Source organism: Procambarus clarkii, unplaced genomic scaffold (assembly GCF_040958095.1).
Source record: "Procambarus clarkii isolate CNS0578487 unplaced genomic scaffold, FALCON_Pclarkii_2.0 HiC_scaffold_285, whole genome shotgun sequence".
NCBI classification, from domain to species: domain Eukaryota; kingdom Metazoa; phylum Arthropoda; class Malacostraca; order Decapoda; family Cambaridae; genus Procambarus; species Procambarus clarkii.
Window position 1 is genome coordinate 26599 of NW_027189318.1, and position 72089 is coordinate 98687.

The 72089-nt window shown below is 43.1% G+C and overlaps 2 protein-coding genes across 2 annotated transcripts; both read left to right on the top strand.

The window, feature by feature from the left end:
- The first annotated feature begins 17656 nt into the window (after positions 1–17656).
- LOC138361298 (uncharacterized) lies at positions 17657–20194 on the top strand. Its single transcript, XM_069320665.1, has one exon. The coding sequence runs from the start codon at positions 17657–17659 to the stop codon at positions 20192–20194; it is 2538 nt and encodes an 845-aa protein (XP_069176766.1).
- A 40979-nt stretch (positions 20195–61173) lies between these two features.
- LOC138361299 (uncharacterized) lies at positions 61174–61740 on the top strand. Its single transcript, XM_069320666.1, has one exon. The coding sequence runs from the start codon at positions 61174–61176 to the stop codon at positions 61738–61740; it is 567 nt and encodes a 188-aa protein (XP_069176767.1).
- The last annotated feature ends 10349 nt before the right edge of the window (positions 61741–72089 follow it).

The window sequence follows — 72089 nt, forward strand, 5'->3', positions numbered from 1 at the left end:
TGGACCACTATGATATGGCATTAGATGCTATGGAAGACAAACAAAACGCTGATGTAATTTACACAGATTTCGCAAAAGCTTTTGATAAATGTGATCATGGTGTTATTGCACATAAAATGCGTTCAAAAGGAATTACCGGAAAAATAGGTAGATGGATCTACAATTTCCTGACCAACAGAACCCAATGTGTAATAGTCAACAAAATAAAATCCAGCCCATCAACTGTGAAGAGCTCAGTCCCCCAGGGTACTGTGCTTGCTCCAGTACTTTTTCTCATCCTCATATCGGACGTAGACAAGAACACAACCTATAGCACTGTATCATCCTTTGCAGATGACACTAGGATCTTCATGAGAGTAGGCAACATAGAGGACACGGCAAACCTCCAGTCAGATGTGGCTCAAGTCTTTCTATGGGCTACAGAAAATAATATGATGTTTAACGAAGATAAGTTCCAGCTCATGCGCTATGGAAAAAATGAAAATATAAAAACGGAAACCACGTACAAAACTCAGGCAAATCATAACATAGAACGAAAAGGCAATGTAAAGGATCTGGGTGTACTCATGTCGGAAGACCTTACCTTTAAAAAACACAATAAAGTAGTCGTCACAACTGCAAGAAAAATGACAGGTTGGATAACAAGAACTTTTCACACTAGAGATGCTATACCGATGATGATACTTTTCAAAACGCTTGTGCTCGCTAGAGTGGAGTACTGATGCACATTGACAGCCCCTTTCAAAGCTGGATAAATTGCTGACCTGGAGAGCGTGCAGAGATCATTTACTGCTAGAATCCACTCAGTAAAACATCTAAACTATTGGGACCGACTAAAGAGCCTAAATCTGTACTCCCTTGAGCGCAGGCGGGAGAGATACATAATAATTTACACGTGGAAAATATTAGAGGGGCTTGTCCCAAACCTCCACACAGAAATAACATCACATGAGACTAGAAGACATGGCAGGATGTACAGAATACCTCCGTTGAAAAGCAGAGGTGCAACAGGCACTCTGAGAGAGAACTTTATCAACATCAGAGGCCCGAGACTGTTCAACACGCTTCCGCTACACATAAGGAGCATATCTGGCAATCCCCTCACAGTGTTCAAGAGAGAACTGGATAAGCACCTCCAAAGGATACCAAATCAACAAGGCTGTGACTCATACGGCAGGCTGCGAGCAGCCGCGCCCAACAGCCTGGTTGATCAGTCCAGCAACCAGAAGGCCTGGTTGACGACCGGGCCGCGAGGACCCTAAGCCCCGGAAGCAAACTGAAGGTAACCTCAAGGTAAGGGGAGGGATATATGCGGGCGGGCACCCGTACAGGGGTGGGATATATGAGGCCGGGCACCCGTATATGGGTGAGATATATGAGGGCGGGCACCCGTACACAAATGGGATATATGAAGGCGGGCACCCGTACAGGGGTCGGATGTATCAGAGCGGGCACCCGTACCAGGGTGGGATATAAGAGGGCGGGCACCCGTACCAGGGTGGGATATAAGAGGGCGGGCACCCGTACATGGGAGGGATATATGTGGGCGGGCACCCGTACAGGGGTAGGATATATGAGGGCGGGCACCCTTACAGGGGTGGTATATATGCAGGCGGGCACCAGTACAGGAGTGGGATATATAAGGGCGGGCACTCGTACAGGGGTGGGATAAATGAGGGCTGGCACCTGTACATGGGAGGGATATATGTGGGCGGGCACCCGTACAGGGGTAGGATATATGTGGGCGGGCACCCGTACACGGGAGGGATATATGAGGGTGGACATCCGTACAGAGGTGGGATATATGTAGGCGGGCACCCGTACAGGGGTAGGATATATGTGGGCGGGCACCCGTACACGGGAGGGATATATGAGGCAGGACAACCGTACAGGGGTGGGATATATGTAGGCGGGCACTCGTACAGGGGTGGGATATATGAGGGCGAGCACCCGTGCAGGGTTGGGATATGAGAAGGCGGGCACCCGTACAGGGGTGGGATATATGAGAGAGGGCACCCGTGCAGGTGTGTGATATATGAGGGCGGGAACCCTTATATGGGTAGGATATATGAGGGTGGGCATCAGTACAGGGGTGGGATATATAAGGTCGGTAACCCGTACAGGGGTGGGATATATGGTGGCAGACACCCGTAAAGGGGTGGGATATATGAGAGCGGGCACCCGTGCAGGGTTGGGATAAAAGAGCACGGGCACCCGTACAGGGGTGGGATATATGGTGGCGGACACCCGTACAGGGGTGGGATATATGAGGTCGGGCACCCTTTCACGGGTGGGATATATGAGGGCGGGCACCAGTACAGGGGTGAGATATGTGATGTCGGGCACCCGTACAGGGGTGGGATATATGAGGGCGGCCACCCGTACAAGGGTTAGATATATGAGGGCGGACACCGGTACAGGGGTGAAATATATGAGAGCGGGCACCCGTGCAGGGTTGGGATATAAGAGGGCGGGCATCCGTATAGGGGTGGGATATATGAGGGCGGGAACCTGTGCAGGGTTGGGATATAAGAAGGCGGGCACCCATACAGGGGTGGGATATATGAGAGCGGGCACCCGTGCAGGGTTTGGATATAAGAGGGCGGGCACCCGTACAGGGAGGGATATATGAGAGCGGGCAGCCGTACAAGGATGGGATATATGAGGACGGGCACCACGTACAGGAGTGGGATACATGAGGGCGGGCACCCGTACAGGGGTGGGATATATGAGGTCGGGCACCCGTTCAGGGGTGGGATATGTGAGGGAGGGCACCCGTACAGGGGTGGGATATATGAGATCGGGCACCCGTACAGGGGTGGGATATATGAGGGCTGGCACTCGTACAGGGGTAGGATATATGAAGTCGGGCACCTGTACATGGGTGCGATATATGAGGCCGGACACCCGTACAGGGGTGGATATATGAGGGAGGGACTACAGTAAAGGGGTGGGATATATGAGGGCAGGTATTCGTACAGGGGTGGGATATATGAGGGCGGGCACCCGTACAGTGATGGGATATATGTTGGCAGGCACCCATAAAGGGGTGGGATATATGAGGGCGGGAGCCCGTGCAGGGGTGGGATATATGAGAGCGGACACCCTTACAGGGGTGGGATACATTCTGGCGGCCTCTCGTACAGGGGTGGGATATATGCGGGAGGACACCTGTAAAGGGGTGGCATATATGCGGGTGGGCATCCGTACAGGGGTGGGATATATGAGGGCGGGCACCAGTTCAGGGGTCGGATATATGAGGGCGTGCACCTGTACAGTGGTGGGATATATATGGGCGGGCACCAGTAAAGGAGTGGGATATAAGAGGGCGGGCACCCGTTCAGGGTTGGGATATATGAGGGCGGGCACCCGTAAAGAGGTGGGATATATGCGGGCGGGCACCCGTAAAGGGGTGGTATATATGCGGGCGGGCACTCATACAGGGGTGTGATATATGAAGACGGGCACCCGTACAGGGGTAGGATATATGCGGTCGGGCACCCGTACAGGGGTGGGGTACATATAGTCGGGCACCCGTCCTGGGGCGGGATATATGAGGGCGGGCACCCGTACATGGGTGGGATATATAAGGGCGAACACCCGTTCATGGGTGGGATATATGAGGGCGGACACCCGTACACGGGTGGGATATATGAGGGCGGACACCTGTACAGGGGTGGGAAATATGAGGCCGAACACCCATAAAGGGGTGTGATATATGTAGGGGGCCACCCGTACAGGGGTCGGATATATTAGGGGCAGTCACCCATACAGGGGTGTGATATATGATGGCGGTAACCCGTACAGGGGTGGGATATATGAGGGTGGCCATCCATACATGGACGGGATATATGAGGGCGGGAACCCGTACACGGGTTGGATATATGAGGGCGGGTACTCGTATAGGGGTGGGATCTATTAGGGCGGGAACCCGTACACGGGTTGGATATATGAGGGCGGGTACTCGTATAGGGGTGGGATCTATTAGGGCGGGGACCTGTAGAGGTATGGGCTATATATGGGCAGGCACCCGTATATTGGTGGGATATATGAGGGCTGGGACCCGTACAGGGGTCGGATATATGAGGGCGGGCACCCGTACCGGGTTGGGCTATATATGGGCGGGCACCGTAGAAGGGTGGGATATATTAGGGCGGGCACCTGTACAAGGGTGCGATATATGAGGGCGGGCACCCGTACAGGGGTGGGATACATGCAGGCGGGCACCCGTACAGGGGTGGGATATATGAGGGCGGCCATCTGTACAGGGGTGGGATATATGCAGGAGGACACCCGGACAAGGGTGGTATATGTGAGGTCGGGCATCCGTAAAGGGGTGGGATTTATGAGGGCGGGCACCCGTGCAGGGGTGGGATATATGAGGGCGGGCACCCGTAAAGGGGTTGTATATATGAGGGCGGGCACCCGTACAGGGGTGGGACATATGAGGGCGGGCACCCGTAAAGGGGTTGTATATATGAGGGCGGGCACCTGTACAGGGGTGGGATATATGAGGGCTGGCACCCATACAGGGATGGGATATATGAGAGCGTGCACCACTATATGGGTGTGATATATGAGGGATGGGTACTCGTATAGGGGTGGGATATGAGGGCGGGTACTCGTATAGGGGTGGGATCTATTAAGGCGGGGACCTGTACAGGTGTGGCCTATATATGGGCAGGAACCTGTATATTGGTGGGATATATGAGGGCTGGGACACGTATAGGGTTCGGATATATGATGGCCGGGATCCGTACAGGGGTGGGATATATAATGGCGGGAACCCATATAGGGGGTGGGATATATGAGGGCAGGCACCCGTACAGGGCTGGGATACATGCAGGCGGGCACCCGTACAGGGATGGGATATTTGAGGGCGGGCACCTGTACAGGGGTGGGAAATATGAGGCCGAACACCCGTAAAGGGGTGTGATATATGTAGGGGGCCACCCGTACAGGGGTCGGATATATTAGGGGCAGTCACCCATACAGGGGTGTGATATATGATGGCGGTAACCCGTACAGGGGTGGGATATATGAGGGTGGCCATCCATACATGGACGGGATATATGAGGGCGGGAACCCGTACACGGGTTGGATATATGAGGGCGGGTACTCGTATAGGGGTGGGATCTATTAGGGCAGGGACCTGTAGAGGTATGGGCTATATATGGGCAGGCACTCGTATATTGGTGGGATATATGAGGGCTGGGACCCGTATATGGTTGGGATGTATGAGGGCGGGGACCCTTACAGGGGTGGGATATATGAGGGCAGGAACCCGTATAGGGGTGGGATATATGAGGGCGGGCACCCGTACAGGGGTCGGATATATGAGGGCGGGCACCCGTACCGGGTTGGGCTATATATGGACGGGCACCGTAGAAGGGTGGGATATATTAGGGCGGGCACCTGTACAGGGGTGCGATATATGAGGGCGGGCACCCGTACAGGGGTGGGATACATGCAGGCGGGCACCCGTACAGGGGTGGGATATATGAGGGCGGCCATCTGTACAGGGGTGGGATATATGCAGGAGGACACCCGGACAAGGGTGGTATATGTGAGGTCGGGCATCCGTAAAGGGGTGGGATTTATAAAGGCGGCCACCCGTGCAGGGGTGGGACATATGAGGGCAGGCACCCGTAAAGGGGTTGTATATATGAGGGCGGGCACCTGTACAGGGGTGGGATATATGAGGGCGGGCACCCATACAGGGATGGGATATATGAGAGCGTGCACCACTATATGGGTGTGATATATGAGGGATGGGTACTCGTAAAGGGGTGGGATATGATGGCGGGTACTCGTATAGGGGTGGGATCTATTAAGGCGGGGACCTGTACAGGTGTGGCCTATATATGGGCAGGAACCCGTATATTGGTGGGATATATGAGGGCTGGGACACGTATAGGGTTCGGATATATGATGGCAGGGATCCGTACAGGGGTGGGATATATAATGGCGGGAACCCATATAGGGGGTGGGATATATGAGGGCAGGCACCCGTACAGGGCTGGGATACATGCAGGCGGCCACCCGTACAGGGGTGGGATATTTGAGGGCGGGCACCTGTACAGGGGTGGGATATATGCGGGCAGACACCCACATAGGGGTGGAATATATGAGGGCGGGCACCCGTACAGGGTTGATATATATGTCGGCGGGCACCCGAACAGGGGTGGGGTATATGAGGGCCGGAACCCGAACAGGGGTGGGATATATGCGGGCGGGCACCCGTAAAGGGGTTGTATATATGAGGGCGGGCATCCGTACAGGGTTGGGATATATGAGGACGTGCACCACTATATGGGTGTGATATATGAGCGCGGGGACTCGTACACGGGATGCATATATCAGGGTGGGCACCTGTACACGGGTGGGATATATGAATGCAGGCACCCGAACAGGGGTGGGATATATGAGGGCGGGCACCCGTACAAGGGTGGGATATATGAGGTCGGGCACCCATGCAGGGGTGGGATATATGAGGGCGGACACACGTACAGGGGTGTGATCTATGAGGGCGGGCACCCGTACAGGGGTGGGATATATGAGGGCGTGCACCTGTACAAGGGTGGGATATATGAGGGGGGAGCACCCGTAGAGAGGTGAGATATATGAGGGCGGGCACCTGTACTGGGGTGAATATATGAGGGCGGGCACCCGTGCAGAGGTGGGATATATAAGGGCGGGCACCCGTACAGGTGTGGGATATACGAGTGCGGGCACCCGTACTGGGGTTGAATATATGAGGGTTGGCACCTGTACAGGGGTGGCATATATGAGGTCGGGCACCCGTACAGGGATGGGATATATGAGAACGTGCACCCTATATGGGTGTGATATAAGAGGGCAGGGACTCGTACACGGGTTGCATATATTAGTGCAAGCACCCGTACGCGGGGAACCGTTCAGGGGTGGGACATATCAGGTCGGGCACCCATAGAGGGGTGGGATATATGAGGGCAGCACCCGTACAGGGGTCGGATATATGACGGCGGGCAGCCATGCAGGGGTGTGCTATATATGGGCGGGCACCTGTACAGGGGTGGTATATATGAGGGCGGGCACCCGTACAGGGGTTATATATATGAGGGCGGGAACCCGTTCAAGGGTGGGATACATGCAGGCGGGCACCCGTACAGTGGTGGGATATATAAGAGCGGGCACGCGAACATTGGTGGGATATATGCGGGCGGACACGCGTACAGGAGTGGGATATATGAGGGCAGGCACCCGTACAGGGGTGAGATATATAAGGGCGGGCACCCGAACAGGGGTGGGATATATGTAGGCGGGCACCCGTAAAGGGGTGGGATATATGAGGCCGGCACCCGTACAATAGAGAGAAATCCGAAATATTTTTTCTCCTAAGCAAAATCAAGATCAAAAACCACATCCAGTATCGGGCCCTTGCGAAAGGGGAGATGGAACTTTCACCGATGACAACAAACAAATGAGCGAGCTACTGAGGAAGCAGTACGACTCTGTTTTCAGCAAGCTATTAAACGCACTAATGATTGATAACCCAGATGATTTTTTCATGGATATGATACCAACATCAAATCATATATCAGATGTCACCCTATCCCCACTCGATTTTGAAGAAGCCAGTATGCCTATGCACTCTACACCAGGCCCTGATTCTTGGAACTCCATATTCATCAAGAACTGTAAAAAACCACTATCGCAGGCCCTCCACATTCTGTGGAGACAAAGCCTAGATTTTGGCGTTATTTCTGATATACTAAAAGCAGCAGAGATAGCACCACTTCATAAAGGAGGAAATAAGACAGAGGCAAAAAATTACAGACCTATAGCACTAACATCGCACATCATAAAATTTTTTGAGAGAGAGCTAAGAAGTAAGATCACAAAATACATGGAATCACAGCATCTCCATTCCCCGGACAACATGGTTTCAGATAGGGCACTCTTGCCTGTCACAGTTGCTGGACCACTATGATATGGCATTAGATGCTATGGAAGACAAACAAAACGCTGATGTAATTTACACAGATTTCGCAAAAGCTTTTGATAAATGTGATCATGGTGTTATTGCACATAAAATGCGTTCAAAAAGAATTGCCGGAAAAATAGGTAGATGGATCTACAATTTCCTGACCAACAGAACCCAATGTGTAATAGTCAACAAAATAAAATCCAGCCCATCAACCGTGAAGAGCTCAGTCCCCCAGGGTACTGTGCTTGCTCCAGTACTTTTTCTCATCCTCATATCGGACGTAGACAAGAACACAACCTATAGCACTGTATCATTCTTTGCAGATGACACTAGGATCTTCAGGAGAGTAGGCAGCATAGAGGACACGGCAAATCTCCAGTCAGATGTAGATCAGGTCTTTCTATGGGCTACAGAAAATAATATGGTGTTTAACGAAGATAAGTTCCAGCTCATACGCTATGGAAAAAAATGAAAATATAAAAACGGAAACCACGTACAAAACTCAAGCAAATCATAACATAGAACGAAAAGGCAATGTAAAGGATCTGGGTGTACTCATGTCGGAAGACCTTACCTTTAAAAAACACAATAAAGTAGTCGTCACAACTGCAAGAAAAATGACAGGTTGGATAACAAGAACTTTTCACACTAGAGATGCTATACCGATGATGATACTTTTCAAAACGCTTGTGCTCGCTAGAGTGGAGTACTGCTGCACAATGACAGCCCCTTTCAAAGTTGGATAAATTGCTGACCTGGAGAGCGTGCAGAGATCCTTTACTGCTAGAATCCACTCATTAAAACATCTAAACTATTGGGACCGACTAAAAAGCCTAAATCTGTACTCCCTTGAGCGCAGGCGGGAGAGATACATAATAATTTACACGTGGAAAATATTAGAGGGGCAGGTCCCAAACCTGCGCACAGAAATAACATCACATGAGACTAGATGACATGGCAGGATGTGTAGAATACCACCGTTGAAAAGCAGAGGTGCAACAGGAACTCTGAGAGAGAACTCTATCAACATCAGAGGCCCGAGACTGTTCAACACGCTTCCGCTACACATAAGGAGCATATCTGGCAATCCCCTCACAGTGTTCAAGAGAGAACTGGATAAGCACCTCCAAAGGATACTAGATCAACAAGCCTGTGACTCATACGGCATGCTGCGAGCAGCCGCGCCCAAAAGCCTGGTTGATCAGTCCAGCAACCAGAAGGCCTGGTAGACGACCGGGCCGCGAGGACCCTAAGCCCCGGAAGCAAACTGAAGGTAACCTCAAGGTAAGGGGAGGGATATATGCAGGCGGGCACCCATACTGGGGTGGGATATATGAGGGCGGGCACCCGTATATGGGTGAGATATATGAGGGCGGGCACCCGTACACAAGTGGGATATATTAAGGCGGGCACCCTTACAGGGGTGGGATATATCAGAGAGGGCACCCGTACCAGGGTGGGATATATGAGGGCGGGCACCCGTACAGGGGTGGGATAAATGAGGGCGGGCACCCGTACATGGGAGGGATATATGTGGGCGGGCACCCGTACAGGGGTAGGATATATGAGGGCGGGCACCCTTACAGGGGTGGCATATATGCAGGCGGGCACCAGTACAGGGGTGGGATATATAAGGGCGGTCACCCGTACAGGGGTGGAATAAATGAGGGCGGGCACCCGTACATGGGAGGAATATATGTGGGCGGGCACCCGTACAGGGGTAGGATATATGAGGGCGGGCATCCTTACAGGGGTGGCATATATGCAAGCAGGCACCAGTACAGGGGTGGGATATATAAGGGCGGGCACCCGTACAGGGGTAGGATAAAGGAGGGTGGGCACCCGTACAGGGGTAGGATATATGTGGGCGGCCACCCGTACAGGGGTGGGATATATGAGGGCGGGCACCCGTGAAGGGTTGGGATATAAGAAGGCGGGCACCCGTACAGGGGTGGGATATATGAGAGCGGGCACCCGTACAAGGGGTTAGATATATGAGGGCGGGCACCGGTACAGGGGTGGGATATATGAGAGCAGGCACCCGTGCAGGGTTGGGATATAACAGGGCGGGCACCCGTACAGGGGTGGGATATATGAGGGTGGGCACCCATGCAGGGTTGGGATATATGAAGGCGGGCACCCATACAAGGGTGGGATATATGAGAGTGGGCACCCGTGCAGGGTTGGGATATAAGAGGGCGGGCACTCGTTCAGGGGTGGGATATATGAGAGCGGGCAGCCGTACAAGGATGGGATATATGAGGATGGGCACCACGTACAGGAGTGGGATATATGAGGGCGGGCACCCGTACAGGGGTGGGATATATGTGGTCGGGCACCCATACAGGGGTGGGATATGTGAGGGAGGGCACCCGTACAGGGGTGGGATATATGAGATCGGGCACCCGTACAGGGGTGGGATATATGAGGGCAAACACCCGTACATGGGTTGGATACATGAGGGCGGGCACCCTTTACAGGGGTGGGATATATGAGGGCTGGCACTCGTACAGGGGTAGGATATATGAGGTCGGGAACCCGTACATGGGTGCGATATATGAGGGCGGGACCCCAGTACAGGGGTGGGATATAGTAGTAGAAAGTGCGACGTAGACCGGCCGTTTTGTTTTTTTCCGGGGCCGGTCAACGCAACCCCGGTTTCACGAACTTACAATGCGACGTAGACCGGCCGTTATGCTTTTTCCCACGGCCGGTCTATGGCGCCGGGCTATTTTCAACTTTTAGACCGGCCATTTTGGTTTTTTCCCGGGCCGGTCTACACACCCCTGGTTTCACGAACTTTTTTTCAGGGGCCGGTCTACGCACCTTGGGTTTCACGAACTTTTTTCAAGGCCGGTCTACGCACCCTGAGTTTTCTCGAATCAACTTGCCTGGGGGATTAAAAGGCCGGCTCCTGGCACACCCAAATTCCATTACCTCAGTGACCCTGCACAGACATTGCTAATGGTCAATGACGTCACCAGCTAGCCGTTCCTCAGCCGTAGCCGTAGCCGCATCAGCGTTCCTGCACCGGCACGTTCAAGGGGATTAAAAAGCCAGTCTATGAGTCGTGTGTTTTGCGATACAACAGTGACCTTGAAACCTAATGTAAAATACCATCATCCCTAGTCTATTTTTAATTTCATATTTACTTCCAACCATCGCCCATTACATTTATCAAATGGGATCATGTATGTGAGGGAAGAACATAACTTCAGCACTGCAAGAAGTTATGTGTATGTTGACGACATTTTTACACAGGTACCTGATGTCAGACATCTGCAGGAGCTGAAGGAGGCATTTGAGCAGAGTTCCGTGCTGCGTTTCACTTACGAGATGGAAAAGGATGGGAAGCTGCCCTTTCTAGATGTAACAGTCATGGAAAAGGGCGGAGGTTTCCACACTGCAGTCTACACTAAGGAAACAAACATAGGAATGTGACTAAATGCCAACAGCGACTGCCCAGACAGGTACAAGAGGAGTGTTGTTAACGCACATGTCGACCGTGCTCTCAGCCACAGCTCAGAATGGAAGCAAGTCGACGAAGAACTATGTAGGGTAAGGCAGGTCCTAGTCAATAACGGCTTCTCCAATGGTTTCGTCGAAGACATCATAAGAAGGAAAGTGAAAAGCCATGCAACCTCTGAAGAGACAACTAACACAACACCTATACCCCCTATTAGACTATTTTACAGGAACTTCTTTTCCACAGCTCATAAAACGGAGGAAAGGGTCCTGAAAGATATTGTTAATAGAAACGTTATCCCTACAGACAAAAATCAGAGGATACAACTGACGATTTACTATAAAACCAGAAAAACGGCCAGCCTACTCATGAGAAACTCTCCAGACACAAAACAGAACGCTTTAAAAGAGACTAACGTCGTCTATGCCTTCAAATGCCCACTTGGGGACTGTAAGCTCCAAAAAACCCAGTATATAGGCAAGACAACAACATCTCTTTCTAGGCGTTTAACGATGCATAAGCAACAGGGCTCCATTAAGGAACATATAATCTCTTCCCACAACCAAACCATCGCCAGAGAAATCCTAGTAAACAACACAGAAATCATCGATAGATACAGCGATAGCAGGCGGCTTGACGTTTGCGAGGCACTACACATCAAGAAGTCAACACCAGCAATCAACAGCCAATTATTGCACAACTATATTCTACCCACCTCAAGACTCCGCTCCAATATAGAAGCATCAAGAAATATGGACCAATAGGCTTTCTACAAACACTTCTATTCAATATCCATTGTTTCGTGTTCTGTCTTGTGTTGATGAAATTAATACCCTATTAATACTCTTGTTCTGTCTTGTGTTGATGAAATTAATACCCTATTAATACCACACTTTGTTCTGTCTTGTGTTAATGCCACATCACCCCTTCCACCTCACTCAAATGTAGATATAAAATCGGAGATACGTAAGTTCTATTCAGTTGTGTATTTGTGAACTAAAGTCTTTGAAAATGTAATAAGTTTTACGAAACGCGCCCGTGTCGCGTCAGACTAGAAATAAAAATGAATTTTGGAGAATTGATTTTTTATTTACCTCCAACAGTGAAGCGTAATGTACGAAAGATTGAGAAAATTCGTGTTAGAATTATTAATCTTACTTTTTCGGTCATATTTAATAATATATGTCTACAGGAAAGACTGCTACCAAAATATACTAATATGTATATATATATATATATATATATATATATATATATATATATATATATATATATATATATATATATATATATATATATATATATATATATATATATATATATATATATATATATATATATATATATATATATATATATATATATAGCTATTGCCACCTTGCCACCCGCCCATAGAAGCCGGGAGGCTCCCATGTGTGTCTACGCTACCCACCCACCCAATGTATACCCACATATTGTGTAGTGGGTGTATACCCACACTTTGTATAGAGGTGGTATATGTATTACCACTCACCTGAGTAGTAAGTGCCACGGCCAGCTGATCACCCCCCCAGCCTCCAACCGCCGCCCACCCTCCAGTCTCCACCCGCCGTCCACCTTCCCGCCCAGCGCCCGCCCAGCGCCAGCCCATGTCGCAGCTCCCAACAGATAGCCAGGCTTCTCCAAGCCAAGATGAGCCATCAAACAGGGGTAGACAAGGTAGATGTCAGACGTGTGACCGGGTATGCTATATCCGGTTGAGTGACGATAATGTGCGCATTCATTACCACGACGGAGCCAGGTGTTTGGGTTCTGGGCGCCCTCCCAGGGAGAACACCAATCAACAGCCCACACCGCCCGTAAGGCAAAACACCTCCCAGACCTTCATTCCCACAGAAAATTTATTAGAAGCTATCAAAGCAACATCGGCCAGAACCTTGCAACACATCCCTAAAGCAGCCCGCCCCCATGCAGCAGCCAAATTATCTGCCCTCCTGAGAAAGGTCAACGACTCTCCTGGAGCGACCCAAGCATGGCACAACCTCCTAATGTTTGGCAACATATGTCTAGCCACCCCTGCAAGGAGAGACAAAACCTTAGCTGCCTCAGTCATCAAAGCTATAAATGATTTTCCCAGGGAGGACAACCAGGTGCGCCTTCCCACTCGCGCGAGAAACACCCACGGCAGGAAGAGCAACAGTGGCATATCCGAGACATCAAAAATCAGAACATCAGTCACCAAGAAAATAGAAGAAGGAAACACTATTGGCGCAATAAGAGTCATCACCAGTGAGGACTCAATTGCTGACAGAGATGCCGCAACAGCTCAAGCCCTAAGGGAGAAACACCCACCCAGGGCTCTGCGTGAGGACGACATTGTACAAGTGGGGGCTACCGGAGCAGAACCTCTCTGGGTGGCTGAATCTGTGGTCCATAAAGCAGCCATGTCCTTCCCTACAGGATCAGCAGGTGGGTTCACAGGACTAAAACCCAACCACCTCAAGCAAATGCTCAACCCTGCACTGGGTGACATTGCAAAGAACCTCTTGGTGGAACTAACCAGATTCACCAACACATGTCTAGCTGGCAACATACCAGCGTCCATAAGACCTATCTTTTTTGGAGCATCTCTCTGTGCTCTAAAGAAAAAGGATGGAGGGATCAGGCCAATAGCTGTGGGCAATTCTCTCCGGCGTCTCGTCGCAAAGGCAGCTGCAAGAACAGTTAGTGATGCAGCGGCCAACATGCTGAAGCCAAAACAGCTCGGGTTTGGCATTCCACAAGGGTGTGAGGCGGCAGCCCATGCAGCTCGAGCCTTCATCGCCAACATCACAGACGAAAAGGCCCTTATCAAGCTAGATTTCAAAAATGCCTTCAATTTGGTGCGGAGGGATGCTGTACTCCGTGCGGTTCATAGTCATTTCCCTTCCCTCTACCCTTTTGTACATTCATGCTACAGTATGGATCTTAAGCTACTTTTTGGCGAACATGAAATTGACTCGCGAGAAGGCGTCCAACAGGGTGACCCCCTCGCTCCTCTCCTTTTCTGCTTAGTCATCAAACAAGTCACAGAGGTCCTGTCCAGCGAGCTTAACATCTGGTTCTTGGATGATGGTACCCTAGCTGGTTCCCAAGACTCCCTCCTGGAGGACATCAGAAAAATCCAGGAGCAAGGTGCAGTTTTAGGCCTCACCCTGAACCCTTCTAAATGTGAAATAATATGTTCCAACCAGGGCATCGTAGAGAGAATAGAGGGTCTTCTGCCAAATATCCATAAAACTAAACCTGAAGACAGCACATTCCTAGGAGCTCCCCTGGGGTTGAAAGCCATCGATGAGGTCCTTGATAAGAAAATCGCCGACCTTAAGAGGATGGATGGGAGGATTGAGGATATTGATGCTCATGATGCACTCTACCTCATCACCAGATGTCTGTCCCTCCCCAGGTTAACCTACTTTCTGAGGTGTTCACCATCTTACAGTAGCCAAAAACTAAGTGAGTATGACCGGTTACTGAAATCAATGCTAGAAAAAGCCCTTAACCTCTCTCTCGATGACCTACAGTGGAAACAAGCCTCTCTTCCCGTAAGACTTGGGGGCCTCGGAGTTCGAACAGCAACGCAAATCGCTGTTCCAGCCTTCCTGTCCTCCTTATCAGCATCCGACGACCTTGTGAAGGAAATTCTACCTGCCCACTTACATCAGCTGGCAGGTGTACATGATCCCAATTTTACACGCTGTGCCACAGAGTGGGCCTCTCGTGCAGGCCAATCACCTCAACCACCATCCCCAAAATCCCACAAGCAATCCAGCTGGGATGGTCCCATTGTAGACCAAGTTGCTGCAGAGTGCCTGGGTGCTGCAACAACACAACACGACATTGCTCGCCTCACAGCAGTAGCAGCACCACATGCAGGGGATTTCCTGTTAGCAACCCCAATGTCGGCAACTGGCACGCGTCTCACACCACACGCCCTCCGAATTGCTGTGGCCCTCCGCCTTGCTGCCCCAATCCACACCAGATATAGGTGTATTTGCGGCGAGGTGGTGGCTGACAGGTACGGTCACCATGGCCTACTCTGCCAAAGCACAGGGGGATGGCACTCGAGGCACAGTGAAGTTAACGACATCATCAAGAGGAGCCTCACTACAGCTGGATGCCCAGCTGAAAGAGAGCCCCGTTACCTAACGCCCCGTAACTCTGATGCTCTTATTGGTCGCCCGGATGGTATCACAGTGAACCCCTGGAAGAATGGCAAGCAGTTGGTATGGGACTACACGTGCGTATCAACCCTGGCTAACACCTACATTAACCTCAGTGTTGCACAACCAGGTGGCGCTGCCACCCACAGGGAAGCAGCCAAATCCCGTAAGTATAGAGAACTGGATCACCACTACAATTTTGTCCCCATTGCTTCTGAGACGCTCGGCGCCTGGGGTAAAAGTGCTACCAGTTTTTTGAAGGAACTGGGTTCTAGGCTCATTGAAACAACAAGGGACCCGAGAGCTGCAAGCTTTCTTTTCCAGCGCCTCAGTGTGGCGATACAGAGGGGAAATGCGCACTGCATCCAGGGTTCCTGCCCGCCATCTGAGGAGCTGGAGGAACTCGACAACCTATGACAACCATCTTTGTAACCCATATGTAACTCCTTTTTTGTAACAAAGTTCAAATAAAGTAAATATATATGTGTACATACAAAAGAATGGGGGTGGTAGGAGAAGATAATATTAGTGTTCAGTGAGAGACCACAAGGTCTCCTCTGAATACTTTTTATTTTCTTCTCCGAGGCTATGGGTCCCCACATTGGCACCAGAGGTGGTACCCTCACAAACTTTAAAAAAAAAAAAAAAAAAAAAAAAAAAAAAAAAAAAAAAAAAAAAATATATATATATATATATATATATATATATATATATATATATATATATATATATATATATATATATATATATATATATATATAATTTTTATTTATTAAAATCATTATTCTTGTTACTTATAGGTTCTCAACTGGAGGATGAAGAAGAGTCCCTGCATTTAGTTTGGGAAGCGGATTCCGATATGGATGCCAGCCAGCCTATCGCCAATTCTCCACCACCACCTCAGGAAGAGCAGCAGGTAGATGTTTTGCTTCCTCCTCAACCCGAAGTGCTTGAAGTGATCAATAATTTCAATGGGGGGTACATACGCCATTCATATAGCATCCCAGATCATGCCCAAGGAGATCCTGCCCATTATTTGACTATATATCGTGATTATTTTATTCAGCAAATAGAATCCTTGTTTGATGCCGTTCACCCCAATTTCCCTCCTGCCCTCTTGATATACCCCGATTTTACATTTAATTTACAACGGCTTAATCAAGAAAATGAACCTGATTTTGAGGGAGAGTTGCCTATAAGGGCCGAGCAGCGCAGTGTATCTAGGCATGAGGCTAGTGTTGTCGTAGATCAATGGATTGCTGAATTGGACAATAAGTTAGAAGAGTTCTTGGCCGAGACCGAAGGTTCGAGTCTAGGTATACAGAGCATTTCTGGTTTTTATATCAATTCTATAGCTGTTCAGCATCCCATCCGTCTAGGAGAATACGTACCTTATCCAGATAAATTGCGTGGTTCAAGACATGTTTTCAATCCTAAAGGCGAGCAAAATATATGTTTGATCCAATGTTTAGCAGCATATATATGTCTAGCTCAGGGGATGACATTAGATAATATCAGAAAACGTTCCAAGTCAGCCAGGTGGTGTCTTAGATTCGTCCGTTTGAGTGAGGATATTGAAATTCCCATAACGTATGATAACATTAATAAAATAGAAAGTATAAATAAATTAAGTATTTTTATCTATGTGCTCATTCGTGAAGAAAATAGGTACTACATTAGCTTATCTAGGAAAGGCAGGGAACATTCCGCCCGTAAAGTACCATTGCTCATGCTAGAAGATCAGCATCTTGTGCTCATTAAAGATTTCAATCAATATGTTCGCAACATGCGCGACATAATGTTCGCAACATGCGCGTGATATAATATTCCTAACAATCATATTTTTTGCCATTCGTGTTTAATTCATTTGTCGCCTGATGATATGCGGGATCATGAAGAGTCATGTGAAGTTAAACAAACATTGAAATTTTACCCTGAAGGTCATAAAATCAAGTTCAAAAATTACGGTCGTGCTTATGGTCCCTCTCACACGGCATAATATGATTTCGAGTGCTTGTTGGCCCCTCCAATCCCCAACGTATGATCGAGAAGCGTCACAAAGCTGTGGCATATGCTTTTATCATCATCAACAGGGAATTGGAGGTGGCAGAGAAATTGACGAATATGGGGGATGACCCTGTAAATCATTTCATAGATACTTTGGAGAAAGCATGGAAGAGAATCAAATCTACCATGCCTAAATACAAAATATCTATGACACGTGAACATTGGCAAGCCTATAGACGTCAAACCACATGTGAAATGTGTTATAGACCATTTAAATCAGATAAAGACAAGCACCGTCATCATGATCATGCTATCGAATTTAATAATTATCTAGCTGCCTATTGCCGCAGGTGTAACATGTTGTGCAGAAATTCTTATAAATATTTGTATACATTCTCTCACAACGCTGCTTATGACCTCGGGGTAATTTTAAATGAATTGTCCAACCTCCCTAACCGTGAAATTGATATTGCCTCCAAAGATGGATTTAAGTTCATGAAAGTGGATATCGGTAAACTTCGGTTTATGGATAGTCTGGCTTTACTAAATGGCGGGCTGGAAAAACTAGCTAAAGAACATATCAAGGAAGGTAAACCCACCACTTACACCTCAGTTATGCTAGATGACGTCCCTGTAGCCGCCCACCATTTATTAAAGACAGGCAAACAGGTCTTCTGCTATGACTATATTTCATCTTTGGAGAAATTAAATGAACTAGCTCTTCCTCCTCCCGAAGCCTTTTTCAATAGTTTAAAACACGAGGCCATAAGCGAGACCGATAAAAAACAGGCTAAAGAAGTCTTTAGATTAGCAGAATGCAAGACCATTGGGGATTACTTAAAGGTCTATTTGAAAGTAGATACTGGACTATTGTGTGATGTGTTCGCTGTATGGCGCAAGACCATGCTTGAGCTGTACAAGTTAGATATTACTCACTATGTCTCGTTATCTAGTTTTGCATGGGACGCTTTCTTGTTTAAGAGTCAAGTTGTCTTGGACTCTATTTCTGATCCCCATTTGTACGATGTATTGCGCAGAAATCTAAGAGGCGGATTTACCTCTGTTGTGCGGCAACACACAAGTGTACAAAATGAGCATACAGGTGCTGATCCTTCTAGCACTGATAAATATATTCTTTATTTGGATTTCAATGGCTTATACGCCACCTGTATGACAGAACTGCTTCCTCAAGGCGGGATCCGTAAATTATCTGCTGCCGAATGCAATGATTGGCTCCAACAGGGATTGGAAAATATTGCTTGTGATGGGGATAAGGGGTATTGGGTCATGTGTGATACCAAGCATGTCGCACCTGAGGTGGCTCGATACACCGATGACTTGCCATTAACCCTGTCGCATGCTAATATTTCAACTGATCTTCTGTCCGATTATAGCAAACACATTTTAAATACCGAAGATCGCAAACTCCCCAAGAAAAACAATAAATTAATTGCCTCACATCTCCCCCAAAATGATTACTTGGTCAGTTTAGATTTGCTTCAGATGCTGATGAAATTGGGATTAGAAGTAGCTAAGGTAAATGCAGTTTATGAATTCCAACAAAGCAAGTACCTTAAGGAATTTGTCGAAACAAATGCTCGTGAACGTGCAAATACACCTTGCGCCATTAAGGGTAAAGCTTTCAAGCTGGTATCAAATGCAATTTACGGCAAGAGTTTGACAAATGTGAGTAAATATGGCGATCAGCATTATTTAGTTACATCACGAGACAAATTCCAAAAGCATGCACGCAATCCGTTCTTCAAACGGAGTATTTTGTTAAGTGAAGACAGAGTCATTTGCACGGTTAAGAAACAATCACTTAAAGTCAATACACCAACCTATTTGGGGTTCCAGATCTTGCAAATAGCTAAGAGGATCATATATGATTTTTGGTACAATACCGTCAAAGATCATTATGGAGACAAAGCTAGATTGCTGTATACGGATACAGATTCGTATTTGATTGAATTGACCTGTCCAAATGCTATTGAGGAATTAAATAAACTGCCTTTGTCTCAGCATATGGATTTCAGTAATTTCCTTCCTGAAAATCCCTATTTCGATGACTCTCGCAAAGGTAAACTGGGTTTGTTAAAATCGGAAGTTGGAGCCAAAATTATCAAGGAACTCATTGCATTGAAGCCTAAAATGTACTCAATTCTCACTCAAGATCAGGTTCAGATCTGTCGTTGTAAAGGAATTCCCACTTATCATCAGTCTAAACTCACTCATGCAGCTTTCCAAAGTGCTTTAGAGTTAAATATTGGGCATAGGTTCCAATCCAGATCTATTAGGAATGTTAAAGGCCGTATGTGTACCTGTCTCACTACAAAACGTGGATTGTCCGCCTTTGACGATAAACGTTATGTACTGAGTCCTACACAGTCTTTGGCGTATGGACACCCCGATATACCTCGAGCAGAAATTCATGAAGAAGAGAATGAGGAGGAGGAGGATGTACCTGCACCTGCTGCTGCTGCACGTCCTGTGAGACGTGGATTCCATCCCATATTCAATATGTGGGGAAAACGCGATGCACTGGTGAACAAGACGTATCCTCACAATTAGTGACTGAAGAAATTGGTGATAGAAAATTTGCAACCTCCCTTAACCTATCTTTGGGTTTGAAAATTGCTGCCTCCCCTAACCTGTCATTGATGTTTGAAAATTGCTACCTCCCCTAACCTGTCAGTGATGTTTGAAAATTGCTACCTCCCCTAACCTGTCATTGATGTTTGAAAAATTGCGGGGCCCCTGACTCATCACTGATGTTCTGAAAATGCAATCTTCCCTAACCTATGTTGAAAATGTTCTGTTGTATATAAAAAATATAAATTGTGAAATGTATACTTTGATGTTTATATAAAACCGTGCCCCCCTAATTTATGTTTTGAAAATGTTCTATGCAAAAAATAAAAATATGAAATGTATGCTTTGATGTTTCTATGAAAACCTCCCATGTTTAAATATAATGTCCTTATCATACTTATGTCAGTGCAAACCCAACACGAGTCATGGATAGTTCACCTATCACTGAAGAATTACTCGATATTTTCAATGAACCTAGCAGAATAATCATTGCAGGATTTTCCAATGGCGGAAAATCTCATTTGTGCACTAAACTCGTACAAAAATACCATCTGAAATTCTCCAGTATTATTATATGTGGCGGCAGTTACAAAGCATTGCTAGACGATCCAGTAATTAACAAGAAAATAATAGCTCAACCTGAAATTATTAACTCTTTAGATGAACGTACAGATGATTCGCCTATTTAAATTATTATCGATGACTTGTTCATCGAATCTGCCAATTCAAAAATTGTGTCTGATATCTTCACTAAAGGCAGACATCTTGCTATTTCGTGCATATTCATTACCCAAAATATATTTTTCTCTGGGAAATATGCTAGAAGTATCAGTTTAAACGCCTCCCATTTCATATTAGTGAAATCTAGAGATTTAGCTCAAATTAAGACTTTGGGGCGGCAGTTATTTGGAAAACAAGATTCTAAAAAGCTTTTGGATATCTACAAGAAAGCCATCAGTAAACCTTATGGGTATTTATTGGTGGATTTAGGAGTGAAAACCCCTGAACGCATTACCTTCCGTAGCAATATTGTTGGTGAGCATCCATACGAAATTGTATACCAATGGTGAACGTACTAAACAACAACCACAAGGGGAGGTTAGGGGGGTGGGGTGAATAGGATGTGTTCCCCACAACAACAACAACCACAAGGGGAGGTTAGGGGGGTGGGGTGTATAGGATGTGTTCCCCACAACAACAACAACAACAACAACCACAAGGGGAGGTTAGGGGGGTTGGAATATTGGATGTATAAAACAACTAAAACCATACAGCCCGATATCACTATATTAGAAGATGGAGCACGTACTAGATAAAATTTATTATAATCCCACATCCACAGGAGGGTTCGGGGGGGTCAATAGGTTGTATAAAGCAGCTAAAACCATAAAGCCAGATATTACTTTATCAGATGTCAAAGAATACTTGAAATCGTCTAAAGCCTACACTTTGCACGTATTAAAACCTCGCAAATTTCAACGAAGAAAGGTGCTGAGCCCTAAACCCCGTATATATTTAGCTTGTGATTTAGCAGAAATGGGATTAATAGCTAAACACAATGATGATATTAAATACATTCTCGTCTGTGTCGATATTTTTTCACGGTATGCGCAAGTAGCACCTCTGATACGCAAAGATGAACAGACTGTGAGTAAGGCTCTGAAAAACATATTGGAATCCTCATATTTCCAAGGAATACGTAAAATAAATACAGATCGAGGAGGTGAATTTTATAATTCTCATATGCAACGAATGCTTGCAGCTAAAAATATTAAACTATATAGCGTATTTTCTCAAGAAACAAAAGCCGCTATCGCCGAACGCTTTATACGTACCATAAAAACCAAGATTTAAAAATATATGACTGCGCACAATACCTCGAGATATCTGCCCATATTACCTGATATCATAAAGGCCTATAACACAACACCCCACCGAGGGTTAGGTGGTCGTACTCCAGTTGACGTTCATGCTTTATCTCGTCCACAAGATATAAAGAAACAGTTCAATCTCATGTATAAAAGTAAGGACAAACCTAAAGCAAGTCTTAGTTCTCTACTAGCTGTCGGGGACACAGTTCGCATTACTCTCTCCAACAGAATTTCGACATTCAAGAAAGGTTTTGCTAGACAAAACACGGAAGAAATTTTCAGAATTATTCGTATAGATAAAAGCCAGCCTATCCCATTATATTTTTTACAAGATTTGAATAACAAGCCCATTGACGGAGGGTTTTATAAGGAAGAATTAACCCTAACCCATTTACCAGCTGCATTTAATATTGAGAAGGTCCTACGCAAACGTACATTACCCAATAATAAATTACAGTATAAAGTAAGGTACGAAGGCTACGATTCTTCATTTGATCAGTGGATTGATGCTGATGATTTGTTGAAGATATGAAGAAGCCATTAGTATACAAGTACAGAGACTTGGTGACCTTGCTGAGCAAACTCAATTCCTCAGCCAGGAAAAAATTGGTCAGTTTAAAAAATTCATTGCTCAGTTTAAAAAACCACATATTCATTGCTTGTCAGAGATTTTCAACAATTTTCTGTAAAATAGGCTTCCAGTTAAGAAGAAAGTTATAGTCAAATTGAAGAAATATAGAGACACCTTGCATTCGCTGGCTTGCCAGAAACCCTCAATTTCAAACAAAAAGCGTATTTTATTGACTGGTAAAGGAGGCAGTATCCTCGGTATATTATTACCCATAGCTGCTAGTTTAATTTCCAGGCTATTTAATAAATAAAAATGAAAGAATATTGTCTAGTACCTCGTAAATCCGTCGATGAGGGCCCTGCTAAAGTACCAGTAGTAAAAAACGCAGAAGTAGCGCCATCACTAGCTCCAACACCAGCAGCAAGTACTCCAGTAGCACCAGTTTCAGTACGAGCTAATCCTTCAATAGCACATTTGGTACATTTAAAATTGAAAGCTAAAGATCATGATTATGCTACTTCGCTGTTGAATTATTTTGATGAAAGCAAGATGGTGCAATGGGACGTCAATGGGAATCTGCAAATGCCAGTGACTGGAATAAACATAATTGATGATATTTTAACTAAAATGACAATTCACCGCTCTATATTCCCACGAGATAAATTACCGCTGGTTAAATTACTCATCTCTTTAACCTCAACTCCACGAGAAATGTTTAGGAATACAGAATCTCGTAAACAAGTATTTAATGATGACGTGGTACTAAGAAGAAAACGGGTGTATGCTCCTACTACAGCTGCTGTAGAAACTAAACGCCCTAAAGTTGGCGGAGGAGCAACTTGGCTAGCTTACTAAAGGTGAGTGTATAAATAGATGTTCTGTTTTCTTTTTAGTTTATTCATTCTTAGTCCAGCAATGGATTCCCACGTTATTTACGCTACTAGTGTTTCTAATACAGATTTATTTCCTAATAATGTACCTAGTGCTTTTGAAAACAGACTATATAATCAACTCGTGCTGGATTCTAGACGTTTCTACGAAATGTGTCTCCAGAATATATTATTGCCTTCGTCATATTACGTAATAAGATCGGATGATCTGGAGAGTTATATCCGCGTGAGAATTATGTACCTAGATGCTAAAGGAATTAGTTACAAACATTCCAAATTTCTACCGAAAACTAATATTTTAGCTGATGGCATAAAGGAAATTATATACGCCATCAATAATGAAAAAAACCCATATATTTTCACAGAACGATTTGAGTTTTGTGTCTGATGTCTATAAGACGCATTTCCCAAGATATGCTGATGCATATATTAAATATGTATCTATTTCCAATAGAGTAAAGTTCAATACCGCGAGCAGCGATGAGAATGTATTGTATTATGACGATAATCGAGCAATATGCAGGATTTCCCTATCTTTTGGGGCGAGTATTGGCAAGGTTTTAGGAACTGAACAGCATAAAAATTATGATATATACGTGCACAAGAATTATTTGGATGAAACACCCATATCAGACACGTGTCCCTACCATCCACAACCCAGGGGCATGATGGATTACTTGTGTGTTTATTGTGATAAAATTGCACCCACGATGTACGGAAATTTATTAGTGAATATATTGGACGTAGTGTCTTTGCAGGGCGGTGAAAGCACGAATAGGAAACTATATAAACCTCTAAATACAAATGTACTGGATATTATAAGTATTGCAGGAACCGATCCTAATGGGACCCCTATTTATTTCGATAAACGCGGAAGCACAACAGCTGTTTTACATATACGACCCCGAATTGGGTCTATATAATAAGGACATTACAGTTCCGAGCCTCATTACTCATCTGCAAGCTACAAAATGCGCGTCAATTTCATCCCTCCGTCTGTAGACGAAATATTATTCTTAATTAGCCCACCTGCCTCATATAAAGGAAGTGGGCAGAGTGATATTAGAATATTCAATAGGAGTCATATAAGAGGAGGTGGTATATTCAGTTTCCTCACTGGTTTAGCCCGTAAAGCAGCCCCATTTTTAATGAGAACCCTTGCTCCTGCCGTCTTAAGTATGGGTCAGAATGTATTGCAAGACATGCAAACAGGCGAACATTATTTTAAAATGTCAATGAAGAAGCATGGGATCGAATCATTGAAGGGAGTAGGGCGTCAGATTTTAGGTGGTGGTAAAAGGCGGAAAAAGTCTAAGAGAAAGGCTAAGGCCACCAAATTAGCACTTATTCGCAGTTTCACAAAACAGAATAAGAAGAATAAGAGATATAATGACGTGTTTGCATAAATTACAATTCATTCCTTTCATAGCATCCAGCATGAATACTACTACTACACTAGGAGCGGGGCTACAATCCCCTTTGGAAAGTTATACAGTGGCTGTAACAGATGGATTTCCCAAACTTAATTCAGCACGTATGATTGAGTCCACTATAGCCAGCAGGAAAAATATTGATATTTTACCTGTTAATTTAGGAATTAATAAACTTAAGGACTCGTATATAGAATTTAGAATCCCTGGCATTCCTGGTCATTTCCTGGATTTGTCATCCCTAGCCCTAGAAGTGGGGATAGAATTAACAGAAGCTGATGCCGCAATAGATTCGGGCAAAAAAGTGACTGTCGTCAATGGTTTATCACAAACACTTTTTTAAAACAGTGGTGGTGTATTTCAACGAACAAGTAGTTGAAAGTAATTCTTTATTTTCTTATTGGGCGTATATAAAGCTGCTAACGACTCTTTCCAGAAGTAAAATTGATGGTTTTAAGCATCTAGCACATTTTTATAAAGAGGCGCTAACGATACCCAATAAAATTGATACGCAGTATTTTGCTACGACCACGATAGATCAGGATGAGAAAATGGCTAATATGAAAGAACAGGGCATTTATACGTGCTTTAAATTACTGCTGGATATTGTATCTATTAGCGAATATTTACTGGATAACGTAGATGTAAGAATAAGTTTGGAGTTAAATAGTGATAAATGGGTTATTGGCAGTGATACAGCAACTGCTAATTATAAATATAATATAAATATGGCCCGCTTATGGATCGATAGATTAACCCCATTCCCTTCTGGGCTACTAGCTATTAACAGAGCACTCGCCCAAAATAATGGAGCAGTAACGTATATATTTGATAAAACCCTATTTAAAACCTATATTCTAGGTCAGGGCCAAAAATCATTAACTATCGACCAGCCCTGGGGTGGAGTGATCCCTGAGAAATTATACATGGCCATTATTGATATGGAAGCCATTTCTGGAGATTATACCTTAAACCCATTATATTTCAACAATTCCGCCTTGAGCAACGTATATACTTTGGTGAACGGCACGAGTTTATTTAATATAGCGTGTGATTTCCCCCATAAATGTTCGAAATTATATTATACGGTCCTGAATGCAGTAGGATTTAATGTAGATAATATTTTGTCCTACGAATCGTTCGTTAAAGGTCAAACTCTGCTGGTCTTTAATTTATTACCAGAAGAAATAAAGGATACAGTTTCCTGGGAAGCGACAGGGAATTTGAGAATTACATTGGAATTTAATACAGCCATAGTGGGAAATAAAGTTATACTGCTGTTTGGTCCTACTACTGGGGTTATGAAAATTAATGCTGACCGACATATTATTTGTGAAACGAGAGCCTAAGAAACATGAATTGTTTAGAAATAAACAATGGGTTGAAAAATATATATTTAGGGGAAGAAGCCATATATATCGGATGTTATTTAGCGAACGATGTACGGAGAATCTTCAAGAAATTAAATAAAGAGCCAGTGGTATTTATTTTAAATACTCTAGACGAGAAATCCCCTGAAACGATGATGGGTCATTGGATGACTGTGTATGTACACAATAAACCTTCAGGAGCCATTATCGCCCTGTTGGACAGTTTTGGGGTGCAGATGGAATCCCATTCACGTTATTTACAAGACTTCCTCTCTTATTTTGAAGATTATAGAGTATACATGTTCACAAAACGCATACAGAGTATGGACTCCTATTATTGTGGAGTCTATGCCATGTTTTTCGTCTATCAATTATGCAATCTTAACTTGAGAGCTGCACTACATAAATTTGAAACTTTATTTGAATATGGGAAATATGATATGAACGATAGGGAGATAATTCAATTTGCATATTCTAATTTTGCAATGCCTAACTGCAAAAAGCCATTTTGCATAGATGGACAGGATAAATGTCTATCGCTGTGTGATGAATCCACATATTACTGAGCTGTAAGTATATTTCTAGATGTTTGCTATATATCGTGTTTCATATTATTGCTGATTTATTATTATTATTATTATTCTGTGTTGCTAATATGGTTTCTATTTATTCTTCCAGATTTGATGTGGCAGAGGAACTGGTCTCACAAAAAATTACCAGGATCTGGGATTGCTAAGACCAACATCTGAAATATTATGCTTGTTCCCCATTACAATTTTACTGTTAAGACTAGAATGTAAACTTTTATTACCAATAAAATAATAGAAACCCATACAATGTATATTCTTAAACCTCTGATTAGGTTAGGTAGGGGATGGATAGTCTAGTCATTTTTGAATAATAACATCAAATACACATGCTAGTAGGACGCTGAAGGCAGCATTAATACATAGCTGACCAGTCAGGTGCTGTAATACCATGACACCTATGTGCTAATGGCCAGCAATACCTTATCCCTATACCTGAGGTCGCTTTTCACGATGTCACTAAACAACAACATTAACTGGTCTGTAGAATGTATTTGTTTGCTATATATAATAAGTTAGATTAGGATGGTTTGATCGGGTTTACGAATAACAGAAAATATAAGCAATGAGCGAAAATACGAGCTATTGTAGCTGAATATCGACTTTGATGAAGCACAGAGTACAGTTGAGGTATTACGCCAGATTAAGAGTTCACACTTATGTGTGAACCTCCTGGGATCCGCATTTAGCGCGTTGCCGCCTCGCGCCGTATTAGGGATGATGACGTCATGAAGAAGGTAACTGCAGAAGGCCTTATTTTAAGCCTTATTTTATTATTTTATGACCGGCCTTGAAAAAAGTTCGTGAAACCCAAGATGCGTAGACCGGCCCCTGAAAAAAGTTCGTGAAACCAGGGGTGCGTAGACCGGCCCGGGAAAAAAACAAAACGGCCGGTCTAAAAGTTGAAAATAGCCCGGGGCCATAGACCGGCCATGGGAAAAAGCAAAACGGCCAGTCTACGTCGCACTTTAAGTTCGTTAAACCGGGGTTGCGTAGACCGGCCCCGGAAAAAAACAAAACGGCCGGTCTACGTCGCACTTTCTACTACTGGATATATGAGGGCAGGTATTCATGTGGGAACCGACCTGTGAGATTTATATTTATTTAATTTATATGAATTTATATTTACGTTAATTTATATACTTCGATAGCAATTTGTATAATGATAAGTGGACTGTATTTCTGCAATAATCTCTTAATCTCACAAATCGATCCTCTACACATTAGGGGGGTTTATATTAAATTAATTTATATATATGCAGCCAATCAAACTACAGTATTAGACTACATACATTGAAGAGGTTCCTTATCTTATAGTACAGCAGGTTAGTCCACCAGGTATAACTAGGATGTAGACACCAAATTATCCTCTTTGAGGTAGCTTCCATCACCCAGTAACTGGTGCACAAAGTCTTGCTTCCTCGTCTTGACCTGTTAAAAGGGCGCTAGCTGTAAAGCCAGAATCCTATATATGACAAGTATTTCAGAGAAAACACTGTACATGGAACAATGAAGACCTGGCTTAATTACCTTTAGTTTAAGGCTATATCGTGCTCTAACCGGCTAACCCTACCCAATGACATTAATGGCCACTAATGATAGATAATGGGTTTCGGAAAGAACACTTAACTTGATTTGATGACAGCGTGTTCATAATGGTACACCTTTGGTTTCCATAACACTACGTCCAAGTAAAATTAACAGGAGCCGAATTTGCTCCCGAGAGCCTCTGGTCTAGTCTAAACAATGGCTGCCCTCCCTCCCTCACTGACGCCTGGCCTACATTGTCCAGATGTCAGAAAGTGATAGAAGGGTCACATTTACTCTACTTTAATATTGATAATTAAGTTAATTTATATGAGATGTTTTTATGATGGTAAAGTCCTAAGACTAATGTATTTAAGAATAATTCCCACCATAATAGGTGGTGAATTATAATAGTATGTGGTAATGATATCCCGTTTTCTATAGACGGTAATTCCACTACAAGTTAAGTTTTCTATAGGTTAACTTGTTTATACAACACAGCTATTATGTCTGTATGATTATTAAATGGTGTCGGATTTTCCGACAATTTGTACAGGGGTGGGATACATGAGGGCAGGCACCCATACAGTGATGGGATATATGTTGGAGGGCACCCGTAAAGGGGTGGGATATATGAGGGAGGGAGCCCGTACAGGGGTGGGATATATGAGGGCGGACACCCTTACAGGGGTGGGGTACATTCTGGCGGCCTCTCGTACAGGGGTGGGATATATGCAGGACACCCGTACAGGGGTGGCATATATGCGGGTGGGCACCCGTACAGGGGTGGGATATATGAGGTCGGGCACCCGTACAGGGGTGGGATATATGAAGGCTGGGACCTGTACATAGGTGGGATATATGAGGGCGGGCACCCGTTCAGGAGTCGGATATATGAGGGCGTGCACCTGTACAGTGGTGGGATATATATGGGCGGGCACCAGTACAGGAGTGGGATATATGAGGGCGGGCACCCGTTCAGGGTTGGGATATATGAGGGCGGGCACCCGTAAAGGGGTGGGATATATGCGGGCGGAAACCCGTAAAGGGGTGGTATATATGTGGGCGGGCACCCGTACAGGGGTGGGATATATAAGGGCAGGCACCCGTACAGGGGTGTGATATATGAGGGCGGGCACCCGTAAAGGGGTGGGATATATGCGGGCGGAAACCCGTAAAGGGGTGGTATATATGTGGGCGAGCACCCGTACAGGGGTGGGATATATGAGGGCAGGCACCCGTACAGGGGTGTGATATATGAAAACGGGCAAACGTACAGGGGTAGGATATATGAGGTCGGGCACTTGTACAGGGGTGGGATATATAAGGGCGAACACCCGTTTATGGGTGGGATATATGAGGGCGGACACCCATACACGGGTGGGATATATGAGGGCAGACACCTCTACAGGGGTGGGATATATGAGGCCGGACACCCGTAAAGGGGTGTGATGTATGTAGGGGGCCACCCGTACAAGGGTGGGACATATTAGGGGCCGTCACCCATATGGACTGAATATATGAGGGCGGGAACCCGTACACGGGTTGAATATATGAGGGCGGATACTCGTATAGGGGTGGGATCTATTAGGGCGGGGACCTGTAGAGGTGTGGGCTATATATGGGCAGGCACCCGTATATTGGTGGGATATATGAGGGCTGGAACTCGTATAGGGTTGGGATATATGAGGGCGGGGACCCGTACAGGGGTGGTATATATGAGGGCAGGAACCCGTATAGGGGTGGGGTATATGAGGGCCGGCGCCAGTACAGGGGTCGGTTATATGAGGTCGGGTACCCGTACCGGGGTGGGCTATATATGGGCGGGCACCGTAGAGGGGTGGGATATATTAGGGCGGGCACCCGTACAGGGGTGGGATACATTAGGGCGGGCACCCGTACAGGGGTGGGATACATGCAGGCGGGCACCCGTACAGGGGTGGGATACATGAGGCCGCCATCTGTACAGGGGTGGGATATATGAAGGCGGGCAACCGTACAAGGGTGGGATATATGAGGGCGGGCACCCGTACAGGGGTGATATGTATTTCGACGGGCACCCTTACAAGGGTGGTATATGTGAGGCCGGGCATCCGTACAGGGGTGGGATATATGAGGGCGGGCACCCGTGCAGGGGTGGGATATATAAGGGCGGGCACCCATAAAGGGGTTGTATATATGAGGGCGGGCACCCGTACAGGGGTGGGACATATGAGGGCGGGCACCCATACAATGATGGGATATATGAGAGCGTGCACTACTATATGGGTGTGATATATGAGGGGTGGGTACTCGTATAGGGGTGGGATATGAGGGCGGGTACTCGTATAGGGGTGGGATCTATTAGGGCAGGGACCTGTACAGGTGTGGCCTATATATGGGCAGGCACCCGTATATTGGTGGGATATATGATGGCTGGGACATGTATAGGGTTCGGATATATGATGGCAGGGACCCGTACAGGGGTGGGATATATGATGGCGGGAACCCGTATAGGGGGTGGGATATATGAGAGCGGGCACCCGTACAGGGGTGCGATATATGAGGGCGGGCACCTGTACAGGGGTGGGATATATGCGGGCGGACACACGCACAGGGGTTGGATATATGAGGGCGGGCACACGTACAGGGGTGGGATATATGAGGGCGGGCACCCGTACAGGGTTGATATATATGTCGGCGGGCACCCGAACAGGGGTGGTATATATGAGGCTGGGCATCCGTACAGGGGTGGGGTATATGAGGGCGGGAACCCGTACAGGCATGGGATATATGCGGGCAGGCACCCGTAACGGGGTTGTATATATGATGGCGGGCATCCGTACAGGGGTTGGATATATGAGGGCGGGCACCTGTACAGGGATGGGATATAAGAGGACGTGTACCACTATATGGGTGTGATATATGAGGGCGGGGACTCGTACACGGGTTGCATATATCAGGGCGGGCACCCGAACAGGGGTGGGATATATGAGGGCGGGCACCCGTACAAGGGTGGGATATATGAGGGGGGGCACCCGTAGAGAGGTGGGATATATGAGGGCGGGCACTCGTACAGGGGTGGGATATATGAGGGTGGGCACTCGTGCAGAGTTGGGATATATAAGGGCGGGCTTCCGTACAGGTGTGGGATATACGAGTGCGGGCACCCGTACTGGGGTTGTATATATGAGGGTTGCCACCTGTACAGGGGTGGCATATATGAGGTCGGGCACCCGTAAAGGGATGGGATATATGAGAACGTGCACCACTATATGCGTGTGATATAAGAGGGCGGGGACTCGTACACGGGTTGCATATATTAGTGCAAGCACCCGTACACGGGAGGCATATATTAAGGCGGGAATCCGTACAGGGGTGGGATATATGAGGGCGGCACCCGTACAAGGGTGGGATATATGAGGGCGGGCACCCGTACAGGGGAGGGATATATGAAGGCGGGCACCCATACAGGGGTGGTATGTATGAGGGCGGGCATCCGTATAGGGGTGATATATATGTAGAAAGGCACCTGTACAGGGGTGGTATATATTAGGCCGCCCAGCAAACAATTTTAGGTTGCCACAACATATCTGGAAAGTATTTGAAAGGATTGGAAACGTTTGTTTTATCGTATCAGATACGATATTGTGTGTGGAATTAAATAGGTTTCCAAAACTTATAACCAAGACATATGTATCTAACACTAATTTGAGATGTTGTGGCAACTTTACACTCCTAACATGAGTCATTCATAATCCATTCATACACCAATATGAATCTCTTGTGAAAGGTTTGAGCCTTATCTGAACCCTTTTCACATCTTTTTGTTTAAAGTTAAATTTCTTGAAATTAAATTATATTATTTTATATTATATTATATTATTTTTATTATATTTTATTTTATAATGTATTATTATTTTTCTTATATTTTTTTATATTATATTATTGTTTTCAATTTAAATATTAAAACCAATTTATGGGTAAAAAAATCAAATAATTTATATTTCTTTTATTATTTACTAACAAATCAGCAAAAATACAAAAACATATGACCTATATAATTATATATATAATATATATATAAATTATATATATATATATATATATATATATATATATATATATATATTATATATATATATATATATATATATATATATATATATTAGTGTAATATATAAGAATGTAGTGTAATAGTATATATATTATATATATTATATATATATATTTATATATAAATAATATATTTATATATAAATAATATATTTATATATAAATAATATATATATAAATAATATATATATATAAATAATATATATATATATAAATAATATATATATATAAATAATATATATATATAAATAATATATATATAAATAATATATATATATGATAACCATCTTTGTAACCTATATGTAACTCCCTCTTTGTAACAAAGTTCAAATAAAGCAAATATATATGTGTACATACAAAAGAATGGGGGTGGTAGAAGATAATATTAGTGTTTAGTGAGTGACCACAAGGTCTCCTCTGAATACTTTTTATTTTCTTCTCCGAGGCTATGGGTCCCCACATTGGCACCAGAGGTCTTCCTCACAAACTTTTATATAATATATATATATAAATAATATATATATAAAGGTAAAACTAGCTAGTTATACGTAGATATATGAAAACTAACCAACCCTACCAAACCTAACCTATATATATATATATATATATATATATATATATATATATATATATATATATATATATATATATATATATATATATATATATATATATATATATATATATATATATATATATATATTATAATATATATACACACATATATATATATATAGGTTATATATAGGAATCTATATGTGTCTATATATAGACACATATAGATTCTTCTATATAGACATTAGCCATTTTCAGTATTCGTCATATCCAAGTCTGCTGTGTGATGCACATGTCTTCTTGCTTCACCACCCTGTAATGAAATATTGTTTGTTACTAATTGTTTTCAATAATACATTATTTTATTATATAATATTTAATTTATCAATTAAAAACCGTTTCCATATTATAGAAAAAAAACTAAAACAAGAATCTATATAAAACTATAGAATAGAATAGAACAGAATAATAGAATAGAATCTATATAGAATCTATATATCATATATATATTTATAAAAATAAATATATATATATAAATATATATATATATATATATATATATATATATTTATATATATGTGTGTATATCACGAAAATAAACACGTGATTAAGAATGTGACAATGTCAGACCACGGAGGAAGAATGAAACAGGAATTTCCTTAAGTACTTTCGTATATTAAATACATCTTCAGAAGGACCTTCTGAAGATGTATTTAATATACAAAAGTTCTTAAGGAAATTCCTGTTTCATTCTTCCTCCGTGGTCTGACATTGTCATATTTATATATATATATTATTATATCCTGCATTATTCCAGCCCATTATTAGAGATAGTAGCCACCTCTTATTTTGGTTTTCTTTCATTATTAGTGCTCAGAAAATTAAATATATCTACATATTTAGTCAAAATCAGTTACATTATTTTATCTTATTCATAGCATAAATGTTCTCAAAGATTACTAAAAAGAAATTGAATTAGACTACAGCAAATTAGCAAACTTTACCTTGTATCTGTTTCCACCGAGTTTGTTTGGGGTGTTCTTCAACATATCAGCAATACTTGTCTCAACATCTCTTTCAGTTGCATTAGTGTGGGTGTTGATACAGGCTTCTGGAAATTTATAAGAATTAATTAATATATATAATTATAATTCACTTTGCCATTCCCCATTCCACAGTCCTCTCGTCCTTCCCACTTCCCCGTCCCCACATCATCCCCACTATTCCCACTTCCCTGTCCCATCGTCCTCCTTACCATTTTCCCCTCCCCTGTCCTTCTTCCTCCCCCACCATCTCCCATTCACCTGTCCCTTTGTCCTCCCCAGCATTCCCCTGTCCCCACCATCCCCAACTCCCCAGTCCCCTCGTCCTCCCCACCATTACCCTCTCCTCTGTCCCCTCGTCTTCCCCACCATCCCCCCCTCTCGTCCTCCCCACCATTCCAAACTACCTCATCCGATGCATTCTATAATGGTCTGATGCTTCCATCAGAAAATTGGGAACATCAAATGATCTGATATTCCCATCACTGAAAAATAAGAACAGCTAAAAAAATTAAATGAAAAAAATAAAAAAATAAACTATACTCATGAAATGAACAGTATGGTAAACAACACAGCTCAATTTCAATGCAATGTCACACAAAATTATTAAATCGAAATGAAAATAAATTGAAATCTATGAAAATTCAAATTATCAATGCAATCGGAAATATTGAAATAATATCGCACCATAATATAATGTGGGTTGCTCTTACGTGCAACAGACGGTGCTGTTTTTCAAAAAAGGCATGGTTTTACCTGTCACAAGTGTGGCATCTATACTTATACTCACGAAATGAACGGTATGGTAAACAACATAGCTCAATTGCAATGCAATGTCACAATAACATTTAATAACAATAATAACAATAACATTTAAATATACTTTAAGATATAATCTAGAAGAAAATAAGAACATTGAAACGGTTCATGAACTCGATTTCAATAAAGGACACTATGGGGAACTTTGAAAAACAGTTAATGAGTATAATTAGACAGACTTGTTGCTAGGCAGAGTAGTAAATAATGAGATATATGGCAAATTTTGCAAAATATACGGCACACAAACATTCATACCCAAACAAAGCAAAATGCTAGGTAAGAACAAAGCAGTTGGCCCGTAGGGGAAAGGAGACACCCACAAGACTGGAATACAAGTCATTAACAAGCACACAAGTACTACACCACACAACAACCGCACTACTACCAGAACTGGATGAATCACTACCAAAACAACACATTGCACATCACTACCAAAACAACACAACACAACACAAGCATTGGCAAAGAATTATAGACCAGTTGCACTAACATCCCACATAATAAAATTATTTGAGAGTGATCAGGAGTCAGGTTACTAGTTTTATAGAGACCAATGACCTCCACAATCCAGGCCAACAAGGATTTAGAGCAGGAAGATATTGAAATACCTCTTACAGCTATCTCTCATGTCCTCTACTTGTACAGTACAGCTACTTGACCATTACGACAAAATCACTGAGATATGAGATAATGATGACACTAACCTCATCTACTCAGACTCCAACCCACTCATATTAAATAATGATGTAAACAATAAATGAAAAAAAAATCCACTTATTAATGTCAACCAACAAACTCCCACTAAACATAGAAAGGACCTACAACATCTTACTTGGGAGCAAATCAACAAATGCAATTCATCTACAGTTACACAATGTTAACATCAGAAATAAAAAAGATGGTAAGTTCCTTGGTCTATACTTAGATCTGCCCGAAACGCTATGAGTGCTAGTTGCTTTACAAGAATGTATAACTTCAAGTTATTGTACTCTCCCCCAATGTATCTTCTTGTATATAAAGAAAAAATAAATAAATAAATAAACACATAATAAATCAATACTTACTAAATTTTGTCTATTATGTAGCAAAGAAGCAGGTCTACGGAAGGCTTTTCTGTTGAGTTCGAAGCCCAGATTACTCGTGGTCTCTGAAATAAGTTAAGATTATAAGTATAAAATTTATAAAACCAAATAATAAATCCGGTATTGCTCAATTTCAGATGCAGACGTACTGAATGATATATCAGACTGTCAGCATGGTATTCGATCTGGAAAGTCCAGTGTAACGAATTTACTCAGTTTCTATGATCGAGCCACAGAGATCTATAAAGAATTCTGATCAAGAAAGAGATCTAGGGGTGGTTTTAGATAGAAAACTATAACCTGAGGATCATATTAAGAACATTCTGCGAGGGGCCTATGCTACACTTTTTAACTTTAGAATTGCTTTTAAATACATAGGTCAAAAAGTTTTAAAAGTTTTTTAAACCTCTCGTGTATCATGAGTGTGTTAAAGCTTCAGATGGTGCATTCAGATGATGAATATTACCTAGTTCCTTCATCTGGGAAGAATGAACACATATTGGTGCATTGGGATGATAAAAACTAACTACTGTAGTTCAATTGATAAACAGACTGTATATCATATGCAGACTGTATGTGGATCTGCGGGCCACTCCAAACAACAGCCTGGTGGACCAAGCTCCACCAGGCCTAAAGCACAAAGTGATATAGATGTGATAGAGAAACTAGGTCAAATGGAGGAGTAGGTCTGTATATTAAACAGCACCTGACGTGCACAGAGCTACTAAACTCAATGTGGTGGTAGAGTGGTGGGGGGGGGGGGAAACATTGCAGAAAAAAACAAAAATACAATTTGGTCAACAAAACAGCATTGTTTAAAATAGAAGACATGGGTTGACATTTTGGGGGTAAGGTAGGTTACATTGAGTTAATTAGTTAGTACTTAGTTTTTATCTTAAACTGGTTGGGAGAGGTACAGTGTTGCTGTGCTGGTGAAAGAACACCTAAAGGTAAATTAAATAATGATTGCGAATCCACAAGAAGTTGACATAATAGCGCTAGAGATCTGCAATCAGGATGATAAACTTTCCTTAAAGAATTTGACAAACACTTGCTGATAGGACATGAAGTAAATGAAATGTATGTCAAGTTTTGTGAAATATATGATAAAAGCACAACAAAATTTGTACCAAAGGAGAGATGCAGAACTAGGAAAAGGGGTTTGTTCAACAGAAATTGCGAGAGGGCCTGAGACCCAAACACACACAAATGGAATCAATATAAAGGAAGAGGCCAAACCCCCAAACATACAAGCGATGCAAAGATGCGAGAAACAGCAGCAGCATTAAGGAGAGGGACTTAAGGACCATAAATAAAGTGTGAAAATAAACTCGAGTAAATTTTTTTAACTACTCTCGACAGTGAAGAAAAACAAATATTCAGACGATTTGTGGTAGAATCATTAATCTTACACTTTCGGTCATATTCAACAACACAAATACATACACACACATTCCTGTTGCTGTAGCAAGTGAAGAATTACACACACAGATCACAATAACGTGATGCATCAAATGAACAAATCCACAAGGGCCGTGACGAGGATTCGAACCTGCGTCCGGGAGCATCCCAGACACTGCCTTAATCGACTGAGCTACAACAGGGTAAAAGGGTTGAAACCGAAGTTCTACTGACCTGCCCGAAACGCTACGCGTACTAGTGGCTGTACAAGAATGTAACAACTCTTGTATATATCACAAAAAAAAAAAAAATGGTGTATACTGGTGCTTTATGGTGTGTACTGGTGCCTTATGGTGTGTTCTAGTGCCTTATGGTGCGTACTGGTGCCGTATGGAGTGTACTGGTGCCTTATGGTGTGTACTGGTGCATTATTGTGTGTACTGGTGCCTTATTGTGTACTGGTGCCTTATGGTGTGTACTGGTGCATTATGGTGTGTACTGGTGCATTATGGTGTGTACTGGTGCCTTATGGCGTGTACTGGTGCCTTATAGTGTGTACTGGTGCATTATGGTGTGTACTGGTGCCTTATGGTGTGTACTTGTACCTTATTGTGTATACTGGTGCCTTATGGTGTGTACTGGTTCCTTATGGTGTGTACTGGGGCTTTATTGTGTGTACTGGTGCTTTATGGTGTGTACTGGTGCCTTATGGTGTGTTCTGGTGCCGTATGGTGCGTACTGGTGCCTTATGGTGTGTACTGGTGTCTTATGGTGTGTAATGGTGCCTTATGGTGTGTACTGGTGCCTTATGGTATATACTGGTGCCTTATAGTGTGTACTGGTTCCTTATGGTGTTTACTTGGGCCTTATGGTGTGTACTGGTGCTTTATGGTGTGTACTGGTGCCTTATGGTGTGGTCTAGTGCCTTATGGTATGTACTGGTGCCTTATGGTTTGTACTGATGTCTTATGGTGTGTACTGGTGCCTTATGGTGTGTACTGGTGCCTTATGGTATGTACTGGTACCTTATGGTGTGTACTGGTACCTTTTGGTGTGTACTGGTGCCTTATGGTGTGTACTGGTGCCTTATGGTGTGTATTGGTGCCGTATGGTGTGTACTGGTGCCTTATGGTGTGTACTGGTGCCTTATGGTATGTACTGGTGCCTTATGGTGTGTACTGGTGCCTTATGGTGTGTTCTGATGCCTTATGGTGTGTGTTCTGGTGCCTTATGGTGTGTACTGGTGCCTTATGGCGTGTACTGGTGCCTTATAGTGTGTACTGGTACCTTATTGTGTGTACTGGTGCATTATGGTGTGTACTGCACACTTTAGTGCGCGCGGCACTAGCTGGAAAAACAAGCGGGTTGTGCGAGCGGTGTTCTGGGCGCTCAAGCGTAAACACAAAAAAGTTTATAATCTTTTCACGCTCCTAACCTCAATTCTCGAGATACGTTTTTCATTTTGGTATCAATGCGTTGGCAAAAAAATTCTCTACAAGATCATATGCATAAAATGTCACCGAAGCATTTGGTATCCCACCACGAAGTAAATAAACACGAAGATGACTCGCCGTGACACCCAAACAGGAAGTAAATGTTCATACTCTTTCGTTTGTTGCCAGGCTCACAGTCATCCTACAGCGCTCATTTTGATATCACTGAACTCACAATAAAATTCCCCACCCAGACATATGCCTATCAATGTCTAATTATGGTATCGGGTGACCCGCACGAGTGTGGGAACTGGGCGAAGCGTTAGCTGTGATTTCAGCAGGGACGACACTGGTGTGATGCAGCGCTTTGAATGTTTATACTTATTTCACTGTCCTGACATTATTTCTGGAGCTACGTATTTCATTTTTATAGCAATGTGTTCGCAATAGAAAGTTCTATAAGAACATGGGTAGAGTTGGCCAACACAGCGTCAAATAAATTTGCGGGGAATAAAATCTTACGCGTGTTTGTACCCGTGAGCGTCAAAAGTTTTTACTTTGCTCATGTTTTTCAAGTTTATACTTGTTTCACACCGTTTTTTTTTTTGTATAGTGTTCGGAATAAAATTCCCTACACAGACATATGCATATCAAATACAATTCCTTGGAATTCACAGCTGTAGAGATGACGGAAAACACACAACCGGAACCTGCTCTTGACACTCCAACTCACACCCACAACACCCACAAAAAAAGTTTCTCTTGTTTCGTGTATACTTACTTTAGTTTTCGTGCTACAGTTCTCATTTAGGTATCAAAATATTCCTAAGAAAATAGACTACAATACTGAAACAATCTAAGACAATTATGTGTACTTACCAAAGCAAAGACGATTGTAGTAAAATAAGTTGAGCATTTTATCTCCACTCCACCTCCTTCAGGTACTGATTCCTGAAGTTGCTCAACAGATGTTCCTAGGTGGAGTGAAGCTGATGTAGGTGGTTATTTCTTGTCCACCCAATACACCCTTTTCCTGTGATAAGTGGTGTAACAAGGTATGACGCAAAGTGGAACATCGCATGTCTTGCACGCTATACCAGTTTCCTTCCTGATACCCGACTTTGAACACACTTCACACCTGCGACGTTTGGGGATTTTTACCAGCTCATGTTTCAATTTATAGTTCAGGCGAGTCTCTGCTACAACAACACGTCGCTGTTGTCTCTGGGTTGGCAATAAACTACTGTCTGAATCGTCGCTCTCACTATTGTTTTCAAACACTAATGTGGAATATGAATTATCTTCATCAGATTCAGCTTCAGCACTAGGTGTAGACGTGAAGAGAGGGCGCCTTACACCCGACGGGCCAGGTGTTGACGGGTCAGCAGCAGGATACACAGGACCAGTGTCATGATTTATGTCTGGAGCATGAACTAGATGTGGAGATGGTGTAGTTGTTGCAGGCCACTCTGCCTTGTCAAATTTCAATAAAGACCAAATAGCAACTTTATGGAACTAGAGCAGAGTTAGTTTCCTTCGATCATCTGTGTTGGCCTTGTACAATGCATAAGCGTTTTGCAATGCCATTTGCAAGAAATAAAATGTTATTTTCTTGGTCCACTTGTGACATTTCCTGGCGAAATGGTAATACTTTACCATTTGATCAAAGTGGTCAACACCCTTCATGAACTTATTGTAGTCAACAATTGCCTGTGGTTTGTTCACCACAACCTGCTGCAGTCTTACTGTTCCATCTGCCCTGCGAACTCGTTTTCTTTTCTGAACTTTCTTTGTGTCTGCATTGTGTAGGTTGGGCGAGGGGAGAGCCGAGGGGAGGCTGAGGGGAGAGAGATCTGATTGCTCCACGTGACAACAAAACAATGGGCCTGTCACGTGACCCAGTGGGCCGACGTGACTTGCGGCCTACCCGAGAGAACAGGAATTTCATGACGCGGAGTTTGAAACAAACCCCAAGTAAATCGGATTTAAACTGGATTTTTTACAAATATTTTAAACCGCACCGTAAATTTACGTCGTGATCCGACAAGCGGTTAGGGAAAACGCCCGTAATTCCAAGTCGAAAATCCAGGAAAGTGTTAATTTAGAACCTGTACTTGAGGTCGATCTCGAACCCATTGTTGATGTGATGACTTATATTGAATTTTGTAACTAGCTCATCAAGATTGTAACTTGCTTAGCTAAATGAATTGTGGGGTTCAGTCCCTGAGCCCATTATGTGCCTCTGTAACCCTTTCCACAACCGCCCACAAGATGGGTATGGGGTGCATAATGGGGTGGGGTGTCTTGGCCAAACGTGCCACATCAAAACCACAAGTTGACATTGAATGTGAATTAACAATGAAACAAGTAAGATTTATACTAATACATTTATACTAACTCTGTTGAGCGTTGACCATTTATACATCAAATCTGTTGATGTGAGCACTTTAGTTTAGTCTGCCGTTTAAAGAAAAAAAGAGGATATAAATTTTATATCACAGAAAACGAATTTATCATAAACTCATGTATTTGTCTTATCATATTGAACTGCATTCATATTTTTAATATATAACAATATGAATATACAAATTTCTGTAAATCCCCTACCATGTTGGAATCTGTGGAAATGAATGAGCAAATGTGCTGGCTGAAGGCGCTGAAGGAAACCACATTGGTTTCATTTTGGATACAAATGTCCATGGAGATTCAAAATGGAAACTAATTATATAGTTGAACCTGCAGAGAGGAGTTTAAGAATCTGTGTTGAGAGTGATGGACACAGCCTTCACAATTATACTTCAGAGAATGTAAACATCTAAGAGTCATTAGAAATATGTGTAGAATAATAAACCCTACATTGTTTGAGTTAGGGAAAACACCATTTGTGATATATAGATACTATAGCTGTTCCTAAAGATTCACCCATTTTGCACCAGCAAGATAACATATAAGATTTTAAGAGTTGACGAATGTTAATATTCTTGTTTGATAAACTGTGAACTTGAGACATAGTTAATAAGAACATTCCAATTATAACACAACAAAAAGTTTTCAGAATCTTTAACACCACTTTCCAGCAACTTATATAATTTATATAAATTATTTTAGGGAATAATACATAAATTATATATTTAAACATGATATAGTGTTTAGTGGAATGCATAAGGAGTCAAATTGTGTTAAAAAGAGCGATTTTTAGAAAATTTGGAAAACTACTTTTTTCTGTTCAAATTATAACTAAATGTATTTTAAAGGTTTCACTCAGCCAATATATATCATTCACAATTTATTAATGAATTTTACAAAAAAACACCATAAATTTCATATTTAAACATGTAAAAACTATTTGTTTTACATTTGGAAGAAAATAATTGTAGAAAAACAATTTATAATTAAACCTTTGTGTTTGGATTTTTTGAGTAAAAGTTTCTCAAAGGCTCTCCTGCACCATTCTCAATGCAAATCATTCCCACACCTATGGGAAGAGATAGGCGAACGTTGTGTAGATGATTTGTGTTTGCTGGGCGGGCATCCGTACCGGGGTGGGTTATATGAGGGCGGGCAACCGTTCAGGGGTGGGATATATGAAGGCGGGCAACCGTACAGGGGTGGGATATATGAAGACGGGCACCCGTACAGGGGTGGGATCTATGAGGTCGGACACCCGTACATGGGTGGGATATATAAGGGCGAACACCCGTTCATGGGTGGGATATATGAGGGCGGACACCCATACATAGGTGGGATATATGAGGACCGGGCACCTGTACATGGGTGGGATATATGACGGCGGGCACCCGTACAAGGGCGGGCATCCCGTACAGGGGGTGGGATATATGAGGGCGGGCACCCATACAGGGGTGGGATACATGCAGGCGGGCACCCGTACAGGGGTGGGATATATGAGAGCGGGCGCCCGTAAAGGGGGTGGGATATATAAGGGCGGGCACCTGTACAGGGGTGGGATACATGCAGGCTGGCACCCGTACAGGGTTGAGATATATGAGGGCGGGCACCCGTACATGGGTAGAATATATGAGGGTGACACCCATACAGGGGGGGGATATATGCGGGCGCGCACCCGTACAGAGTGGGATATATGAGGGCGGACACCCGTACAGGGGAGGGATATATGCGGGCAGGCACCCGTACAGGGGTGGGATATATGAGAGCGGGTGCCCGTAAAGGAGGTGGGATATTTGAGGGTGGGCACCCATACATGGGTGTGGAATATGAGGGCGGGGACCCGTAGACGGGTTGGATATATGAGGGTGGGCACTCGTTCATTGGTGGGATATATGAGGGCTTGGATCCATACAGGGGTGGGATATATGTGGGCGGGGACCCGTACAGGGGTGGGATATATCAGGGCGGGCACCCGTACAGGGAGGATATATATGAGGGTGGGCACCCGTACAGGTGTCGGATATATGAATGCTGGGATATATTAGGGCGGGGACCCGTACAGGTGTGGCCTATATATGGGTGGGCACCCGTACATTGGTCGGATATATATGGGCTGGGACCCGTACTGGGGTGGGATATATAAGGGCTGGCACCCGAACAGGGGTGGGCTGTATATGGGCGGGCAACCGTACAGGGGTGTGATATATGAGGGGGGCACACGTACAAGTGTGCGATATATGAGGGCGGGCACCCATACAGGGGTGAGATACATACAGGCGGGCACCCGAACAGGGGTGGGATATATGAGGGCGAGCGCCCGTAAAGGTGGTGGGATATATGAGGGCGGGCACCCGTATATGGGTGTGATATATTAGCACGGGGACCCGTACATGGGTGGGATATATCATGGCAGCCACCCGCACTCGGGTCGGATATATGAAGGATGGCACCCATACAGGGGTGGGATATATGAGAGCGGGCACCCGTACAAAGGGTGGATATATGAGGGCGGGCACCCATACAGGGGTGGGATGTATGAGGGCGGGCACCAGTACAGGGGTGGGATACATTAGGGTAGGCATCCTAAAAGGGATGGCATATATGTGGGCGGGCACCAGTACAGGGGTGAGATATATGAGGCCGGGCACCAGTACAGGTGTGGGATATATAAGGGCAGGCACCTGTACACGGGTGAGATATATGAGGGCGGACACCCGTACAGGGGTGTGATATATGAGGGCAGACACCCGTACACGGGGTGGGATATATAGAGGCGGGCACCCGTACAGGTGTGGGATATATGCCGGCGGGCACCCGTTCAGGGGTGGGATATATTTGGTCGGGCACCCGTACTGGGGTGGGATATATGAGGGCGGACACCCGTACAGGGGACATGATACATGAGGGCGGGCACCCGTTCAGGGGTGGGATATATGCGGGGGGGCTCCCGTACAGGGGTAGCATACATGCAGGCAGGCACCCGTACAGGGTGGGATATATGAGGGCGGGTGTCGGAAAATCCGACACCATTTAATAATATCATACAGACAGATAATATTGCTGCTGTATTGTATAAACAAGTTACCCATAGAAAATGTAAATTGTAGTGGAATTTCCGTCTATAGAAAACGGGATATCATTCCACATACTACTATAAATTCACCCCCTATTATGGTGGGATTTATTCTTAAATACATTAGTCTTTGCACTTTACCATCATAAAAACATCTCATATAAATTAACTTAACTATCAGAATTAAAATAGAGTAAATGTGACCCTTCTATCACTTTCTGTCATCTGGACAATGTAAGCCAGGCGTCAGGGAGGAGGGAGTGGTCAGCCATTGTTAGTATAAGAGACCAGAGGCATGGGAGCAATTCGGCTCCTGTTAATTTTACTTGGACGAAGTGTTATGTAAACCAAAGGTGTACCATTATCAACACGTTGTCAACAAATACAAGTTAAGTGTTCTGCCGAAACCCGTTTATCTTTCATTTATGGCTATTAATGTCAGTAGATATAGGGTGTTCCGGTTAGAGCACGAGATCGCCTCATACTAAAGGTAATTAAGCCAGGTCTATATGGTTCCTTGTACAGTGTTTTCTCTGATATAGCTGTCATATATTAGGATTCTGGCTTCACAGCTAGCGCCCTTTTGACAGGTCGAGACGAGGAAGCATGCTTTGTGTACCAGTTACTGGGTGATGGAAGCTACCTCAAAGAGGATAATTTGGTGTCTACATCCTAGTTATACCTGGTGGACTAAGGCCTGCTGTACAAATAAGATAAGGAACCTCTTCAATGTATGTAGTCTAATACTGTAGTTTGATTGGCTGCATGTATATAAATTTAATATAAACCCCCCTAATGTGTAGAGGATCGATTTGTGAGATTATGAGATTATTGCAGAAATACAGTCCACTTATCATTATACAAATTGCTATCGAAGTATATAAATTAACGTAAATATAAATTCATATAAATTAAATAAATATAAATCTCACAGGTCGGTTCCCACATTATTTGGACCTTCAGAACCGGATTATTTGGTCCTTTGAACCCACATTTGGTCATCTTAGTACCGGATGAACCAGTTAACCAGTGGATTCATTAAATAACTAGTGCAGTGTGATTTATACAAGGCCAGCAGTCAAAGACGGCGACGTTGCCTCGAGCGGGTTCACGAGCCCCGCTCAGTTCAGATCAGCCTTAGTCAGCGGTTTCATGCACACCCACAGATTTGGTGGCGTGTTATTCTGTGAGATGACAGCGCTAATATTGAAGCCAGCCAAATTAGTGACTGTGTCTTCGCGATATTGTTCACGGATTTTGTGGTGTTAAATTTCGCGAGAGATTATCCACGAATTTTGTGGAGTTTATTTCTCGAGGTCACTAATAATATTTAATACTTCTAGATAATATTATAAGTTTCATAGAGGCTATTATCAATAATTGTGTATTATTTCACCAAAATAGAGAATTATTTAATATATATTGCACTAGTGATCTCAATATAATATTTACTAATTGCCAACCCACAACAAGGTAGGATATTACCATTGACTAGTTGAACTATTTATTGTTCATCCTAGTCCCATTATTACCATAGTCAGTTGTACTATATTGAACAACCTAGCGCCATTAATGAATGGTCCAGACCCTATTTTGGGTGTAATTTTTATCAACTCGAGTTGAGTTGTATATATAATAATTTACTTATGATCATTATACCTTTGAGTGATTAATTAGTGTCTATACCATCCTAGGGTGATATAGAAGAGCTAACCTAAAGGTACTTCTAATGACACTGGTTTGTCACTCAAACCATTAGTGTGTATGATTGTATATATATATATATATATATATATATATATATATATATATATATATATATATATATATATATATATATATATATATATATATATATATATATAATGTGTATTAATTTTAAGTGCTAACCTCTAGTAGAGGTAGGATTACAGGCTAGTGAGTGCAGAATTTTACCCTAGGCTACCATCAGTACTTGCTCACAATTTATGAGCCAGTGGTGCCCAATTAACAAGTCACCATGACTAATCCACAGAAAGCAAAGCGTGCTTTAATATTAAGCAAACGCCAACTAACAAGAGATCTCGACCAATATGAACAGTTGTTATATGAGCCTGTAATTAATTATCGTCGGTTGAAAATACCACTGTTACAGATTCAAACCCAATTGCATCTATTGAAAGCAAATAGGAAATCTTACCAAAATCAGGTCCACGACGACGACGACATAGTAGTTGAAGATGTGGAACCATTCCTGTCTGACCTAGCACAATATGAAGAAGAAACTCAAGGCAGGTTGGAACATTTACACAGGATAATTGAATCAGAACAATTAGCCAGTACATCAAATAAAGTAGATAATGTTATGGATGATCTGGATCTTTTTGAGAATAAATGTAAAGCCAGATTAGATCCTTTAATCAACAAGGATAAAGCTTCACCCACCACAGCTTCACCAAATATTATACCACCAGAAATTAAGCAGTTCTCAGACAATTTATCCACAGTCTCTGTGGTTTCTGAAAACCCAATACCTGAGGCTACTAAGTTAACATGCCTCCAAACTAGAGGTGAAGCTGAACCTGTAGTAGAAAATGTAAATGAAAATAGCGACAGCACTAATTTCCCAGTCCAGCTTCCTAGGAATAATGCTGGCAATGAGAAAACTGTCATACATCTAGTACTACAATTGCTGGATTTACCTCAACCTGATCAGACTGCTGACTCATTACAATCCTTCAGCATGGAGTTTGAGTCACTACTAAGAACATTCAGTCTTAAGGCTGATATAACTACTAGTCAATGGATGACCAAAGTAGTCCTTCAACGAAAATTGTCCAGCGACATACTAGATGAATTATATTCACATCAACATAACACCATCCTGACAGTACAGGACATCACTGAAGGTTTACATTCCATCATAAACAAACGACGAGCAAATGAGGAAGTTAAAGCCTCTTGCAAGCCTTCAGAAATAGAAAATAATAGTCATTTAAAGGGTAAAACAACTACCCCAAATAAACATCAGTCAATTACTCAAATATCAAGTTGCAGAAAATCTGACAATGCAGCAGCATCTTCCAAGCCTACTGTTACTAGTTCACCCAAACCGGTAACTTCCAAACGTGCAGTAGGCTGGGGGACATGTATGTTCTGCAAAAAGAAACATTCAACATACTGTTGTGCTAATTATCCAACCAGAGACACTTGTATTGAGCGACTCCAGGAATTAGGGAGATGTTGAAGGTGTCTCAAGTCACAGAACATAGACTATTGTGATACCCAATTCAACACCTGCAACAGGTGTAGGAGAGGTAGGCACCATGCAGCACTGTGCAAATATACGAAATTAACGTATTCAAGACCCAAGGTGGAAGATAGCATTCCCACCACAGTACAGTACTGCAAGGTGCAACAAACAAAGAGTGTCCAATCGGCAAAGTCTAAAGGTAATACGACTTTGCCTACTGCCCAAATTACCATCCTGAATAAGAGGGCCAAGGTCCATACCCGTGGGTTGTTTGACCAAGGATCCCAGAGAACATATATCACTAAAAAGTTGGCAGATGAACTACAATTATGGCCTGTAGCCCAGATGTCATTCAATATCTCAGGGTTTGTAACAGATGCAGGACCTCAAGTCTACCAGGTGGTACAACCATCAGTACGTTTAGGCAGGTACGTCTGTCAAGTACAAGCCATTGTGGTGGACAAAATACCAGTAGACCTACAAGTTCAAGGTCTGAGAGCAACAGCCAAATTCCTGAGAAATAGAGGAATAAAATTGGCAGATAATATTAAGTCTGATCACCTCACCGACTTCGGTCTCCTTGTAGGAACAGACTATTGCCATCGATTCATTGGTAGCCCTACTAAATATCAGGGCCTAACCATGTTAAAGTCTGCAGGAGGTAAATTACTCTCAGGCCCAGTATCAAGCCTGAGTAGACCTATGCCTGCAGATAAACAATACCAATAGAAATCTAAATTTGTCAGCTGATTATATTTCTCCAGTAGCATTATACTAAGGAGATTACAGCTGACTATACCAACAGAGGTTGATGTTAGTATCATCATTTAAAGCTGAAGATGAGTTCATGAGGCCTCAGTGGCAAATCAGTGAACAGTAGCCTAAACAGCTACAAGTCACTGCGACCAATGTCACTGAACCCACTGCAGTCTCAGAACCATACTTTACTTTAATGATGAGCTATTCAATCTTCTGAATCAATTAACTAAATTAAACCCCAATAAATCTGATGACTGATTTGATACATTTATTATTTAATCAAGATGTATTCAATGGGCCTCAGTGTATATATCAGTGACCAGTTACCTGAACAAACTTCAAGTTATATCTAATGTCACTGATCTCACTGCAGTCCCTGAATCATACTTGACTGTAGTACTTGATCACATTCAGTCTTCTGGGTTAAATAATATGTAATTAGGCTTGAATATTAGCCTTTCAAGAGTTAACAGGGAAATGAAATCGCATTAGACTTCTAACCCCTGCAACTCTAGTACGGGACATCTGTCCTGTACGAACAGACACACAAATGTGTGATTACTAACTACTAACATCAAATTAATCTAATAATTCGAAGGAGGAGTATCGGTGTTCGTCTGTTCTAAATAGGACTTCGACCCGTGAGCAGCCTCCTGGGGAAATATGTCGGAAAATCCGACACCATTTAATAATATCATACAGACAGATAATATTGCTGCTGTATTGTATAAACAAGTTACCCATAGAAAATGTAAATTGTAGTAGAATTTCCGTCTATAGAAAACGGGATATTATTCCACATACTATTATAAATTCACCACCTATTATGGTGGGAATTATTCTTAAATACATTAGTCTTTGGACTTTACCATCATAAAAACATATATAAATTAACTTAATTATCAGAATTAAAATAGAGTAAATGTGACCCTTCTATCACTTACTGTCATCTGGACAATGTAAGCCAGGCATCAGGGAGGAGGGAGTGGTCAGCCATTGTTATTATAAGAGACCAGAGGCATGGGAGCAATTCGGCTCCTATTAATTTTACTTGGACGAAGTGTTATGGAAACCAAAGGTGTACCATTATCAACACGCTGTCAACAAATACAAGTTAAGTGTTCTGCTGAAACCCGTTTATCTTTCATTTATGGCCATTAATGTCAGTAGATATAGGGTGTTCCGGTTAGAGCACGAGATCGCCTCATACTAAAGGTAATTAAGCCAGGTCTATATGGTTCCTTGTACAGTGTTTTCTCTGATATAGCTGTCATATATTAGGATTCTGGCTTCACAGCTAGCGCCCTTTTGACAGGTCAAGACGAGGAAGCATGCTTTGTGTACCAGTTACTGGGTGATGGAAGCTACCTCAAAGAGGATAATTTGGTGTCTACATCCTAGTTATACCTGGTGGACTAAGGCCTGCTGTACAAATAAGATAAGGAACCTCTTCAATGTATGTAGTCTAATACTGTAGTTTGATTGGCTGCATGTATATAAATTTAATATAAACCCCCCCTAATGTGTAGAGGATCGATTTGTGAGATTATGAGATTATTGCAGAAATACAGTCCACTTATCATTATACAAATTGCTATCGAAGTATATAAATTAACGTAAATATAAATTCATATAAATTAAATAAATATAAATCTCACAGGTCGGTTCCCAGAGCGGGCACCCGTACATGGGAGGGATATATGAAATCGGGCACCCGTAAAGGAGGTGGGATATATGAGGGTTGGCACCCATACATGGGTGGGATATATAAGGGCGGGGACCCGTACACGGTTTGGATATATGAGGGTTGGCACCCATACATGGGTGGGATATATAAGGGCGGGGACCCGTACACGGTTTGGATATATGAGGGCGGGTACTCGTACAGGGGTGGGATATATTTGGGCGGGGACCCGTACAGGTTTAGGCTGTAAATGGGCAGGCACCCGTACATTGGTAGGATATATGAGTGCTGGACCCATATAGGGATGGGATATATGGAGGTGTGGACCCGTACAAAGGTGGGATATATCAGGGCGGGCACCCGAACAGGGGTGGGATATATGAGGGCGGGCACCCCTACAGCAATGTACAATATATGGGCGGGCACCGTACAGGGGTGGTACATATTAGGGCGGGCACCCGTAAAGGGGTGCGATATATGAGGGCGGGCACCCCTACAGGGGTCGGATACATGCAGGCGGGCACCCATACAGGGGTTGGATATATGAGGGAGGGCACCCATACTGGGGTGGGATATATGTAGGCGGGCACCCATACAGGGGAGGGATATATGTGGGCGGGCACCCGTACAGGGGGTGGGATATATGAGGGCGGGCTCCCGTAAAGGGGGTGGGATATATGAGGGCGGGCACCCGTATATGGGTGTGATATATGAGGGCGGGGACCCGTACACGGGTGGAATATATCAGGGCGAGGACCAGTACACAGGTGGGCTATATGAAGACGGGCTCCCGTACAGGGGTGGGATATATGAGGGCAGGCACACGTACAAGGGTGGGATATATGTGTGCGGGCACCCGTACAGGGGTAGGATATATGAGGGCGGGTATCCTTACAGAGGTGGCATATATACGAGCGGGTACCAGTACAGGAGTGGGATATATGAGGGCGGGCACCCGTACACGGATGGGATATATGACGGCGGACACCCGTACAGGGATGGGATATATGAGAGCGGACACCCGTACATGGTTGGGATATATGTAGGCGGGAGTAGTGGGAAACAACTCATAACGCTGCCGTTTTGGTTTTTCCGACGGCAGCGTTATGAGTCGTGTGTTTTTCGTTACAAATGGTGACGGCAGCGTTATGAGTCGTGTGTTTTTCGTTACAAATGGTGACGGCAGCGTTATGAGTAGTGTGTTTTTCGTTACAAATGGTGACGGCAGCGTTATGACTCGTGTGTTTTTCGTTACAAATGGTGACGGCAGCGTTATGAGTAGTGTGTTATTCGTTACAAATGGTGACGGCAGCGTTATGAGTCGTGTGTTTTTCGTTACAAATGGTGACGGCAGCATTATGAGTCGTGTGTTTTTCGTTACAAATGGTGACAGCAGCGTTATGAGTCGTGTGTTTTTCGTTACAAATGGTGATGGCAGCGTTATGAGTCGTGTATTTTTCATTACAAATTATGACGGCTGCGATTTGAGTCGTGTGTTTTTTCGTTACAAATGGTTACGGGTCAGTGCTTGGCCCGTGTGTTTTTTCGTGATTTTTAACAGTGGATGTCGACTTCATCGATTTGAGCTATGAATTTTTCCCCCATGGATTTAAACGGCCGCGATTTGAGTCGTGCATTTTTCGTTACCCCGCTGACCCATGCAAGGCATCGCAAATGGTCAATGACGTCACCAGCTAGCCACTCAGCGTTCCTGCACAGGCACGATCAAGGGGATTAAACAGCCGGTCTATGAGTCGTGTGTTTTGTGATACAACAGTGACCCTGAAACCTAATGTAAAATACCATCATCACTAGACTATTTTTTAAATTTCATATTTACTTCCAACAATCGGCCATTGCATGTATCAAAAGAGGTAGCAACACAGAGCAAGAACTATCATGTATCTCAGCATTCTCCCCTTGTTACAGAACCAGTATTTACCTGGACTTTTCCCTAAATCTTAAACTTACCCAATTTATACCCATTGTTTCATATTCTGTCTCATGTTGATACTTTATTGACCTATTAATATCCCCCTTTACTATGACCATTCAGTCACACCTCTATCATGTCACCCCTATTTCTTCTTCTTCGTCTCTCTAGAGAATGTAATTGAAGCTTTGACAATCTTCATTGAAGGATCGTTTATTTCTCATTGGGCCAAATAAAAATGAAAACCGCTATCAGTCATATATATAAAAAAAACAGAGCCCTGGGCATTGGTGATTTCAATGCGAGTTCAGTAGTGACCCTATCCTTATACACGTCTCACATTCGCTCAAAACATACCTCCCACACCTTACTATAGCATATAACAAATAAAAAAATGCTCATTCAGTAAAAGCCTCTCATGTTTTGAAAATAAGGCCTTCTGCAGTTACCTTCTTTGTGACGTCATCATCCCTAATATGGCGCGAGGCGTTAACGGGCTAAATGCGGATCCCAGGAGGTTCACACATAAGTGTGAACTCTTAATCTGGCTTAATACCTCACCTATACTCTGTGCTTCATCAAAGTTGATATTCAGCTACAATAGCTCGTATTTTCGCTCATTGCTTATTTTTTCTGTTATTCATAAACCCGATCAAACCATCCTAACCTAACTTATTATATATAGCAAACAAATACATTCTACAGACCAGTTATTGCTGTTGTTTAGTGACATCTTGAAAAGCGACCTCAGGTATAGGGATAAGGTATTGCTGGCCATTAGCATATAGGTGTCAAGGTATTACAGCACCTGACTGGTCAACTATGATAACCAATGCGCCCTTTGGCGTCCTACTGGCATGTGAATTTGATGTTATTATTATTAAAAAATGGCTAGACTATCCATCCCCTACCTAACCTAATCAGAGGTTTAAGAATATACATTTTAATCATCCATGACTGTAATTATTATTTGTAATAAGTGCAAAGTATATCAGCAGCCCAACTGTCGTACAGCAATTTTAGCAGAATCGTACATCTGGCAGCAGGCAAGCTGACCTTATAAGGACCTTCCCCCAGCCCCAAAGGACAGTTCAACTCAGGCTTCCTGTGCTAACACTCTGAACTAGCTCCAGCACTTGTGCAATATCCGACTTCGCTGTCTCGTATCTATCGACTCAACCATGAATATTTGTGAACTTTGCAAGGCACCTAAACTAGGGCCATTCCACGTGTGCCAGGCGAGATGTGCTGAATGTAGGATAACCTTCACCGCCAGTCCTCAGTATCAGTGTGTTATTTACTGTGAGCAGTGCTTTAAAATACCTCGTGGACATTTTGATAGGATTTGTCCCTCGTGCTCCAAAGTGATTTGTTCTACCCGTAAGTAACATTGTTTTTATAACAACTGTAGAAATTTTCCATAAATCTGTTGTGAGTTATAGCATATTTATAGTTAATATTGTAAAAAATGACTTAACAGCAGCATCAGATATTATTCTTATTAATATTCTAAACAAAAATACATACTTTAATAAATTGCACAATAGCGGCAGCAGCTAAATTTATATATTAATTATTATTTACAATTAGTTGTATAGCTATACAGTATTCATTAAAAAATACGCATAACTATATAGAATAATTTAAATCTACAGGTCGCAACCCTGATCCATGTCCATTTTGCATGTATCTAGTTGATTCCGAGTCTGATACTAGTTCTGATTCAGAGCACTCAGAAGCATCATCGCGCCAAAGCGTCCAGTATGAAAGTAAGTTAAATATAGTTTTCTGTAATATGAAACCATTCCCAATTCTTGTTGGATATATTTATAAAAATACCTCACTTGTCATCTTCAATTTTTATTCACATGATCATTTATATGATTTTAGGCTCGCCAACTCAGCAGTTAGTGGAGGTAGAGGAAGAATATCCTCGTGGTGGAGATGGTGAACTGCCAAGCACGAGCCGAGCTCGCTCACCGACACCAGAAGATAATGACAACATGGAAAGTTCTAATTGTAAGTAACATCCACATTAATTATTATTATTTTCATATTTCAATAATGTCATTATTATTATTATTAAACTCCCTATATATATATATATATATATATATATATATATATATATATATATATATATATATATATATATATATATATATATATATATATATATATATATATATATATATATAATTTTTATTTATTAAAATCATTATTCTTGTTACTTATAGGTTCTCAACTGGAGGATGAAGAAGAGTCCCTGCATTTAGTTTGGGTAGCGGATTCCGATATGGATGCCAGCCAGCCTATTGCTAATTCTCCACCACCACCACAGGAACAGCAACAGCAGGTAGATGTTGTAGTTCCTCCTCAACCAGAAGTGCTAGAGGTCATAAATAATTTCAATGGGGGGTACATACGCCATTCATATAGCATCCCAGATCATGCCCAAGGAGATCCTGCCCATTATTTGATTATATATCGAGATTATTTTATTCGGCAAATAGAATCATTGTTTGATGCCGTTCATCCCAATTTCCCTCCTGCCCTCTTGATATACCCTGATTTTACATTCAATTTACAACGGCTTAATCAAGAAATTGAACCTGATTTTGAGGGAGAGTTGCCTATAAGGGCCGAGCAGCGCACTGTATCTAGGCATGAGGCTAACGTCTATTGTGGGAAAGTTACTCGAATCTATAATAGCAAATAAAATTCGTCTTCATCTTGAAAAACATAAATTAATAATTGAGTCGCAACATGGTTTTATAAATGGCCGTTCATGTTTAACAAATTTGTTATCTTTTTATTCTAGCATTGTTGAGGCAGTTGATAGTGGTAAGGATTGCAATGTTCTGTTCCTTGACTTTAGCAAAGCTTTTGATACAGTGCCACATGAAAGACTGATTAAAAAGTTAGAGTCTCATGGTATTGGGGGTGCTATATTAAGCTGGATTAGGGCATGGCTATACCAAAGGAAACAGAGAGTTAGTATAAATGGAGTCAAGTCAGAGTGGGAAAATGTAAGTGGGGTGCCTCAGGGCTCTGTCCTGGGACCTCTGTTGTTTATAATATATATAAATGATTTAGATTCAGGTTTGAGTAGCAACATTTGCAAATTTGCCGATGATACGAAAATCTGTAGGGAAATTAATTCGGAGGAGGACTCACTATCACTTCAAGTTGATCTAGATAGCGTTTTGAAATGGTCGAAGGATTGGCAGATGCAGTTTAATGCTGATAAATGTAAAGTTCTGAGGTTAGGTAATGATGATAGGGTTACAAGATACGAGCTAGATGGTGTTGAGATTGCGAAGTCAAATTGCGAAAGGGATCTGGGAGTTATGATTAGCAAGAATTTAAAACAAAAGGATCAATGCATAAATGTTCGTAATAAGGCCAATCGGACACTTGGATTTATTAATCGCAGCGTTAGTAACAAGACGCCTGGTGTGGTTCTCAAGCTATATCTTGCTCTAGTTAGGCCCCATTTAGATTATGCAGTTCAGTTTTGGTCGCCATATTATAGAATGGATATAAATTCACTTGAACGTGTCCAGCGTAGGATGACTAAGTTAATTCCCCAAATTAGAAATCTTTCATATGAAGAAAGATTAACAAAGCTTAAGTTGCATTCACTGGTAAGGCAGAGTTAGGGGTGACATGATAGAGGTTTACAAGTGGGTGAATGGACATAACAAAGGGGATATTAATAGGGTATTAAAAGTATCAACACAAGACAGAACACGAAACAATGGGTATAAATTGGATAAGTTTAGATTTAGGAAAGACTTGGGTAAATACTGGTTCAGTAACAGGGTTGTTGATTTGTGGAACCAATTGCCGCGTAACATTGTGGAGGTGGGGTCCCTCGATTGTTTCAAGCATGGGTTGGACATGTTTATGAGTGGGATTGGGTGGTTATAAATAGGAGCTGCCTCGTATGGGCCAACAGGCCTTCTGCAGTTGCCTTTGTTCTTATGTTCTTATGTTAGTGTTGTCGTAGATCATTGGATTGCTGAATTGGATAATAAGCTAGAAGAGTTCTTTGCCGAGACAGAAGGTTCGAGTCTAGGTATACAGAGCATTTCTGGTTTTTATATCAATTCTATAGGAGTTAAGCATCCCATCCGTCTAGGAGAATACGTACCTTATCCAGATACATTGCGCGGTTCAAGACATATTTTCAACCCTAAAGGAGAACAAAATATTTGTTTGATCCAATGTTTGGCAGCATACATATGTCTTTCTCAGGGGATGACATCAAATAACATTGTCAGGCGTTCCAAGTCCGCCAGATGGTGTCTTAGATTTGTCCGATGGCCTGAGGATATTGAAATTCCCATAACATATGATAACATCAATAAAATAGAAAGCATAAATAAATTAAGTATATTTATCTAAGTGCTTACGCGTGAAGATAATAGATACTACATTAGCTTAGCTAGAAAAGGTAGAGAACATTCTGCTCCTAAAGTACCTTTGCTCATGCTAGAGGATCAGCATCTTGTGCTCATTAAAGATTTCAATCAATATGTTCGCAACATGCGTCGTCAATTAAGCAGAGCCCCCAAAATCATATTTTCTGTCATTCATGTTTAATTCATTTGTCACCTGATGCGATGCGGGATCACGAAGAGTCATGCGAAGTTAAACAAACATTGAAATTTTACCCTGAAGGTCATAAAATCAAGTTCAAAAATTACGGTCGTGCTTATGGACCCTCTCACACGGCATATTATGATTTCGAGTGCTTGTTGGACCCCTCCAATCCCCAAGGTATGATTGAGAAGCGTCACAAAGCCGTGGCATATGCTTTTATCATCATCAACAGGGAATTGGAGGTGGTAGATAAATTAGCGTATATGGGGAATGACCCTGTGAATCATTTCATTGATACTTTAGAGAAAGCATGGAAGAGAATCAAATCTACCATGCCTAAATACAAAATATCTATGACACGTGAACATTGGCAAGCCTATAGACGGCAAACTACATGTGAAATGTGTTATAGGCCATTTAAATCAGATAAAGACAAGCACCGTCATCATGATCATGCTATCGAATTTAATAATTATCTTGCAGCCTATTGCCGCAGGTGCAACATGTTATGCAGAAATTCTTATAAATATTTATACACATTCTCTCACAATGCAGCTTATGACCTCGGGGTAATTTTAAATGAATTGTCTAACCTCCCTAACCGTGAAATTGACATTGCCTCCAAAGATGGATTTAAATTCATGAAAGTAGATATCGGTAAACTTCGGTTTATGGATATTCTGGCTTTACTAAATGGTGGGCTTGAAAAGCTAGCTAAAGAACATATCAAGGAAGGTAAACCCACCACTTACACCTCATTTATGCTAGATGACGTCCCTGTAGCTGCTCACCATTTATTAAAGACAGGCAAACAGGTCTTCTGCTGTGATTATATTTCATCTTTGGAGAAATTAAATGAACCAGCTCTTCCTCCTCCCGAAGCCTTTTTCAGTAGTTTAAAACACGAGGCAATAAGCGAGACCGATTATACACAGGCTAAAGAAGTCTTCAGATTAGCGGAATGCAAGACCATTGGGGATTATTTGAAGATCTATTTGAAAGTAGATACTGGACTATTGTGTGATGTGTTCACTATATGGCGCAAGACCATGCTTGAGCTGTTCAAGTTAGACATTACACACTATGTCTCGTTATCTAGTTTTGCATGGGACGCTTTCTTGTTTAAGAGTCAAGTTGTCTTGGACTCATTTCTGATCCCCATTTGTACGATGTATTGCGTAGAAATCTAAGAGGCGGATTTACCTCTGTTGTGCGGCAACACACAAGTGTACAAAATGAGCATACAGGTGCTGATCCTTCTAGCACTGATAAATATATTCTTTATTTAGATTTTAATGGCTTATACGCCACCTGTATGACAGAACTGCTTCCTCAAGGCGGGATCCGTAAATTATCTGCTGCCGAATGCAATGATTGGCTCCAACAGGGATTGGAAAATATTACTTGTGATGGGGATAAAGGGTATTGGGTCATGTGTGATACCAAGAATGTCGCACCTGAGGTGGCTCGATACACCGATGACTTGCCATTAACCCTGTCGCATGCTAATATTTCTGCTGATCTTCTCTCCGATTATAGCAAACATATTTTAAATACCGAAGATCGTAAACTCCCCAAGAAAAACAATAAATTAATTGCCTCACATCTCCCTCAAAAAGATTACTTGGTGAGTTTAGATTTGCTTCAGATGCTGATGAAATTGGGATTGGAAGTGGCTAAGGTAAATGCAGTTTATGAATTCCAACAGAGCAAGTACCTTAAGGAATTTGTCGAAACAAATGCTCGTGAACGTGCAAATACACCTTGCGCCATTAAGGGTAAAGCTTTCAAGCTGGTATCAAATGCAATTTACGGCAAGAGTTTGACAAATGTGAGTAAATATGGCGATCAGCACTATTTAGTTACATCACGAGACAAATTCCAAAAGCATGCACGCAATCCGTTCTTCAAACGGAGCATTTTGTTAAGTGAAGACAGAGTCATTTGCACGGTTAAGAAACAATCACTTAAAGTCAATACACCAACCTATTTGGGGTTCCAGATCTTGCAAATAGCTAAGAGGATCCTATATGATTTTTGGTACAATACCGTCAAAGATCATTATGGAGACAAAGCTAGATTGCTGTATACGGATACAGATTCGTATTTGATTGAATTGACCTGTCCAAATGCTTTTGAGGAATTAAATAAACTGCCTTTGTCTCAGCATATGGATTTCAGTAATTTCCCTCCTGAAAATCCCTATTTCGATGACTCTCGCAAAGGTCAACTGGGTTTGTTAAAATCGGAAGTTGGAGCCAAAATTATCAAGGAACTCATTGCATTGAAGCCTAAAATGTACTCAATTCTCACTCAAGATCAGGTTCAGATCTGTCGTTGTAAAGGAATTCCCACTTATCATCAGTCTAAACTCACTCATGCAGCTTTCCAAAGTGCTTTAGAGTTAAATATTGGGCAGAGGTTCCAATTCAGATCTATTAGGAATGTTAAAGGCCGTATGTGTACCTGTCTCACTACAAAACGTGGATTGTCCGCCTTTGACGATAAACGTTATGTACTGAGTCCTACACAGTCTTTGGCGTATGGACACCCCGATATACCTCGAGCAGAAATTCATGAAGAAGAGAATGAGGAGGAGGAGGATGTACCTGCACCTGCTGCTGCTGCACGTCCTGTGAGACGTGGATTCCATCCCATATTCAATATGTGGGGAAAACGCGATGCACTGGTGAACAAGACGTATCCTCACAATTAGTGACTGAAGAAATTGGTGATGGAACATTGCTACCTCCCCTAACCTATCTTTGGGTTTGAAAATTGCTGCCTCCCTTAACCTGTCATTGATGTTTGAAAATTGCTACCTCCCCTAACCTGTCATTCATGTTTGAAATATTGCGGGGCCCCTGACTCATTACTGATGTTCTGAAAATGCAGTCTCCCCTAACCTATGTTGAAAATGTTCTGTTATATATCTATGTTGAAAATGTTCTGTTGTACATAAAAAATAAAATTGTGAAATGTATACTTTGATGTTTTTTATGAAACCTCCCATGTTTAAATATAATAACCTTATCATACTTATGTTAGTACAAACCCAACACGAGTCATGGATAGTTCACCTATCACTGAAGAACAATTCGATATTTTCAATGAACCTAGCAGAATAATCATTGCAGGCTTTTCCAATGGAGGAAAATCTCATTTGTGCACTAAACTCGTGCAAAAATACCATCTGAAATTCTCCATTATTATTATATGCGGCGGCAGTTACAGAGCATTGCTAGACGATCCAGTAATTAACAAGAAAATAATAGCTCATCCTGAAATTATCGACCCTTTAGATGAACGTACAGACGATTCACCTATTTTAATTATTATCGATGACTTGTTCATCGAATCTGCCAATTCAAAAATTGTGTCTGATATCTTCACTAAAGGCAGACATCTTGCTATTTCGTGTATATTAATTACCCAAAATATATTTTTCTCTGGGAAATATGCTAGAAGTATAAGTTTAAACGCCTCCCATTTCATATTAGTGAAATCTAGAGATTTAGCTCAAATTAAGACTTTGGGGCGGCAGTTATTTGGAAAACAAGATTCTAAAAAGCTTTTGGATATCTACAAGAAAGCCATCAGTAAACTTTATGGGTATTTATTGGTGGATTTAGGAGTGAAAACCCCTGAACGCATTACCTTCCGTAGCAATATTGTTGGTGAGCATCCATACGAAATTGTATACCAATGGTGAACGTACTAAACAACAACCACAAGGGGAGGTTAGGGGGGTGGGGTGTATAGGATGTGTTCCCCACAACAACAACAACCACAAGGGGAGGTTAGGGGGGTGGGGTGTATAGGATGTGTTCCCCACAACAACAACAACCACAAGGGGAGGTTAGGGGGGTGGGGTGTATAGGATGTGTTCCCCACAACAACCACAAGTGGAGGTTAGGGGGGTGGGGTGTATAGGATGTGTTCCCCACAACAACAACAACCACAAGGGGAGGTTAGGGGGGTGGGGTGAATAGGATGTGTTCCCCACAACAACAACAACCACAAGGGGAGGTTAGGGGGGTGGGGTGTATAGGATGTGTTCCCCACAACAACAACAACAACAACAACCACAAGGGGAGGTTAGGGGGGTTGGAATATTGGATGTATAAAACAACTAAAACCATACAACCCAATATCACTATATTAGAAGATGGAGCACGTACTAGATAAAATTTATTATAATCCCACATCCACAGGAGGGTTCGGGGGGGTCAATAGGTTGTATAAAGCAGCTAAAACCATAAAGCCAGATATTACTTTATCAGATGTCAAGGGGATTAATAGCTAAACACAATGATGATATTAAATACATTCTCGTCTGTGTCGATATTTTTTCACGGTATGCGCAAGTCGCACCTCTGATACGCAAAGATGGACAGACTGTGAGTAAGGCTCTGAAAAACATATTGGAATCCTCATATTTCCAAGGAATACGTAAAATTAATACAGATCGAGGAGGTGAATTTTATAATTCTGATATGCAACGAATGCTTGCAGCTAAAAATATTAAACTGTATAGCGTAATTTCTCAAGAAACAAAAGCCGCCATCGCTGAACGCTTTATACGTACCATGAAAACTAAGATTTATAAATATATGACTGCGCACAATACCTCGAGATATCTGCCCATATTGCCTGATATCATAAAGGCGTATAACACAACACCCCACCGAGGGTTAGGTGGTCGGACTCCAGTTGACGTCCATGCTTTATCTCGTCCACAAGATATAAAGAAACAGTTCAATCTCATGTATAAAAGTAAGGACAAACCTAAAGGGGGTCTTAGTTCGCTACTAGCTGTCGGGGACACAGTTCGCATTACTCTCTCCAACAGAATTTCGACATTCAAGAAAGGTTTTGCTAGACAAAACACGGAAGAAATTTTCAGAATTATTCGTATAGATAAAAGTCAGCCTATCCCATTATATTTTTTACAAGATTTAAATAACAAGCCTATTGACGGAGGGTTTTATAAGGAAGAATTAACCCTAACCCATTTACCAGTTGCATTTAATATTGAGAAGGTCCAACGTAAACGTACATTACCAAATAATAAATTACAGTATAAAGTAAGGTACGAAGGCTACGATTCTTCATTTGATCAGTGGATTGATGCTGATGATTTGTTGAAGATATGAAGAAGCCATTAGTATACAAGTACAGAGAGTTGGTGACCTTGCTGAGCAAACTTAATTCCTCAGCCAGGAAAAAATTGATTGCTCAGTTTAAAAAACCACATATTCATTGCTGTCAGAGATTTTCAAAAATTTTCTGAAAAATAGGCTTCCGGTTAAAAAGAAAGTTATAGTCAAATTGAAGAAATACAGAGACACCTTGCATTCGCTGGCTTGCCAGAAACCCTCAATTTCAAACAAAAAGCGTATTTTATTGACTCGTAAAGGAGGCAGTATCCTCGGTATATTATTACCCATAGCTGCTAGTTTAATTTCAAGGCTATTTAATAAATAAAAAATGAAAGAATATTATCTAGTACCTCGTAAAACCATCGATGAGGGACCTGCTAAAGTACCAGTAGTTAAAAAAGCAGAAGTAGCGCCATCACTAGCTCCGACACCAGCAGCAAGTACTCCAGTAGCACCAGTTTCAGTACGAGCTAATCCTTCAATAGTACATTTGGTACATTTAAAATTGAAAACTAAAGATCATGATTATGCTACTTCGCTGTTGAATTATTTTGATGAAAGCAAGATGGTGCAATGGGACGTCAATGGGAATCTGCAAATGCCAGTGACTGGAATAAACATAATTGGTGATATTTTAACTAAAATGACAATTCACCGCTCTGTATTCCCACGAGAAAAATTACCGCTGGTTAAATTACTCATCTCTTTAACCTCAACTCCACGAGAAATGTTTAGGAATACAGAATCTCGTAAACAAGTATTTAATGATGACGTGGTACTAAGAAGAAAACGGGCGTATGCTCCTACTACAGCTGCTGGAGAAACTAAACGCCCTAAAGTTGGCGGAGGAGCAACTTAGCTATCTTACTAAAGGTGAGTGTATAAATAGATGTTCTGTTTTGTTTTTAGTTTATTCATTCTTAGTCCAGCAATGGATTCCCACGTTATTTATGCTGCTAGTGTTTCTAATACAGATTTATTTCCTAATAACGTACCTAGTGCTTTTGAAAACAGACTGTATAATCAACTCGTGCTGGATTCTAGACGTTCCTACGAAACGTGTCTCCAGAATATATTATTGCCTTCGTCATATTACATAATAAGATCGGATGATCTGGAGAGTTATATCCGCGTGAGAATTATGTACCTAGATGTTAAAGGAATTAGTTACAAACATTCCAAATTTCTACCGAAAACTAATATTTTAGCTGGTGGCATAAAGGAAATTATATACGCTTTCAATAATGAAATTACCCATATATTTTCACAGAACGATTTGAGTTTTGTGTCTGATGTCTATAAGACGCATTTCCCAAGATATGCTGATGCATATATTAAATATGGTTCTATTTCCAATAGAGTAAAGTTCAATACCGCGAGCAGCGATGAGAATGTATTGTATTATGACGATAATCGAGCAATATGCAGGATTTCCCTATCTTTTGGGGCGAGTATTGGCAAGGTTTTAGGAACTGAACAGCATAAAAATTATGATATATACGTGCACAAGAATTATTTGGATGAAACACCCATATCAGACACGTGTCCCTACCCTCCACAACCAAGGGGCATGATGGATTACTTGTGTGTTTATTGTGATAAAATTGCTAGTACGATGTATGGAAATTTATTAGTGAATATATTGGACGTAGTGTCTTTGCAGGGTGGTGAAAGCACGAATAGGAAACTATATAAACCTCTAAATACAAATGTACTGGATAGTATAAGTATTGCAGTAACAGATCCTAATGGGACTCCTATTTATTTCGATAAACGAGGAAGCAGAACAGCTGTTTTACATATACGACCCCGAGTTGGGTCTATATATTAAGGACATTACAGTTCCGAGCCTCATTACTCATCTGCAAGCTACAAAATGCGCGTCAATTTCATCCCTCCGTCTGTAGACGAAATATTATTCTTAATTTGCCCACCTGCCTCATATAAAGGAGGTGGGCTGAGTGATATTAGAATATTCAATAGGAGTTATATAAGAGGAGGTGGTATATTCAGTTTCCTCACTGGTTTAGCCCGTAAAGCAGCCCCATTTTTAATGAGAACCCTCGCTCCTGTCGTCTTAAGTATGGGTCAGAATGTATTGCAAGACATGGAAACAGGCGAACATTATTTTAGAATGTCAATGAAGAAGCATGGGATCGAATCATTGAAGGGAGTAGGGCGTCAGATTTTAGGTGGTGGTAAAAGGCGGAAAAATCTAAAAGAAAGGCTAAGGCCACCAAATTAGCACTTATTCGCAGTTTCACAAAACAGAATAAGAAGAATAAGAGATATAATGACGTGTTTGCATAAATTACAATTCATTCCTTTCATGGCATCCAGCATGAATACTACTACTACTACACTAGGAGCGGGGCTACAATCCCCTTTGGAAAGTTATACAGTGGCTGTAACAGATGGATTTCCCAAACTTAATTCAGCACGTATGATTGAGTCCACTATAGCCAGCAGGAAAAATATTGATATTTTACCTGTTAATTTAGGAATTAATAAATTTAAGGACTCGTATATTGAATTTAGAATCCCTGGCATTCCTGGTCATTTCCTGGATATGTCATCACTAGCCCTAGAGTTGGGCATAGTGACTGTCGTCAATGGTTTATCACAAACACTTTTTAAAACAGTGGTGGTATATTTCAACGAACAAGTAGTTGAAAGTAATTCTTTATTTTCTTATTGGGCGTATATAAAGCTGCTAACGACTCTTTCCAGAAGTAAAATTGATGGTTTTAAGCATCTAGCGCATTTTTATAAAGAAGAGGCGCTAACGATACCCAATAAAATTGTTATGCAGTATTTTGCTACGACCACGATAGATCAGGATGAGAAAATGGCTAATATGAAAGAACAGGGCATTTATACGTGCTTTAAATTACTGCTGGATATTGCATCTATTAGCGAATATTTACTGGATAACGTAGATGTAAGAATACGTTTGGAGTTAAATAGTGATAAATGGGTTATTGGCAGTGATACAGCAACTGCTAATTATAAATATAATATAAATATGGCCCGCTTATGGATAGATAGATTAACCCCATTCCCTTCTGGGCTACTAGCTATTAACAGTGCACTCGCCCAAAATAATGGTGCAGTAACGTATATATTTGATAAAACCCTATTTAAAACCTATATTCTAGGTAAGGGCCAAAAATCATTAACTATGGACCAGCCCTGGGGTGGAGTGATCCCTGAAAAGTTATACATGGCCATTATTGATATGGAAGCCATTTCTGGTGATTACACCTTAAACCCATTATATTTCAACAATTCCGCCTTGAGCAACGTATATATCTCAGTGAACGGCACGAGTTTATTTAATATCGCGTGTGATTTCCCCCATAAATGTTCGAAATTATATTATACGGTCCTGAATGCAGTAGGATTTAATGTAGATAATATTTTGTCCTACGAATCGTTTGTTAAAGGACAAACTCTGCTGGTCTTTAATTTATTACCAGAAGAAATAAAGGATACAGTTTCCTGGGAAGCGACAGGGAATTTAAGAATTACATTGGAATTTAATACAGCCATAGTGGGAAATAAAGTTATACTGCTGTTTGGTCCTACTACTGGGGTTATGAAAATTAATGCTGACCGACGTATTATTTGTGAAACGAGAGCCTAAGAAACATGAATTGTTTAGAAATAAACAATGGGTTGAAAAATATATATTTAGGGGAAGAAGCCATATATATCGGATGTTATTTAGCGAACGATGTACGGAGAATCTTCAAGAAATTGAATAAAGAGCCAGTGGTATTTATTTTAAATACTTTAGATGAGAAATCCCCTGCAACGATGATGGGTCATTGGATGACTGTGTATGTACACAATAAATCTTCAGGAGCCGTTATCGCCCTGTTGGACAGTTTTGGGCTGAAGATGGAAATCCATTCTCGTTATTTACAAGAATTCCTCTCTTATTTTGAAGATTACAGAGTTTATATGTTCACACAATGCATACAGAGCATGGACTCCTATTATTGTGGAGCCTATGCCATGTTTTTCGTTTATCAATTATGCAACCTGAACTTGAGAGCTGCACTACATAAATTTGAAACTTTATTTGAATATGGGGAATATGATATGAACGATAGGGAGATAATTCAATTTGCATATTCTAATTTTGCAATGCCTAACTGCAAAAAGCCATTTTGCATAGATGGACAGGATAAATGTCTATCGCTGTGTGATGAATCCTCATATTACTGAGCTGTAAGTATATTTCTAGATGTTTGCTATATATCGTCTTTCATATTATTGCTGATTTATTATTATTATTATTATTCTGTGTTGCTAATATGGTTTCTATTTATTCTTCCAGATTTGATGTGGCAGAGGAACTGGTCTCACAAAAAATTACCAGGATCTGGGATTGCTATGACCAACATCTGAAATATTATGCTTGTTCCCCATTACAATTTTACTGTTAAGACTAGAATGTAAACTTTTATTACCAATAAAATAATAGAAACCTAAACAATGTATATTCCTAAACCTCTGATTAGGTTAGGTGGGGATGGATAGTCTAGTCATTTTTGATTAATAACATCAAATACACATGCCAGTAGGACGCCAAAGGTCGCATTGGTTGTCTGGTGATGTCATACATAGTTGACCAATCAGGTACTGTAATACCTTGACACCTATATGCTAATGGCCAGCAATACCTTATCCCTATACCTGAGGTCGCTTTTCATGATGCCGCTAAACAACAACAATAACTGGTCTGTAGAATGTATTTGTTTGTTATATATAATAAGTTAGGTTAGGATGGTTTGATCGGGTTTATGAATAACAGAAAATATAAGCAATGAGTGAAAATACGAGCTATTGTAGTTGAATATCAACTTTGATGAAGCACAGAGTACAGTTGAGGTATTAAGCCAGATTAAGAGTTCACACTTATGTGTGAACCTCCTGGGATCTGCATTTTTTGCTTTGGCGCCTCGCACCCATTAGGGATGATGACGTCACAAAAGAAGGTAATTGCAGAAGGCTTTATTACAAAAACATGAGAGGCTTTGGTTTTACTGAATGAGTATTTTTGATCTGTTATATGCTACAGTAAGGTGTGGGAGGTATGTTTTGTGCGAATGTGAGATGCGCATATATATTTATGCGTTTATGCAGTAATATTGGATTACTACGGAAATTGCATTGAAGTCACCATACCAGGCAGGGGACTGTTAGTTTATACAGTAATATTGGATTACTACTGAAATCGCATTGAAATTACAACGCCTGGCAGGGGATTGTTTTCATACAAATGGATGATAGTGGGTTTTCATTTTTATTTTCCCTATGGTCAATAAGCAATCCTTGAAGACAGATTGACAAAGCTTAAATTGCATTGTCTACAAAGGCGAAGAAGAAATAGGGGAAACATGGCAAAAGGGATAGTAATGGGCTATTAATACTATAAACACGAAACAATGGACGTAAATTGGATATATGCTTTTTAGATTTAGGAAAATGACCTGGGTAAATACTGGTTCTGTAACAGGGTGGAACTCATTTCTTATGTTAAAATTATCGTAGACAATGGGAAACCGTATGGTAATACCTTATTGTGAAAAACGAGCTTATAATGGTTAACGCCATTGCACATTAGGCTTGACAGATGGCAGCATTTGAATCCCCCTTTGCTATAAATATTGAAAATGGGAATAATTACACTATAACAGAAAAAGGACTTATACAGGGAAGATGAAGACGGGGGTGACGTCATTGACCATTAGCAATGTCTGTGCATGGCTCAGTGGGGTAAGGAAAAAACATGGGGCCAAGTCGTGTCCCTTAAATCTCACTGGGGTAAGGAAAAAACATGGGGCCAAGTCGTGTCCCTTAAATCTCACTGGGGTAAGGAAAAAACATGGGGCCAAGTCGTGTCCCTTAAATCTCACTGGGGTAAGGAAAAAAACATGGGGCCAAGTCGTGTCCCTTAAATCTCACTGGGGTAAGGAAAAAACATGGGGCCAAATCGTGTCCGTCAAATCTCACTGGGGTAACGAAAAAACATGGGGCCAAGTCGTGTCAGCTGAAAAAAAAAAAACGGACACGACTTGGCCCGGTTTACACTACTGGCGGGCACCAGTACAAGGGTTGGATATATGAGGGCGGGCACCTGTAAAGGGGTGGGATATATGCGGGCGGGCCCCCGTACAGGGGTGGCATATATGAGGGGCCGTCACCCATACAGGGGTGTGATATATGTGGGCGGGCACCCGTACAGGGGTGGGATATATGTGGGCGGGCACCCGTACAGGAGTGGGATATATGAGGGCGGACACCCGTACAGGGGTGTGATCTATGAGGGCGGGCACCCGTAAAGAGGTGGGATATATGAGAGGGGACACCCGTGCAGGGGTGGGATATATGAAGGGGGGCACCCGTACAGAGGAGGAATATATTAGGACGGGCACCCGTACAGGGGTGGAATACATGAGGAGGGGCACCCATACAGAGGTGGGATATATGAGGTCGGGCACCCGTAAAGGGGTGGGATATATGTGGGCGGATACCCGTACAGGGATGGGAAACATACAGGCGGGCACCCGTACAGGCTGGGATATATGAGGGTGGACAGCCTTATAGGGGAGGGATATATGAGAGCGAGCACCCGTAAAGGGGGTGGAATATATGAGGGTTGGCACTCATACATGGGTGGGATATATGAAGGCGGGTACCCGTACACGGGTTGGATATATGAGGATGGGCACTCGTACAGGGGTGGGATATATTAGGTCGGGGACCTGTACAGGTGTGGGCTATATATGGGCTGGCATCCGTACATTGGTGGGATATATGAGGGCTGGGACCCGAATAGGGGTGGGCTATATGAGGGCGAGGACCCGTACAGGGGTGGGATATATCAGGGCGGGCACCCGTACAGGGGTGGGATATATCAGGGCGGGCATCCCGTACAGGGGTCGGATATATGAGGGCGCGCACCCGTACAGAAGTGGGCTATATATGGGCGGGCACCCGTACAGGGGTGGGATATATGAGGGCGGGCACCCGTTCAAGGGTGGTATATATGAGAGCGGGCACCCGTACAGGGATGGGATATATGAGGGCGGATACCCGTACAGGGGTGTGATCTATCAGGGCGGGCACCCGTACAGGTGTGGGGTATATGAGGGCGGGCACCCGTACAGGTGTGGGATATATGAGGGGGGTGCACCCGTACAGAGGTGGGATATATGAGGGCGGGTACCCGTACAGGGGTGTGATCTTTGAGGGCAGGCACCCATACAGGGGTGGGATATATGAGGGCGGGCACCCGTACAGGGGTGGGACAAATGAGGGGGGCAACCATACAGAGGTGGGATATATGAAGTCGGGCATCCGTAAAGGGGTTGGATATACGAGGGTAGGTACCCGTAAAGGGGTGGGATATATGTAGGCGGGCACCTGTACAGGGGTGGGATATATGTAGGCGGGCACCCGTACAGGGGTGGGATATATGCGGGCAGGCACCTGTACAGGTGTGGGATATATGAGGTCGGGCACCCGTACAGGGGTGGGATATACGAGACCGGGCACCCGTACAGGGGTTGTATATATGAAGGCGGGCACCCGTATAAGGGTGGGATATATGAGGGCGTGCACCACTATATGGGTGTGATATATAAGGGCGGGGACTCGTACACGGGTAGCATATATTAGGGCGTGCACCTGCACACGGGTGGGATATATGCAGGCGGGCACCCAGATAGGGGTGGGATACATACAGGCGGGCACCCATACAGGGGAAGGATATATGAAGGCGGACACCCGTACAGGGGTGGGATATATGAGGGCGGGCACCCGTAAAGGGGTGGGATATATAAGGGCGGACACCTGTACAGGGGTGGGATATATGAGGGCAGACACCCGTAAATGGGTGTGATATATGTAGGCGGGCACCCATACAGGGGTGAGATATATGAGGTCGGGAACCCGTACAGGGGTGGAATATATGAGGGCGGACACCCGTACATGGATGGTATACATGAGGGCAGGCACCCGTACAGGGGTGGGATATATGAGGACGGGCGCCCGTAAAGGGGGTGGGATATATGAGGGAGGCCATCCGTACATGGAGGGGATATATGAGGGCGGGGACCCGTACACGGGTTGGATATATGAGGGCGGGTACTCGTATAATGGTGATATGTATGTCGGCGAGGACCCGTACAAGGGTAGTATATGTGAGGCCGGGAATCCGTACAGGGGTGGGATATATGAGGGCGGGCACCCGTGCAGGGGTGGGATATATGAGGGCGGGCACACGTAAAGGGGTTGTATATATGAGGGCGGGCACCCGTACATGGGTGGGACATATGAGGGCGGGCACCCATACAGGGATGGGATATATGAGAGCGTGCACCACTATATGGGTGTGATATATGAGGGGTGGGTACTCGTATAGGGGTGGGATATGAGGGCGGGTACTCGTATAGAGGTGGGATCTATTAGGGCGGGGACCTGTACAGGTGTGGCCTATATATGGGCAGGCACCCGTATATTGGTGGGATATATGAGGGCTGGGACACGTATAGGGTTCGGATATATGATGGCAGGGACCCGTACAGGGGTGGGATATATGATGGCGGGAACCCGTATAGGGGGTGGGATATATGAGGGCAGGCACCCGTACAGGGGCGCGATATATGAGGGCAGGCACCCGTACAGGGGTGGGATACGTGCAGGCGGGCACCCGTACAGGGGTTGGATATATGAGGGCGGGCACCTGTACAGGGATGGGATATATGCGGGCGGACACACGAATAGGGGTTGGATATATGAGGGCGGGCACACGTACAGGGGTGGGATATATGAGGGCGGGCACCCGTACAGGGTTGATATATATGTCGGCAGGCACCCGAACAGAGGTGGTATATATGAGGCCGGGCCTCCGTACAGGGGTGGGGTATATGAGGGCGGGAAACCATACAGGCGTGGGATATATGCGGGCGGGCACCCGTAAAGGGGTTGTATATATGATGGCGGGCATCCATACAGGGGTGGGATATATGAGGGCGGGCACCCGTACAGGGATGGGATATAAGAGGACGTGCACCACTATATGGGTGTGATATATGAGGGCGGGGACTCGTACACGGGTTGCATATATCAGGGTGGGCACCCGAACAGGGGTGGGATATATGAGGGCGGGCACCCGTACAAGGGTGGGATATATGAGGGCGGGCACCCGTACAGGGGTGGGATATATGAGGGCGTGCACCCATACAAGGGTGGGATATATGAGGGGGGCACCCATTAAGAGGTGGGATATATGAGGGCGGGCACCCGTACAGGGGTGGGATACATATAGTCGGGCACCCGTGCTGGGGCGGGATATATGAGGGTGAGCACCCGTACATGGGTGGGATATATGAGGGCGAACACCCGTTCATGGGTGGGATATATGAGGGCGAACACCCGTTCATAGGTGGGATATATGAGGGCGGGCACCCGTACAGGGGGTGGGATATATGAGGGCGGGCACCCGTACAGGGGTGGGATACATGCAGGCGGGCACCCGTACAGGGGTGGGATATATGAGAGCGGGCACCCGTACAGGGGTGGGATATATGAGGGCGGACACCCGTACAGGGGAGGGATATATGCGGGCGGGCACCCGTACAGAGGTAGTATATATGAGAGTGGGCGTCTGTAAAGGAGGTGGGATATTTAAGGGTGGGCACCCATACATGGGTGTGGAATATGAGGGCGGGGACCCGTAGACGGGTTGGATATATGAGAGCGGGCACTCGTACATTGGTGGGATATATGAGGGCTGGGACCCGTGCAGGGGTGGGATATATGAGAGCGGGGACCCGTACAGGGGTGGGATATATCAGGGCGGGCACCCGTACAGGGAGGAGATATATGAGGGCGGGCACCTGTACAGGTATCGGATATATGAATGCTGGGATATTAGGGCGGGGACCCGTACAGGTGTGGTCTCTATATGGGTGGGCACCCGTACATTGGTCGGATATATATGGGCTGGGACCCGTACTGGGGTGGGATATATAAGGGCGGGGACCCGTAGAGGAGAGGGATATATCAGGGCGGGCACCCGTACAGGTGTCGGATATATGAGGGCTGGCACCCGAACAGGGGTGGGCTATATATGGGCGGGCAACCGTACAGGGGTGTGATATATGAGGGTGGCACACGTCCAAGTGTGCAATATATGAGGGCGGGCACCCATACAGGGGTGGGATACATACAGGCGGGCACCCGAACAGGGGTGGGATATATGAGGGCGGGCGCCCATAAAGGTGGTGGGATATATGAGGGCGGGCACCCGTATATGGGTGTGATAT

Excerpts from the sequence above, each read along its gene's own strand:
- LOC138361298 (XM_069320665.1), top strand. The coding sequence starts at position 17,657 with ATGATCGAGAAGCGTCACAAAGCTGTGGCATATGCTTTTATCATCATC.
- LOC138361299 (XM_069320666.1), top strand. The coding sequence starts at position 61,174 with ATGAAAACTAAGATTTATAAATATATGACTGCGCACAATACCTCGAGA.